Source organism: Humulus lupulus, chromosome X (assembly GCF_963169125.1).
Source record: "Humulus lupulus chromosome X, drHumLupu1.1, whole genome shotgun sequence".
NCBI classification, from domain to species: Eukaryota; Viridiplantae; Streptophyta; class Magnoliopsida; order Rosales; family Cannabaceae; genus Humulus; species Humulus lupulus.
The window spans coordinates 191,819,356-191,891,444 of record NC_084802.1 but is presented as its reverse complement, the minus strand read 5'-3'; the positions used below and the strand labels follow the sequence as shown (position 1 = coordinate 191,891,444).

The 72,089-nt window shown below is 36.1% G+C and overlaps 2 protein-coding genes and 1 pseudogene across 4 annotated transcripts; 2 read left to right on the top strand and 1 right to left on the bottom strand.

Annotated features, from left to right (window-relative positions):
- The first annotated feature begins 14,798 nt into the window (after positions 1 to 14,798).
- Positions 14,799 to 18,719, top strand: LOC133805402 (NAC domain-containing protein 41-like). Of its 3 annotated transcripts, none has more exons than XM_062243574.1 (6): positions 14,799 to 14,970; positions 16,025 to 16,145; positions 16,508 to 16,734; positions 16,847 to 17,005; positions 17,601 to 17,916; positions 18,113 to 18,719. In XM_062243574.1, the coding sequence occupies exons 2-6, from the start codon at positions 16,109 to 16,111 to the stop codon at positions 18,391 to 18,393; spliced, it is 1,020 nt and encodes a 339-aa protein (XP_062099558.1). In that variant the 5' UTR covers positions 14,799 to 14,970; positions 16,025 to 16,108; the 3' UTR covers positions 18,394 to 18,719. The 3 variants fall into 3 exon arrangements, with proteins under 3 accessions (XP_062099558.1, XP_062099557.1, XP_062099559.1); XM_062243573.1 differs by having other exon boundaries at positions 14,800 to 14,970; positions 16,025 to 16,268; XM_062243575.1 differs by lacking the exons at positions 14,799 to 14,970; positions 16,025 to 16,145 and adding an exon at positions 16,147 to 16,285.
- An 8,033-nt stretch (positions 18,720 to 26,752) lies between these two features.
- On the top strand, positions 26,753 to 27,756 carry LOC133806552 (uncharacterized mitochondrial protein AtMg00310-like). Its single transcript, XM_062244641.1, has 2 exons — positions 26,753 to 27,095; positions 27,692 to 27,756. Exons 1-2 carry the CDS (start codon positions 26,753 to 26,755, stop codon positions 27,754 to 27,756), a joined length of 408 nt encoding a protein of 135 aa, XP_062100625.1.
- A 15,014-nt stretch (positions 27,757 to 42,770) lies between these two features.
- On the bottom strand, positions 42,771 to 42,868 carry LOC133807468 (small nucleolar RNA R71; annotated as a pseudogene).
- Positions 42,869 to 72,089: the final 29,221 nt, after the last annotated feature.

The window sequence follows — 72,089 nt, the reverse complement described above, 5'->3', positions numbered from 1 at the left end:
CAACATATAGTCTCCACAGCTTGGGGGCTGGGGTTACGACTTCTTCGTTAGTTATTCCTGTACATTCGATAATGAAATCAGCTAAGGATTGTCCCTTTATTATTGTTCTTGGATGATATGTTATCTCAAACTGCCCAAATTCGACCGCCCATTTCAATAGTCTTCTGGATGCTTCAGGTTTCAAAAATATTTGTCTCAATGGCTGACAAGTCAGCATGTGTGTGGGGTATGCTTGGAAGTAAGGTTGAATTTTTTGGGATGCATGCAAGTTTTTCCATCAATGGATACCTCGATTCTTCCCACAAGTAACCTTGTGCTGACATAATAAACATGTTTTTGTACTTTTTTATCCTCCCGAACAAATACTGCACTAATTGCATTCTCGGTCGTAGCGAGGTATAAGTACAATATTTCCCTTGTGACTGGTTTGGATAAGATAGGTGGCTCAGCGAGATGCTTTTTGAGAGCCTGAAAAGCAAGCTCTCACTCGTCTGACCATTCAAACTTTTTGTCCCCTCTCAAAAGATTAAGGAATGGTAGGCACTTGTCCGTAGATTTCGAGATGAATCTACTTAAAGCCGCCATTCCTCTAGTTAGACTCTAGACATCTTTATGGTTTCAAGGTGAAGGCATGTCAATTAAGGCCTTTATCTTATCTGGTTTTGCCTCTGTGCCTCGAGCGTTTACTATAAATTCGAGAAACTTTCCCGAAGATGCTCCAAATGAGAACTTTTGTGGGTTGAGTCTCATGTTGCACTTTCGAAGTATAGCGAAACACTCTGCGAGATCATCGACATCGTTATTATTATGCTTGGACTTGACCAGTATATCGTCCACATACACTTCCATGTTGTTTCTTATCTGCTCGGCAAACATTCTATTTACCAGTCTCTAATACGTAGCCCCAACATTTTTTAGCCCGAAAGGCTTTACGTTGTAACAATACAACCCTTTATCAATCATGAAGCTCATATTCTCCTGATCGGGTACATGCATGGCTATCTAGTTATATCAAGAATATGCGTCCATGAATGACATGATGTCATGACCCGAGGTTGCATCCACGATTTAATCAATCCAAGGCAGGGGGAAACAGTATTTGGACATGCTTTGTTGAGGTCTGAATAGTCGATGCAAGTTCGCCACTTGCCATTAGGCTTCGGGACCAAAACTGGGTTGGCTAACCATTCTGGGTAGAAAGAATCTCGATTAAACCGAATTGCTTTTAATCTTTTGAACTCCTATTTCAAGGGCTTCTTCCTCTCATCGTCGAGGAGTCTTCTCTTCTGCTTCTTTGGAGGGAAGTTTTTGTCAATGTTCAATGCATGGCTTATAATATCGGGACTGATCTCAATCATATCTGAGTGCGACCATGTGAATACATCCTGATTTTCCCTTAGGAAATGAATTAACTATTATCTCTCATCCTTTGGGAGGTTCTTCCCAATCTTCACCACCTTGGTGGTGTTCTTTTCATCGAGCTAAATATTTTCGAGCTCTTCAATTGGTCCGAGATTGGCCCTATCTTATTCTACCCTTAGGTCGATCTCTTCTTTGACCTCGTATATCACCTCATCCATTTCCTCAATAATTACTAGGGCCTGCACACTAGCTTGGCCTTTCCCCCTGGTTGAGATGTTATAGCATTCTCAGGCTGCTAATTAATCTCCCTTCAGTGTCCCAATATCGCCGGGCGTTGGGAATTTTATGGCCAAATGACTAAAAAATCTGACTGCCCCCAACCCAATCAGGGCTGGTCTCCCGAGCAGTACATTGTAGGCAGACAGGGTGTCTACTACGATGAACTCCGGTATCTTGGTTATCGAGATCGGATAGTCTCCCAAGGTCATTGGGAGCTCGATAGACCTTGTACTGGGGATTCCTTCTCCTGAGAATTCATATAACGTTGTTGTATAGGCTTTAAGGTCTCAAACAGACTGTAATGCTCCGGATTCCTTATTATGGTTAATGGCTGGATTAGTAGGCCGGGAGGGCCATAACTGTTTAATTACGCCATTAAATGTGTTTATGCATGTTTATGAGAATTATTTTATAATATGATGCTAAATGCATGCATGTGAGTCCACATTTGTTTACAGGGGTGTTTTGGTAACTTGGCCCGTTGAGGGTATAATTGAATATTTGTTTGCGTGTTAATGATATATTGTGAGACCACATTATAATGTGGATTGGTTCGAGTATTTCGACATGAGACGATCTTTGAACATGATTTAACGATTTGGTCATAACAGGTTTGAGCTCGGGGCTCGGGGTGAGTCTCGGGGTGATATTAGTGACTATAGCGTTACCGGGGATTTCAGGGTAACGGGATATGAATTATTGGTGTTTGAGGATATTGAGGTTAGCGGGAATTGGGAAGCGTTAATTATGATTAATGGGATAAGTAGAATGTGCCAAAATTACCCTTGAAGTGGCTTTAGAAGTTTTAAAAGACCTAGGGGTATTTTAGTCTTTTGGCTTGGATAAATGTTAAGCTTGGAAGGCTGTAGATTAAACAGAGTAAAAACAGAAGCAATTCTCTTCTTCTTCCCGTACCTTCTCTTTCCCTCATCTTCCTTGTGAGATTTTGTGAACTTGTTGAGGATTTGAGCTTGGGAGCTAAGCCTTGATACTTTGGGAGAGTGTTCCACTGTTGAATAGCACCATAACCTGAACTTAAGGTAAGCTTTTAGCCACTGGTTTTTATTTATGCTCTGTTTTGGTTGTTAGTTTCAGCCTTAGAATTTTGATGTGGAAAGTGTGAATCAAAGGGAGTTTGAGTGTTGGTTTGATTGGGATTTGAAGAGGGTGAGCTAAGAGTGTTATTTGGGGGTTTAATTGTATGTTAGGAAGAGGTTTTATGAAGGTTTGAAGGACTGGTTTGAGAGGAAATCGCACAGGGGAAAAACTGGTTCGTTAAGGGCGTTCTTGCTGGTCTGGGCTGGGCGCCGCGGCGCAGCAGAGGTGCGCCGCGGCCCTTGGCGTTTGGCAGACAGGGAGCCCTCTCTATTTGAGGGCGCGCCACGGCGAAGCTGGGGAGGGCCGCGGCCCTTAAGGCCAATTTTGTTAAAATGTGGTTTTTAGCTTGGGGATTCAAACCATAGGCCTCGGGGTTGGACCTAGTACCCGGTTGGGTAATATTTGATGTCTCGGGGGGCTGGGATTTGGTTTGGGAACCCTCAGTTATCACTTTTATTGATAAATTCTATAATTTGGTTATGACCAGGTGACCGTCAAGGAATTTAAAGGTTGATCGTTCTCAGGGGTCGTTCATATAATAATTCTCACTCGAACCAGAGGTAAGAAAACGGTGTATGAGTACAGTTGCACCCTGTATAGGTATATGACATGCATGGTTTGATATTGGGGCATATTGGTTGATATATGTGGACGTGGATTGTATATTAAACGCTGATGTACGTTGATTACCTGTTTAAGACACTGACTAGTCAGGGACCGACTCTAAAGTCGAGAATCATGCATTGAATGGCTCTATGGCATTAATGCTAGACCGACCCTAGGGTCGAAGAACTTATAAGAGCTTGCCTGGTCTACGACCAGATGACTATAGCCAAGGTATATGACCCCGGTGACCGTTGTCACATGGCTAGGGGACGTTGTCCATAGTTTCGACTCTAGAGTCGTGAGGAAGGTTATGTTGGTGACCAATCACCTTGCACCTGTCCTGATCAAACTTATGAAAGAATCACTTATCAGTTAAGCCCTGGTGACCCTATCGTCACATGGCTAGAGGGAGCGATGCTCATTATTGTGACTTTTGGCTATTGTCACCTATTTGTTGGACTGATAGTCCTGAATGGTTATTATGACCGTTGTTGATATTATATCATGTCTTATTGTGTTTTCTTGCTGGGCCTTGGCTCATGGGTGCTATGTGGTGCAGGTAAAGGAAAGGAGAAGCTTAACCAACCCTGAGTGGAGAGCTTGGGCGATGTTGTGTACATACAGGGCCGCTTGACCGCCACGGTCAAGGAGTTCTCAGAGGGACTAGGGGTTTACCCTATTTTTGCCGCTTAGGCCGGCGGGGATTGTAAATTTGAAACTGTAGCGACTCTTTTGTATTATGGACATCCTGTAAACATTTTAAAAGGCTCATGAGCAATTTATTTACGTAATGAAATGTACCATTTCCTTTTTGTTGGTTTTCACCTTAACCTGATAGTAATACTTAGATCACGTTTTTAACCAAAGGACTCGGGTAGCGAGTCAAATTTCTGGTTCACTGTTCACCGTAACTGTTCTGGGGTAACCAGGGTGTTACACAGACAGACCCATTTTTTCCAAGGTCGCGTTATAGAGGATATTGACCGAGTTCCCATTATCAATCAGGACTTGACGCACCCTCTTATTGGCGAGTTGGAAGGTTATGACCAGAGGGTCATTATAAGGAAATTGGATGTGCAAAGTGTAGCATCCCAAATTTGCTAATAAGGCTTACGACCTTGATTAGCGTGCCTGGAGGGAAATAATTGATTTAATTACATTAATATATGAATTTGTTGATTATGTGATTAGGAATGCATGTTTAGGTGAATTAAATATGCATGTGGGCCTCATTTGACTATTAGGGGCATATTTGTAATTTTAGCCCATTGAGGGCATAAATGCAATATTTGTGTATATTGTGATTAATACCACGAGTGAGTGGTGATATATTTGTGATGCATGATCCGAGACAGTCCTCAGGAGCAGTTTAGTTAGAAGTCAGAACGGGGTCAAATACCCGACTCAGGAGAAGCCTAAGGGTATTTTGGGAACGTAATATGTGTTCGGGATTTATCGAGTAACGGGTGGTAAATTAGCAATGATTTGGACATGTCAGGATTAAATGGGGATTTATGAGAACACTCGAGGATTAGCGGGATATGACAAATGACGAAATAAACCTTAGTGGCACTTGAGGACTTAGATTGACTTAAGGGGCAATTTGGTCTTTTGGTAAGGATATACATGGTTTAGTGTAATGCCCCGGATTCCCTAATGTGGTTTAACGGCTGGATTTGTAGGCCGGGAGGGCCATAATTGTTTAATTTTGCCATTTAACGTGTTTATGCATGTTTATGAGAATTATGTTATAATATAATGTTAATTGTATGCATGTCGATGATATATGTGAGACCACATTATGATGTGGGTTTGTTCGAGCTGTTAGACATGAGACGATCGTAGTTATTGATTAGCGGTTTAGTCACAACAGGTTTAAGTGTCGAGACTTGGTTTGAGTCTCGGGGTGATTTTGATGGTTAGAGCGTTACCGGGAGATAAAGGGGTAACAGGATGTGAATTATTGGTGTTTGAGATTATTGAGAATAACGGGAATTGGAGAGCGTTAATTATGATTAACGAGTTAGGAGGAAAGTACCAAAAATGCCCTTGGGAGTCTTTAGAAACCATTAATTGACCTAGGGGTAAAATGGTCATTTCACCCCTAGGATAGATATAACCTTATTTAGCTGAAAAAGGTGATGGAAAAACAGAGTATCTTTGAGAGTTCTCCCGTACCTTCTTTTTCTCTCTGTTCTTTGTGGTTTTTGAGCCAACTTTGAGGATTCTAGCTTGGGAAGCAAGCCTTGGGAGTTTGGGAGTGTGTTCCACTATTGAAGAGCTTCGAAAGCCAAGCTTTGGGTAAGTTTCTAACCATAGTTTCTCTGGTTTGCTCTGTTTTAGTTTTGTTTTGCAGCTGAAATGTTTAGGGTGAATTCATGGGTTTTGTTGGGAGTTTTGGCTAGGGTTCCCATGCTTGTGATGTTTGGGATGTGTTGGGATGGTTTTTGGGTTCATTTGGCATCAAGAATAGGCTTTGGAAGCTTGGGAATCGAGTTAGAATCGAAGGAGATGAAGAAGGTCGGTTCAGGGAAGTTTTGGGCTGGAGGTAGCGCTACAGCGCCCACCTTAGGGCGCTATAGCGCTCCTCAGGAGGGTTTCTGGCACTTGGGCGGTTCTGTGTTTAGCGCTGTAGCGCTAGGGGTTGAGCGCTGTAGCGCTACCCTGTTCCTTCCAAACCCCGTTTTGAGTGTTTTTAAGGGTTTTTGACTTGGGGTTTCAATCCTTAAGGCCCGGGATCGATTCTACTCACCGTGTGGGCATGTTTCGAGGTCCCGAGGATGGTGCTTAGGTTAAGACCCTATTATTGTGGATTCTCATTAATGGAGGTTATAATTGGTTGTGATTAGGTAACCACTAAGGAACTAAAAGACCGATCGTTCTCAGGGGTCGTCTTTATCATACTTCTCGCTCGAACTTGAGGTAAGAAAACAGTGTATGGACACAGTTGCACCCTGTACAGGTATATAACATGCATGGTTTGATATTGAGGCATGTTGTTTGTTATATGTGAACGTGGATTGCATATCAAATGCTAATGATTGCTAATCACCTGTTTAAGACACTGACTAGTCAGGGACCGACTCTAAAGTCGATGATCCCGCATTGAGTGGCTCTATGGCATTAATGCGAGACCGACCTAAGGTCGAAGAAACTTACAAGCGCTTGCCTGGTCTACGACCAGATGACTATAGCCAAGGTATATGACCCCGGTGACCGTTTGTCACGTGGCTAAGGGACGTTGTCCATAGTTTCGACTCTAGAGTCGTGAGGAAGGTTATGTTGGTGACCAATCACCATGCACCTGTCCTGAACAAACTTATGAATGAAACACTTATCGATTAAGCCCTGGTGACCCTATCGTCACATGGCTAGAGGGAGCGATGCTCATTACTGTGACTTTTGGCTATTGTCACCTATCTGTTGGACTGATAGTCCTGGATGATTATTATGATCGTTGTTGATATTATACCGCATCTTATTGTGTTTTCTTGCTGGGCCTTGGCTCATGGGTGCTACGTGGTGCAGGTAAAGGAAAGGAAAAGCTTGGCTAGCCTTGAATGGAGAGCTTGGGCGATGTGATGTACATACAGGGCCGCTTGACCGCCACGGTCGAGGAGTTCTCAGAGGGACTAGGGGTTTACCCTATTTTTGCCACTTAGGCCGGCGGAGTTTGTAAATTTGGAACTGTAGTGACTCTTTTGTATTACGAACTACTTGTAAACATTTTGAAAGGCTCATGAGCAGTTTATTTACTTAATGAAATGTACCCTTTCCTTTTTACTGGTTTTCTACCTTAACCTGATAATAACACTTAGATCACGTTTTTAACCAAAGGACTCGGGTAGCGGGTCAAATTTCCGGTTCACCGTAACTGTTCTGGGGTAGCCAGGGCGTTACATTTAGAGTAGGCTGGGTATTCTTGAGAAGTCACTGGAATTAAGGAGAAGGAAAAGAAGCAAAAACAGATAATCTCTCTCAGCTCTCTCTCATGCGGTTCTCATTTTCTCTCTTGGGTATTTGGGAATTTTGGAGAAACTTTGAGGATTTGGGCTAAGGAATTGGGGAATTGGAAGCTTGCAAACTCAGGGAATCCATTTAGGGATTGAATTAAGTGCAGAGGTAAGGGATTAAAGCATGATTTTGTTTAAACTTTTTCTGTTTTGTTAGAATTTTAGAACTGGAACTAGGATGAAGTAAATCTTGTGACTTTCATTCAACAATAATATGGACCAAGTCCATTACAATGCTCTCTAACAAGTTATAAAAGATAAATCAATATCACGAAGGATGAGCAAACGACAACAAATGCTAATAGATAGGTGTCATACAAAATAAACTATGGTAGTTAAAAGAAATTATATTATCTAAGATATTAGGTAAGGAAAGAACACTAAAAGTAAATACTACCAAAACCCATACAAGGGAAGTTCCAAAGATGAAGTTACAAAAACATAACATAAATCGAGCTCAAGAGGAAGGTCACCCCACCGTCGCACACATTACTTGAGCCCGATTTATGAGGATTGGATCTAACAAAGAGCACCATTAGAATACCAAACAACCCTGAGCCAAACAAACTATTGGAACCCTAGACTGTTGTCGTATCGTCAGTTAGACTAATTCCATGTTGACCGATAACAGAGTGAAACTAACGAGAGTGCCAATTTGCCAACATAATGGAAGTTTGTGAGATTTATACACCAAAAATAAAGAATGAGGGTGTACGCCCTAAATATCCGCACATATTGGCGAGCTAGAAAATTGTCTAATTCAATTTGACACGTGTAAATCGTCCCCTCGGAGCTGTGTGTTGCGGGCCTCCTTTTCTACATCCCGAGCTGATTAGAGAGTTAACTGCTATATGGAGGCATCATGTAGCTAGAATATGAGTGTCACGAGCTGACACCGCGTTAAGCTCGTGATGCAGCAGAGACCTGACATTCGAACCCTTGTAAAGTCAACCACGCAATATAAACGTGCATAAATCAGACATCATATGTCCATTCTATTCCCGAATTCTTAGAAACGCAGCATAAACGTGCGTGTTCAGACATCCCACGCCTGATTTGGGCCATGCGGCCCATTATCCCTCCTTACCTATTGATTAGACCACACTTCACTGCAAAGTTTAGGAATTAATCATTAGTGTCACAGACATGACGTGAAGGATAAAGAGATCACGGGATGACCCCCTTGCCAACCCAGATATCTTCTTCCTATAAATACCGAGACCCTGGGTAGGGCAAAGGGTTGGCATATTTTTGTAAAGAAACACTCTGTAAGAAATAGTCAAGAGATATCAATAATATCGTCTGGTGGACTAGAGGGATTTTAACATTCGAACCACCTAAAAAGAGAGGAGTGATCATCTGTAGTTATTTTCATATTACGGTTCACCAAATCAGCACTAATCCATCCTATTTATTCGTATAATTACCTGTTGCCGAATAACTGCGTCAACAGAGGGGTTAAGTGTAACAAAAGGTAAAGAATAAAGGGTTTTACCACCAATTATTCTATATATATTTTCTCTATAATAATGAAAGGGAAAGTTGTGTTTTTAACAAAGATTTTGCTTGTATTTTGAAGAAAAATAGTTGGCTATAGTTCAAATGAATAATATATTTTAGTTTGATCTATTTTACACAACTTAATGAATAATATTACTTTACATGTAGAGATAATTATTGATTGAGTTAAAATTATTTTATTATTATTATTTTTTTTATATTAATTATATTTTATTTTGTTTGTTTTTTTAGTATTTTAATGAATAAAAAAAATAATATTGAGAAAATATTGAGAAGAAATAAAAAAAATTAATGTATAGTGTAATGTAAATATTTGATATAAAATTAAAATAAAAAAATTTCTGGTGATGTATTTGAAAAAATCGATTAGAGCATCTATAGGAGTGTTGTTTTACATGTGCAACTTCTTTCAAAGCTTGTTTCTCTACGAGAATTATTTCAAAGCTTGTTGTTGAGTGGGATTCGTGAAGAGGAAGGCTTGTAGACTTCCGTCTTTCGTTTTTCTTTTCTCTCTGACAGGTGGACCCCTTTTGTTTGACAATATATAAAATCAAGATAATTGGTAAATTAGGCAACTTTAAGGACCCATTAATCCGTTTCTAAAAGTGAAAAAAATATTACAATTTTGAGAATATATGGACTTTTATTTTTTATATTGGTATTTTTTTATCATTATTATTAGCAACTATTACGTAGCACACTTAAACTTCAATTTCACATGGCTAAGAAAGATGAGATGAGATAGAGACGTTGACCCTCGAATGCTTCGGAAGTATTACTAGCTGATATCCATGTATTATCTTTGACTGATATTTTCATTTCAATTCTTCTAGAATATTTCTGTCATCTACTTATTTTGCATTAAAAAATAAATAAAAAAGTTTCATAGTAAATAATCTCTTTCTAAAGTACAATTTGCACGGTTTTACTTTCTTTTCTTTTCTTGATATTACAAACGAACAAATCTCTATTTTATTAATTTTTTTCCTCATCAATTTAAAGACCTTAAATTTGAAAGTTATATTCAATGGTTTCGGTTTAATTATTTCTGTATGATGTATTCCAATTAAAAAATATGTTGTCGCATTATTACTATTTCTAATAAATTTTCTTTCTTAAACAATTAGAGAAACATCACACATAACCAACTTAAATTATATTATTTTAATGAATACTTCAATTTTGTCAGTTTTGTCAAAATCAGTCGTAAAAGGAAAAAGTCCATCCAAATTTTTTAGTTTTAAATTTTTTTATTTTTTTAATGTTAATTTTTAACTAAATATTTTTTATTTAACATTAATTTGTAAATACTTAAATTTAAATAAAATAAATAAATCATTAAAAAAATTAAAATATGATATTTTTGAGATATTTTATAATGATAATTATTTAAAAATAATAAATAATTAAGCACATTAAAATATGATATTTTTTAAGATATTTTAGAATGATAATTATTTAAAAATAATAAAATCATGTGTTTTATAACTTAAATAAAATTTAATTAAACTTAAAGTCACTTATTAGAATAATATCATATTAAACATATAGTATAATCTAATGTGAATTAGCAACAAATTGTTTTTTTTTTAAACTAGCAAGAAATTTAAATTTAAAATCCGCGTATAATATTTAATATTACATTAAACATATAATATATAATCTTTTATTGTCACTGCCAAATTCAAAAACTAAAACAAACATAAACTTAAAAAAAAAAAAATTTATTTAATTAAAATAGGATATTTATTAGAAATTTATATGACATTAATATAAATTTAATAAAAATAAATATAAATAAACTTAAGCAAATGTGCATATTGCACGTTGCTTGTATCTAGTATTTATATATATATATATATAAATATATAAACTAGTTACAAGCAATGTGCAATGCACGTTTGCTTAGTTTCAAAGTTGTAAACATTATCTATAATTTTTTATAAAAATTGGTTCATTGTTTTTAATATATATAAATTTATATATATAATAGAATGAATTATAGTTTTATAGTATATATAAATATTTATATCTATAATCTCTACATATATATGACATCTAAACACAACATCAACATTGACATAGATATATTTACATGGCTACATGACATATATATAAAATATAATAATATTTAAAAAAATTAATAATAAAAATAAAATAAGAATATAAAAGTCATAGCAGTATAGAAAGTAATATACATGCATCAATTATTTTTAGTTTCTAATGTATCTCACAATATCCTTTGGTGAATTTGATGAAGAAAAAGAACTCCAATCACTTGATAAAAAATAATCTATCACACAAATTTATAAGATAAAAAATGATATGTATGCATTTATTATTTTTAAATAAATATGATTTAATTATTTAAATTATCATAAAATATATATATATACTAGGTAGAAGTAACGTGCAATGCACGTTTACTTAGTTTCAAATCTGTAAACATTATCTATAATTTTAATAAAAACTGGTTCACTGTTTTTAAAATATTTATATATATATAATTGAATGAATTATAATTCTATAATATATATAAATATTTATATCCATAATTTCTATATATATGACATCTAAACACAACGTTGACATTGATATATATTTACATGGCTACATGACATATATATAAAATACAATAATATTTAAAAAAAAATTAATAATAGAAATAAAATAAGAATATAAAAGTCATAGTGTAGAAAGTAGTATACATCCATCAATTATTTTTAGTTTCTAATATATCTCACAATGTCCTTTGGTGAATTTGATGAAGAAAAAGAGCTCCAATCACTTGATAAAAAACAAACAATTACACAAATTTATAAGATAAAAAATGATATGCATGCATTTATTATTTTTAAATAAATATGATTTAATTATTTAAATTATCATAAAATATCTTTAAAATATCCTATTTTAATTAATTAATTAATTTATTTTTGTTTAAGTTAATGTTTGTTCTAGTTTTTGAATTTGGAAGTCACAACAAAAGATTATATATTATATGTTTAATATAATATTAAGTTTAATTCAATTTTATTTAAGTTATAAAATATATGATTTTATTATTTTGAAATAATTATCATTGTAAAATATCTCAAAAATATCTTATTTTAATTTTTTTTAATTATATTTAAGTTTAAGTCATGTTTATAATCTACCGTTAAATATAATAATATTATGTTAAAATTAACGAAAAAAATTAAAAAGAGGAATTTTCTGGAATAGACAAATATTGTATAATATTTACATTTATACTACTACACAGTAATTTAAACATTTTTACAGTATCAAAATTTTATTTTCAAACATACTATTTCTTCATCAACTCGTAAACACAGGGGTCGACGTTCTCCTTTGAGATTCAGCCACAGCAAAGAGGTCCGAGCAACGAGAAACCTCCATGGACGCCGATGCGATCAGATCGGAAAGCAACACGACCTCGATCACTCGATCCAAAAAGGAAAACACAACATTCAATCTCACAAAAAATGAAACAAAAAAACTGGTAATCGATGCTTTTAATTTTGTAAAACCATTATGATTAAGGGATCAAGCGTTATCAGAAGTTTCCCAACCAATTCGAATCTAAATCTAAAAAAAATACCATTATTACGTTAGTGGTTTTTTTTTTTTATATCAGTTCTCTAATCTATTCATCAAATTATGTTGCATAATTGTTTATTCTCATTGTTTAATGATATTTGCATCTAAAGTTTGGTTGCTTTATGATTATTTATGAAAATTTAGAAGGATTAAACACTGAATTGAAAAACTGGGTAGTATAATGAGAACAGGGATGGTATTTTACAATCTTAATTTAATCGTCGTTGTTGTTACATTGTTGTTAGGTTGTGTTGGCATTATTGCAAATACGAAGACCTTGTACAGACATTGTTTTTGCAACTAAATTGCAACCCCGAAACAACACACATTCAACAAAAGTATCAAGTGTAGGAAGGCTACCCACCCATGATGATTATATTTTTTATTTATGTTTTGTTATTAGTTGGTTCGAACATATAGATTTAAATGAAACCAAGACATAATTGTTGATGACTAGTTATTGTTTCTAAATATTTGATGTTATAAATTGATTGGAGGATATAGTTTTTCTAAATATTCGTGATGTTGTGTTATGTTATTGTAAGGTTGATGTTTATAATTTTCTTTCTTAATAAGTTTATGTAGTGTTGCTTTGGTATTGATATAATGTTGAAAAACTAAAATTGGCACAAAAAATTAAAATTATAACTGCTTATATCATAAATTATAGATAACATTTTGACAAAAATAAAAGGTCAAAGGAATCCTTAATTTTGGATAAAATCAAGTTTAGGTCCCTCCTTTTTGGATATCTTTCTCTTTTGTAAATCCATCGTCAAAATCTTGTTTATTATTAAGGTCATGTCCCTCCTCAATCTTCCCATCAAATATTCACAAATCATAGACATATTTATAATGGAGACTTTAAAGCTTTTCCAAACTTGTCATTATTCTTTTGAATGTGAGGAGTAGCTTCAACCTTAATAATTGGTTGGACAACATCATGCATATCAACATCAACCTCAGAGCAACTCGATTACAACAATACAACAACAAAAAAGAAAATAAGAAATCACACAACAATCATACATAAACAACACAACAACATCAAAACAATAGATCAGAAAATAAGAAAGTAGTTTTGCTCGCATTAGTTCCTGTGCTTCCTTGAAGCCTATCTGGTGTGCACACTAGTGCCTACACTGCTTTAGCTCCGGGTATTTCTTTACAGAAACGTTGACACTCAAGCTTAATACTAAAATAAATATGAGTAGTGGAACTCATGTTTATGCATATGCCATATTGTAGTTTTGATGGGAGAGCATGCACGATGACAAATGTCCATGTAATGTGTCACTCGAGAGCTACATAGTGAGCAAGGATGAGAAAGTATGTATTCTTGTCGTTTAGTAGTTTATCCTTATCTTATTCGTGTTTACGATTTCTTTTTGGAATCAACTAGTTTTCCATGAGAAATGATATAGACATGTGCATTTATGAACTTTTGGATGTTCAATAATAGAAAGAAAAATGAACTTTTGGCATTTTCAATGCAAAATTGGCATAAAAAAACCACATCCGATTTTTTTGAGTGAGTATTATAGAAAATATATGTAAATAAATAAATAAATCATACTACTAACACTATTTTTCTTTTAATAAAAAGCGACCTCAACAAATTAAAAAACAATAAAAGAAGATAATGATCAAAATATGGAGTACAACTAATAAAAAAGTAAGTACAAAATGCATAGGAAAATAAGCTTAGCAAAAGTATAAGAAACAAAAATTAATAAAAGATAAAAATATTACACGCAAATGGGTAGATAAAATAATATAATTGAAAATAGAAAAACAATAAAATCATATAAAAGAAAACACAAAATAATAAAAATAAAAAAATAGCGCCTAACGTTAAAAATGTGACTAATTTGGGCATTTTGTGTAAATATCACAATAAAAAAAGTTAAAATTACAAATTTATGTTATCTACAATATTTTTATATAAAAGATATATTTGTTTTGTTATGCTATTATATCATAAAAAGAAATTGGAAACTATAATTTTTTAGTTGTAATTAAATGGTTAAATTATATTATGTACATAATTTATTTTTTGAGATTAAATATGCCAAGTCAGAGTGTCGACTAGACCGAAGCTTCGCGGAAAGTACAGCAAAAGAGTGCCGCTCACCAACAAAGTTACTGAAAACACCTGATATAACTCAATGAAAAAGCGCCACGTTACCAAATCTAGGGATAAATTGGTAAAGTAGAAACACGCTGATGTAAGCCAATGACGAAATACCATCTCAAGATGAATTTTCCACTTGAACCACCCCACAAAAAAAAAAAAAAAAAAAAAGAGGGCCGAAACAGTTAACTGTGTGCGGGTGTAGCCAGCTAGCCATGGTTAAATTAAACGACAGCAATGTTTAACCATGATTATTGATGCTCTCCAGTCGCATCCTATAAATACCACTCGACTCTCCCTACTGGAGCCTGAGTAGTGATTTGAAGAATCCGGGATCTCCTCTCTCTCTTTCAGGTTCGCTTGATTCATTGTCTCAGTACTTTTTTTTCGGTGTTAATTTTCGATCACCGGAATTTTCAATGCATATTCAGCTATTCATTCATAGTTTTTGTTTTATTTTATTTAAATTTTATTAATTCTTGTTTGGATGATGAGAAAATGGATGGGTTTAGGGGGAAAAAAGAAAACTTGAATTGTGTTTGGGAAGAAAAGAAAATCAATGGACAAGGTGTCTTGGTTTTCTTCTGTGCGGAAAAATAAAATTCAATATTTTTTTTCTGGAGTTTAAGAGCGAATTATGTTGTTATTGTTGGGATCGATGTTGAATTAACCAACGGATTTTAATTATCGTCATCAGAATGAATTTAACTGGATTTAATGAAATTGAGTTTTAATCATATTAAGAAGATTGGTTAACCATCTGATTTTGGCTGTAATTAAATGAATTTCTTGAATATTTTCTCTGTGATGCTCAATTCCTGTGTCAAAGGTCTCGTGGGAGGGATAACTTATTTTATTTGATCTTTTAAGAAAGCCCTTGGAAAAAAAAAAAAAGGGAACTTGAATGAATTTCTGGTTTTTCTGCTCTCTCCGCGCGTTCAATTTTTTGAATTTTATGGTTTGTGGGTAAAGATTTTGAGTCAAAAGTATTTATGTTCATTGATGATTATATGCTTGGTCTCTGGTATCATGTTATGTAACACTTCATTTATCAGTTAATAGTATAGTTGGGTTTGCTTCAGTTTGGAAATTTATAGACTCTTAGAAAAAGACTGGGTTTTGGATTTTACACCTTATTGGTAAATCATATCTACGTTTGATAAAGGCTTAGCTAATAAGAATCTCGAGTTTGAGTGATCAAGGTTTGGAGCCTGCCGTTATTAGTTCGGTTTCCTTTTCTTTTTAAATTCCTTTTGCTCCTTTTATTTTAATGACTACTTCCACTTATTTACATCTGCTCCAGAGGTTAAACTCTGTTTATGATTCTGTCGTTTACTCTTTTAAATATAATTTTGACTATCTGGTGCTTGGTATTGACAATTCCATTTTGTTTTTGATGTCATTCTAGTTTGCCAGCGTGACAAACATTCAATCTGCAGACGACCGAAGATCGAATTTTGTGACTGCTTTGTTATATTTTTATCAGGCTGCCATGTGTCCACCAGCAACTTCCCCATCCCATGATATTGGTATTTTTTGTACTGATAAGGAGATATTTATGTGTTTGGAGAAAATGATGAACGGTTTTCCACCTCCATGCAATGTGATTTCTGATGTAAATCCTTTTGAACACATGCCTGAAAATTTACCTGGTATGTCTTACTCCTAGGTAAAGCACATTTGCGCCAAAACCATACTTGATCACCCCCACTCCTTTCAGAAAACATTCCCTATTTTTTTGATTGGGTGTATTGTCTGTTTGCAAATCACTGGAAATAGCAAAATTTTGATATGATATATTTATAAATCTGTAAGAACATTATTATAAAATGTAAAGGAATGTGAAGTTTTACCTTGTTAATAATGGGATGAGTTTTCTTGATATGTGTAGAGAGAATTTGGTTCTACATTATGTCTAAGGTTGAAAAGGATGCAAGTTTCGGATACTGGAGGACAGAAGGGGAGGCTTGTAAAATTTTCTCCAACTCTTCAATTACTGCTTGGAAAAATACACTTGAATTCTTTGAAGGTCAAGCTCCTCACGGGTATAAAACGAATTGGAAGATGCTAAAGTACTGGATTACTTGGAATGTCTTATCTAAAGACAACAATGTAAAGGTATTAGTAGACCTACTGCCCATCTTTGGTTATGTCTCTGACTTCCTCTTTTTTCTTGTTTTTTGGTTCCCAATCGGCCAATCAAATGCCAGTTTGGCTGGAAAATGTGCAGGAATGCTTGCTTTGCAATGTCTTTTTTGTTGATGAACAAAAGTCTTATCTTGGAATGCCTCAGAAGATGGCCAGAGCTGATATGGCTAGTCAATCTACACAATCATATGTTCGGAGGTTTGAAAACTGTACTGGACAAAGTTCTGCTAACAAGCCTCAGGTACATATCAATGGTATAGTGTAGTTCGCCGTGGGTCAACTTTTGCAGTTATCTGTTTTATGAGTCATTAGCTTATTAATTGCTTCAATCCCAAAAAGTTGATTCTGAGTATAAGATCAGCTGTTATTTATTATTATTCATGACATTCTAAATGTCTGTTTATTAGGGAATCAACATGCTTCACTTCTAGTTATTTTGCCTTCACATGCCAACTTTTGCAGTGTCTCAAGGACTCTTCAAAACTAAATTTGCACAAGCATTTTGAATCTTTGTGATTATTAGTAAGAATTTGAACAAGTGGAATTTTTTTTTTGAAATTCCCAAGGATCATTTAATGTTTTACATCAAAATTTATAAAATGTAAATTTGAACAATTGGAGTATATGTTTTTTTTCTTAGTATGGGAGATGCCCAAATGATGAAATTATTTCTTAACTAGTTTTTCTTGACGTGAAAGATAAATCCCTGCATATTAACTTTTCAATTCTCTTTGTAATGTTAAATTTGTAGCTAAATAATTCTCTCTTTTCCTCTCCCTCTTTTAAGTAGGGAGAGTGATTTCTTAATATATGTTGATGGCTGCTACATATTTTAGACAAGCGAGGATAATGAGACTGGAAACAGAGAAAGTGTTCCTGCTATTCTTGTGGACATTGTACCAGACATTGACTATCTTTCTGGAGGTGACTTCTTAGAATTGGCGGACCTTCAGATTCCACCATCACCTTCTTCTAGTTCGGATTCAAGTTGTGTTTCTATGTCATCAGGCGAATGTTTCGATGCCCTAGATTTGTTGGCAGACATAGAGTCGGAGAAACCCCTTGACTTGGTTCAAAACAATGCTGGTAGCAAGTTAAGCGTTTTTGTGTCTTCCACACCAACTAAGATGGTTATGCATCCAGCATGGACAGGTATGCTGAAAGATTTCCTTAAGTGTTAATTTACTTGCTGCACTTGCGAATATTAGAGGTTTCCTCTTAATAATTTGACAATGGTATTAGCTTTAAGCTCATACATAAATGCTTTTTTGTTGTGTGATGGGAGTGGTGTTACAAGTTACAATTTTCATTAGATTAAAATTGTTTTATGTTCCATGTTTTATTGAAGGAACTTGCAAGTTACAAAGTGAAGAATTAAACGACAAATCCATGACTGGTTCAGCAATCAGCAGAAAAATCCCAGATGAGAAGGTTTTGAAAAATCCAATCGAAAATCAGAAGCCTGAGTTGAAGATTGAAGGTACATCATCAACTTGTCGAAATCGACATGAGTCACTAGGTGGCAATAAGGCAGAAGAAGAAGAAGAAGAAGAAGAAGAAGATAAGAGAGAAGCTCATGGGAGAAAGAAAAAGCTTCGGAAGAAGTATCTCTGTTTCATGCCATTTTAAGGCTCTTATATTTTAACACGTATTGTTTGTATGTAATAATAGAATGATCGTCTTTGGGCAATTGGAAATAGGCTAGTGCTGTTTGTGTAGTAGTTGGTTCAAAGCTCTTTAATTTAAGACAGGCTGTGGGCTTGTGATTAGTTAATGAGTGCATTTAGATACATAGAGAGGTGAATAGAAACTTTAAGATAGGAAGAAATAGGTGACTCATATTCGTAGAAAAGAAGGGTTGGGAGATCAAACGTTGTAATTTTGGTCTCATCGTTAAAACTTAAAACTATATATGTTTTAATATGATAATGATTTAATAATAATATTTTAAAATATTATAATATATATTAAAATATGAAAATCATTAAAATGTATTATATGATGATATAAAAATTTGTTTGCAATTTAATAAAAAATTACTCGTCTAAGTCTTTCAGCTTATGATAGAAATCCCTAGTATTCCTTTTTGAAGAAAGGTCCTAAAGGAGTTCACTTCACCTATAATCCTGTACACATAATCAATCATCAGGTAATCAACCTTCAAAGTTCATTATAAATATTGCAACCCACAAGTGCTATATCTATATGTGATTGAAAGAACAATCCGCCTATAAACAACAAGTCCAGAAGGAACTCACTTTATTCCACCTCATAGAAAGTGTGAAACTCTCATGGTAACAAGGCAAAACACTATATTAACGCCATATGACAAAGGCGCTCAATTTGAACTTGAAACGTCATATTATCGTTATTCCAACAATCTGCATTCATACAAAGGATATGTATTACCTTCGATGATTTCTGTTTGGGCAACTCAATAATTTTTTATACCTCCTTTATCCTTGTTTTAAACTACAATAAACAAATTAATCAGAAACTAAGGGCCAAAGGATGAGAAAGATATATAACCAACATAGAAGACCTAAGCGAATGTTAGAAAGTGCATGTCACCAGTTCTGAAGTTATGTCCTTCACTGCTGCAGAAACACCTTGAAGCAGAAATTTATCTTTACACTGCATATCCAGAGGGCTTCTTTTTGGGCTTGCATTGTCACTAGCAAAGCAAAGGCCATCCAATCCAAAAAGGAAAGTTGGGGCTTATGTGGTTCCAATGCCTACGATACCCCATATTACTTCTCTGGTCAATTTTACAGAGGAAGACGCAAGACAGGAGGAGACAGAGAGGGGGTCCTTCGAGATTGTCAAATGCTCCCCATCGCACGAGCAAAAGGGTGGAGATGGGTCAACCACAAATAAAGGCAAAGCAACTCTAATTGAGATTCCACTAGAGTTTAATATAGGGGAAGGAACGACTACTGCCGCAAAGAAGAAAGGGAGTACAGCAAAACCAAGTGGAGATGGGAAAGAAAAGAAAAGCCCCATCCAAACAACACCAAAAAGAAAGTTCTTGGGGTCTTCCAGTGGGCAAAAAAGAGGAAGACCAAGGAAAATTCGAAAAGAGTCCGAGACAACTCCTATTATGTGCAGTGAAGACGCGGTGGAATCAATCAAGGAGCAAGAGTTCAACGAATTTGTAGATGAACCGAGAAGGGAAAGACTCCAAAGAGAACGGGATGCCGACGAACAAGAACACAAGGATGAGAAGGTCACCTTAGGGGAAAAAACTCAGCTTGAGACGGAGCAGGCCGTCTCTACTCCATCTAACTTACCGGTTTTTCGGTTTGGGGCTTCAGAGGCTAGCCCGAAAGAGTCTCCTAGGTCCTCATGAAAACAATAGCGTGGAACTGTCGAGGTCTCAACCGCAGGTTGGCAGTTCGATAATTAGCGGATTTAATAAGGATGCATCAACCCGACATCCTTATTCTGTCGGAGACTAAAATGAAGAAAGATCAGTATGTTAAGCTAATTAGTTGTTTCCACTTCTATGATTACTGATATATTGAACCTGAGGGTCTGTCTGGTGGATTCGGTTTGTGCTGGAAAAAAAAGGGAGTGTTGAACGAAAAAAAGAAAAAGAAAATATATAATAATATATATTATTAAATCTATTATTATAAAAAGTAATATCAGTCAAATTAGTAGAGATGAATAACCTCACTTTTCTCTCCACCTTCTCATGTTCCACTTTTACCGGTCTTCACATAAAGTAAAATATAGTCTATAAAAGGGGAAGTAAATCAGACAAAAAAAAAAAAAAAAAAAAGGAAGAAGGAGAAAACTCTGTGAAAATTCAAAGAGAAAATTCTGAAAGAGAATACGATAAAAAAATAGAGAAACACCACAAAAAAAATTACAAAAAAAAAAGAGTTCAGTTTTCATTCTTCAGGGAATTCTACAAAAGTAAGTACTAGGACTTGCCCTTATTTTGGTTCTCATCTTTTAAAGTATCATTTCTCATTCAGTGATTCTCTTCTTTTGTCTTTGGTCCACTTTGACCTAGGCTTTTTAAGCCACAAAAGGTCTCCAAAAGTGAGATATAGCCAAAAAGGAAAGAAGAAAATATGATTTCTTTATGTAATTATGCTGCTCAAATTCTCCTAAAATTAAATTTGGTTTTTCATATTTTTTCATGGTCCACTTTGATCTAGGCTTCATTAGCCACAAAAGATCTCCAAAAAAGTGAGATAAAGCCATGGAAGATGTGATAAATCATAAAATTCATATACTATTATGCTATCAAAATTTCTTAAAATGTAAATTTTGATTAAACAGTAAAATCAAGGCAACGAAATTTCCTAATATCCAATACTATATTGGATGTAGTTAGTAGCTATGTTAGGCAAAGGCCAAGAAATTATTGGGAAAATTCCTCAATGTGGCTAAGAAAAAGAGTTTAGGAATTGGCAGATATGTCAAAGTAAATATATATATATATATTTATATTAATATGGGTGATAAAAAAGACCTCAAACTCAAAAATACATGTATGCGTGGGCTTAAACATAATAATTATATACAATATATACTATATTCAATCGAGAAGAACTATTCAAACTTATATGTATATATGTATATTAAACAACAAAGGTCAAGAGTCATGACTTGATGATTCCAAGTCCAATTATGTGTATGTATGTATATTTAACAAAAGTTGATTCCAAAAGTCTAGCGACCAAAATTGAAGTAATTAAAAAATGATGAGTATGTATTACTTTTGGTTATTTGAAAAGTCATGACTAATATATGTATATATATATACATTACATTCATCATTCTTATTATAAATTTACATAAATATATACATATATACACGTATTCATGTGATATGGTTACAAAGAAAGAGATTTAAGAGGAGTATATATGTATGTTGAGAAACTAAAAAATTGGGGTCATACGTGTTCATACTAGATAATTACAGCATGTAGAAAGATATATAAGTATATGTGTGGTATGATATAAAAAAAAATGATGAGAGAAAAAAAATATATTATACTCATATGCATATATATTATATATAAATGAAAATTTTGGTTACCAAAACTGAAGAAGCAAATTTTGTTGAAGATGACTCTTTAAATCAAGAAATATATGACAGTTGAAGATAGATAATTGCCGCAAATAAACTTTCGTTGTCTCCTGAGAAATATATATGTATATATGAGAGATTAAAACTATATATTTATATAATTATTTATGATGTAAACAATCAAGGAGAACAGATATACATACCCAAATATATGCTTCACTTTCTTCTCAAAGTTAAACAATGTCTCTCAAATTTGGAGAACTTTGAAGAATGCATTATGTTGAGTATGATAGAAGGTTTAAATAAACAAAAGATGATATCTTAATTATATTTCAAATTCAAATTCAAATTGAATTTTAGAATATAAAATAATGATATTATCTTATAAATATCTATATCAGATTTTATCACAAATTTTAAATTCAAATCTCTAAAATTAAATTTGAATTTTAGTATATAGATATTATCTGATATTAAATTTAATTATTCACTACCAAATTTTAGAATAATTAAATTAACCCAAAATTAGTTTTGATCTCTTTATTTTATAAAAACAATTTTCCATAAATAAAGAGATTTCAACATAAAACAAAATTCTAAAATCATATCAAATGATAAATTTTTTTTTAAACAAGAGGTCTTTCACCTAAATTTTTTCAAAACATCACAAAAGATTGCTTTGAACTACGTTTGACTTGATTCATCTAAATGATACGTAGGCAACTTAGTTATTAAAACTAAGTGTAGTCACATGAACCACAAATTCCCAAAATTCTCAGATATCAAACACAACACTCAAAATTCCATAAAAAGGTTATTCACCTCAAAATTTTTCATAACTTCCAAAACATTAAATGATTCCATGATATGGTCATCTACCGGAATTTCATAAATTTTTAAAAATACCATGAATTCCTATGAATGGTCATTTACCGGAATTCCTCCACTCATTTCCCAAAATATCTATCTAGAACTACAAGTGACTTGATCCTTCATAAAGAAGGTATGTAGGCAGCTCAGTCAGTCAAATTTACTGAGTGCAGTCACAATTCCAAATTCCTCAAAATTTTCCCAAAATTATACAAGTACTTAATATCATCATAATTGGAATCAAAAGGTTTTCCTTTAAATAAAAAGGGTAGTAATTAAGAGGTTATTCTTATAATCTTGGATGAGTCGAACTTAAATTTATAAACTCTTATGCTATAAAATTGGCATATGTGAAATTGTGTTTAGCATTAATTTTAATATATTAAATTTGAAATTTTTATCTAATAGGAAGTTAATCTAAGTATAAGGCTAAATAATAAGAATGTTATTGCTGCCATAATAGTGTCAAATTCTATTGAGTTTAAATGGCACATGTTTGCCATCTATGGGCCACCTTCAATGCTAGGAAGGGAAGAGTTCTGGTCGAGGCTGGGTGGGATCCTTTGTGGGAACACCAACCTGGTGCTACTCATAGGAGATCTAAATGGAACGTTGAAAGATTCAAAATGTATACACTACACTAAGAAAGGCAACACGTCCCACTACTCTTTTTACTTGAGGAGGATGGTAGATAGAGTAGGACTAAAAGATATGGGGTGCAATGGAAATCCTTTCACTTGGAGAAGGAAGCAAAAAGACCAGGCTAGTCTCTCAATGCTTAAACGGGCTAGACTTGATAGATGTCTACCAGATCCTTCGCGGAGGATTAAATTCCCTCGGGCCATGGTCTTCAACCTGGTCACTTCCTCTTCAGATCACAATTCTATTTTGTTGGATACCTTGGGCAATAAGGATAAAAGAGGAAGAGAGTTTCGTTACGAAAACATGTGGATAAGGGACCCAAGGTGCTTTTGGGTGGTCAAAAGAGTGTGGAATTCTATCCATCTTCCTGATCCAATGAGGAATTTTCAAGCTAAGATGAATTGCACTCGAAAGCAACTAATGCGGTGGAATAAAGTCCAATTCCGAGAGGTGAGAAACTAGATAGCATCAACAAGGAAAAAAGTTCAACTAGTTGAATCGAGGCTAAACCCCGTCGAAGCTAAAGAAAGTGAGGCAAGGGCAGAATTGTATATGGCCCTTAGAAGAGAAGAAATTATGTGGACACAGAAGTCTAGAATTTCATGGTTGAAGGATGGAGATAGAAGTACTAATTTTTTTCACACCTCCACAATGGTTAGAAGAAGGAATATCATTTGTGGAGTGAAAAATGAGGATGGGTCGTGGGTGTACGATAGGAAAGAGATTGGCAAGCGCTTCATTGAGAGATTCAAGGAGATCTTCCAAGCCGCCCTAACTTGTTGCCCCCAAGAGTTAGAAGGATTGATCCAGAACCAAATCTCAGAAGCTCAAAATGAGAATCTTGTAGCCATTCCTAATAGAGAGGAGATTTGTCAGGCGCTTAGGCTGATTGACCCTAACAAAGCTTTAGGCCCTGGCGGGATGCATAGATCTTTTTACGCTCATTACTGGGACACCATCCATAAGGAGGTTATCAACATGGTTTCTTTCTTCTTCAACTCGTCAAAGATCCCTCCAGTTCTCAATAACGTGAATGTGGTGTTGTTGCCAAAGAAGGAGAATCCAGCTAGAGTCAATGACTATAGACCTGTCGCCTTGTGCAACGCAGCCTACAAGATCATATTGAAGATCCTAGCTAATCGTTTGAGGGCCATTCTCCCCACGCTCATTTCCTCGATGCAATCTGTGTTCGTGAAAGGAAAATTAATACAAGACAATACTGTGCTGGTCAGAGAAATCATCCACTCCATGAATTCAAAGAAAACTAAAGATGATTTTATGCCTGTGAAACTTGACATGGAGAAGGCCTACGACATAATAGATTGGGACTTCATCAGGACGGTAATGAAAAATATGGGTTTTGTAGAGACATTCATAAAATGGATTATGCAATGCATCTCTACCTCCCAACCTATCCATCTTGTTAAATGGTCACTCGTGTGGTACTATTACACCGAAAAGAGGTCTTTGGCAAGGGGACCATTTCTCTCCCGCATTATTCATTATAGCAGCAGAAGTTCTCTCTAGGTTGCTAATCAAAGAGGAAGTCCACAAGAATTTTAAAGGCATACAACTAGCCAGAGGGGCCACTTCGATCACGCACCTTATGTTCGCAGATGATGTAATCTTGTTTGGAAAGGCCACCAAAAAAGAAGCAAAATGCTTCATGAAATTCCTCATGTTTAACGCCCAAAATGTGACTACCACTAAGCGGTAGTTGTAGTAAAATCGAGCGGTCGATCCACAAGGAAGTAACCTAAAACCAAAAGATTAGCAGAAAATAACACAAAAAGTTAGTAACAAGAAATAAATAAAAATGGAAATGAAAAGAGATTTGAGATTTTGGTGTTGTCTTTTTGATGAAATGATAAAATGAGATAAGTGAAATAAAAGTAAGGTGTAATCAAGAGTTTGAGAAATGGAAAGGTTTCAAGAATCATCCATATGCTTGTTTAGTTACTTAGTTACTTGATTTACAAAAATACACAAGTAAATAGTTCACATCAAAACATTTACTTGGAAAATCTAGCATTAAAGTCCATATTCTTTTCTAACAAAAGTCCATTTGAGTTATAAAGTTCTTTATTTTAAAAGAACAATGTTAATCTTATGAAAAATCTAAAAATGACAAAATACCCAAGGACAATAATGCAATAGAAGATTAGATATAAAATTATGTATCAATATTACTTTACTAATTAGAAGCACATAGAAAGAGCATGACTAATCCTATATACTATTAGCACAAGTAAATTAAGATAACAAAATAGAGATGGGGATGAAAGAACATAAATAACTCAAATACATTACATTAAGAATATAGTAAATCAAAGTAGCAAAATAACATCACTAGCATATAAAATCATCCCTAACCTTCCTAAGAAGATTATGCCATTATGCTCATGATTCTCATAAAATTCTAAGAAGAAAATATGAGAAGAAAGTGAGTAGAAATTTTGCTATAGTTTCTTTACTCTCAAAATTACATACCAAATGTAAAAGAAGAGTTCATATTTATAGAAGGAGAAAATGACTAAAAAGAAATTACAAATGAGGTTTACAAAATAAATTTGAAATATTAATAATAAAATATGATTTTGAACATTCAAATCTTATTATTAATATTAACCTAGCTATTTTAGTGAATGGTCATTTTGCTCTTTTTCTAAAACACCACAACATATGAGCTTAAAAGTTCAAAATGGAAAGGTGCAAGATCCAAAACCCACAAAAATTGGGTTGAAATGTGGCTGAAAGTGTTGACCAAGTGCATCCAATAGAGGCGCGCCACGTGTCCAGGTGGTGGCAAGCTTGGGCTTGTTTGGGCTCATTTTGGGCCTAATTCCCTTATAAAATGCTACTTTTTCAACTTTTTTTTTTTTTTTTTTTTTTCAGTTTTGATTCTTTATTTCTTCTTTCTTTTTATTTATGCCAAAGTGCAATTTTAATTCCTACAAAATAACAATAAATTAAATCATAATCAAATATTTTCATTTATAAATAAATCATATTAATTCTATGAAAATATTAATTAAAACTTAATTTATTTTGACTATTAAAATCAATAAATGTGTATTTTTCACCACTAATCACCTCAAAAAGTATTGCGATTGGTCGGGGGATAAGGTCAACAAGGAGAAATCTTTTGTTTGGTTTTCTAAGAGAGTTCAGCCAGCTCAAGCAATGGAAGTGTTGAAATTCTTGGGAGTGACTCGTTTGAGAGGTGATGCTACCCATCTTGGATTGCCAATTGTCTACTCCAAAAGAAAATTAAAAAATATGGCTTATCTAGTTGACAATGTAAAAGAAAGAATACAGGGATGAAAGGCCAAATTGTTGTCTAAAGCGGGAAGGACAACGCTAGTGCAAACTGTGGGCTCGTCTTTAGTAACCTATGCTGCTACCTTAGGACCATTGCCAAAAACTACAATGGAAAAAATAAACAAGGATTTAAGATCATTCTGGTGGGGAGATAGTGAAGAAAAGAAAACAATTCACACAGTGGCATGGTCGAAATTATGCAAACTCAAAAGGATGGGAGGCTTGGGTTTTCGAATGACAGAGGCCACTAATGATGCATTCATGACAAAGAGATGCTGGGAACTGATTACTGGTACGAAAGGTCTATGGCACAAGCAGATGAAGGCTAAATACATCAAAGGAGAGCATTTCCTCAACTGTAACGCCAAAAACTCAGATTCCCATTTATGGAAGACGATTCTGAAAGAAAGAGAGACTTTAGCCAAAGGCCTTTGCAAGCGCATTGGGAATGGTAAAACAACTTCCATTTGGTTTGAAAATTGGGTTCCAGGCTCTATTTGCAACCCTTAACCTCTTAAAGATGCCACAGAAGGGGTTAGTTGGGTGTTAGAGTTCATTTCAAATGGGACTTGGATTATACCAAAACCGACGAAATGGTTTAAAGCGGATGTAGTAAGAAGAATCATCAATATAGACCTACCAAGAACTGAAAAAGAAGACTCTTGGCAATGGAATGTGGAGGCCTCAGGGAAATTTAGCATTGAACCGCCAGGCAAAACGATTCCAGCACTGGGTTCGAACACAATATTCTTTAGGATTGGTTGTTTTAACCTATATATACCATCAAAATGTTCAAAAAATTATGAAGCATATAAACTCTTTTAGTTCTTTATTGTAAAAACTTTTATTGGCTAACTTTATTTTAGACAAAATATTTTAAGTAAATTGAGAAAAATCAGTAGCATATCCTTAATTAATTGTCACATGATTCAGCTGGTTTTAGTGTGAATACATTTTTTACCATATTTATCACATTTAATCTTTATTGGTAAAATAATGTATTTAAATTATCTTGTGAGAATATTTTCAGGGATTATGTTCTTTCAGGAACAATGACGTTTTCGAAAATGGACATGGTAAAAAGAAATGACAAAGTTCGTTCTGCCAGATAAGTCTGATGTCGTTGCTGACTCAACATTTTCCGTATGGCTGGCAAATTTTCTAAATCAGAGAAATTTGCAAATATTCTTGCATTGATTACAAGATCTCAGAGAGAGTCATTGGACTATTTCTACACCTATAAATACCTTGCCAAGGCCTTTGGAAATTTTACCTCTTCCATTTGGAAATTTGTAAACATTGTGTTATTTTGAAGAGTGTTTTCTTTGTAGAGATTAAGTTTGTTCATCTTAATCTTTGTGAGAATATTGAGTGTACTTGTAGATATCTATCTAGTCCATTGTAAACAGGTGGAGACTATTGTGAACATGTTTATAAGGATCTTCGGGAGAGGATTCTATTTAAGTCTTACTTTGGGAGGAAGTGAGCACTCGCTATTCTTTGAAAGGAGTTCAAGAGAATCAACGTTTCATCAAAATTAGATTTGTAGAGAATGATACAACAAGATTGCGGCAATAACTTAAGAGGGAGTCTTACATTGTTTAAGTCAATACTTTTGTACACATTATTTCTTTATTAATTGGTTTGTTCTCTAGGTGTGGCCTCGTGGATGTAGGTTATCTGAAAGGATTTCTGAATCACGTAAAAATTCTTGTGTGTTGAATTTTTACCTGTATTCATGTTTGTGTTTAAATAGTTGCATAAGTAGTGTTAACAAAATTGGAATCTGTCTAAACATCTTAATCAGTATTTCACATTTAATTAAGTTAGTTATTTTAAATCACTTGGTAGCATTAAAATATGGAATTACATTTATAAAAAATAAATGTATAGACAATTGAATTAGCTGAAATGAATATACATGGAGTTCCATGCAATCAACAAACTTCTCAACGTCAACTACATAGAACATGAGCAATTCAACTTTATCACCCAATAAAAAAAAAAAAACCCAAGTAGACAATTAATTCGTACATGTTAAAACCAATAGAAATTCCCATATAGCTAACTTAATGATACAATAAAATATCAATGGTCATCTTACCATATATCAGACTAACAAAGATAAAAACTAAAACTTTGCTAGTCAATGCTCAATGCACCACAGAAACGACTTTGAAAATCTCCAAATTTCTTTTCTTATCCTAAATTAGTATTTAGACCAAAAATTAAACTTACAAGAGGATTTGGGCTCTGAAGTTTGAACGTTGAGAAGATTTCCAATACTCGTAACTACGAACCAATCAACAAATCCTACGAATAAGATCATAAACAGGGCAAAAGAAACAAAAAGCTTGTTCTTCATACACAAACTTGTTAATACAACAATAATATCATCAAACGATCCTCCAATCAAAGTAACCAAAATGTGCAAAGAACATCGTTAACAATAAAGTGTTAATTTGTCAAGTTAAAAAGCAAGCATTTTGATTTTCCATTGCACAAAGAAAACGACGAGACCATCTATCGTGTGAATTGATGTTAACATGAAGTCTAAAAAAATATAAAATGAAGCCTGATGTGCTTATTCTTGAAGTTGCAATTTTGGATTCTTTCCAAACCAACTTTTGATGGTTTGAACTCAGACAAAACAGGTATAGAAAACAATTAAATTTAATTATTCCATCCATGCACCAAACAATATTTTCAAGAAAAAATCAGCGTTGCTCGATGGTGGTTCGATGCAATTCTTGTAAGAGACATAATTTTTCACTCGGGTATCTGTTTTGGATGATTTTTTTTTTTATTTTGGGTATGCTTTTGAGATTTACACGTTTTAGATGTTCACATACACATTTTCAAAGTTTAGAATTTGAAAACATACCAAAACATATCTTCAACATGAGGTATGTTTTGCATTTGCCATTTTTTTCAAGATTTACATTTCCCAAATGTGTATATACACATCTCAAACGTGTAGATCTTGAAAAAATACCCAAAATAAAAAAAAATCACCCCAAACGGACACTCGAGTGAAAAATTACGTATCTTGCAAGAATTGCATCGAACACCCTCGAACCTCTATCGAACCACCATCAAGCAACATCGATTTTTCATGAAAATCTTGATTTTGAAGGCCCCATCGAGCTGGCATCGAGCACCATCGAACCACGTCGATTTTCTGCAGATTTCAAAGTTTCAGATCTGAAAAAAATCACAAAAAAAACCCAAAAATAATGCCCAGATCTGTTCGAAATGTAGTATTTTAGTGTCCTAAGTGAGGAATACTTGCCGTTACATTGATTTCTATGATATTTTACCTTACCCATGAATTTTTTTCTAGAGAGGGAGTTGAGAGGAATGGGTTGAGGGAGAGAGAGGGAAGAGAGAAGGGGAAGCCTTAACCTCTTGATAAGTCCAGCATCTTTCTGAACGAGTCTTTAGCCTCTACTGAACGATAATTCAAATGATTTTCATTTAAAAAGCCATTATTTTTATTCAAGTTAAATGAAGATCTTTTCATTCCTAAATTCTATAAATAGGACCTAGTACCCAGCCATTTATTCATCTATTAAGCTAAGTTCAGAGGCTGCAAAATTGCTAGGTTAGTGTGAGAGTGTAAACACTTGGGTTGGGAATTATAAGCTTGATCACTATAAGCTTACCAAACACTTGGGAAGTAAGGTTCTATTCACATTTCGGTTCAAGGTTTAGATTGGTCATAGAAGTACTCAAGGTATCCCAAACTCTAGTCCATTTCTGTATTATTTTCTTTAAAGTTCTCATAGTCTTCTACTCAGTATTCTAACCTTATTCCTATTCTTGTTTAGGAAATCTAAGTTCTTGAGCACAAGGTTTTTGGTAAGTATATTTTGATAGTATAGTTCCTTCATCACTTTCATCCCTTTTCTTCAATATACTCACCCTGTTATAAATGGTTTTTAGGAGTGTTCCAAGGTCCCAAATCTGTTCTCATATCCCGGTAATTTGGTAAGGAAAATAGGATAGGATTTATGTGTTATATGATTTTATATGTTATCTTATGAATATGTGTTATGTAAGTATGCTTGTAGACTTGGGCATATGACCTATACAACTAACAAGCCCCAAATAGATTATGGGCATATGACTTGCTTAGCTAGCAAGACCCCACTAATGTAATGGGCATATGACTTGTTTAGTTTATGGGACCCTAAGTAATAATGGTCATTATAGTATGTATGTGACATAAGTGTTATGATATGTTTTATGTTTCTTTACTAAATTTATGTATATGGCCTATGTGTTAGATTTTCCTTGCTGGGCATTAGGCTCACTCCTTTTATGTTTATATGTGCAGGAAAATAGCTATAGTGGCGGGAAGGATTCTTGGAAGCTTGGGGAATGTGTATTGAGGCGGAATGGATTCAAAGAGCCGAGAGTTTCGATTCGAGGATGAAGTCTTTATTTATGGTTTATGTGTATTTTTCCGCACTAATTTATGTAATCTCTTTTAATTACAAGTATGTTATGTTTTGATTTTAAAACAATGGGATCCCATATCCTAACTTAAATTTTATGTAAGTTTAACATTTCCTTTTTACAAGTTTTAATAAAGTTATGATCTTTTCACTTGTAAGTATTATTAATGATTAGTGTCTATGTATAGTTTTCGTTAATGGTCCAAAGTATAGAGTAGTTGGGTCGTTACAAATGGCTACTAGTACGGTTTGCTAAGCATATGAGATGCAAGTAATCTAGAATCAGATTACTGATGTGGATAGAGATTTTAGTAAAGGTGCTGTATATAATAGAGATTATATATGACAGGACTGATGAGAATTAATTATCTTTATAAACTTGCTGTTTGACGTAAAGATTTAATTCTTGTCATAATAGATAATCATTTGTAGATCAGTCTAAATCCTGAGTATTCATGAACTCCTATTTATGTTTATTGGATCTTTTGATTCACTCTTTAAGGTCTCTTAGAATAATGAGGCTAATGACTTTTGTTTTGGAGATTCAATATCATCGATGGTTGGGAACATGAATTACAATATTGGAATCCATGCTTTCCTAACGGATTGAATATTGGTTCTCTTAAGGGTTGATTCTGGAACTGAATAGTTATTGAGCTCAATTCTATAATTAGATTATAGATTAATTATCCTTTAGTGAATTAATGGTACTTAAGGATTAAGAGGTAATTATAAGGGTAAAATGGTAATTTTGACCAGCTCTAATTAACGAACCAATAATGGAGGACAAAAATACATATATTGATTATATCAATAGACTACTGGAGAAAACCCTGTAAATATAATTCTATAAATACTTAGAGTGAAATTCCATATTTATAGTGGAGTAATCATGGAATTAATAAATAAGACTATTAGGTTAAAGAGTTTAATTAATAATCTGGTTTATTGGAGCTTTGTATTATAGTTCCATGGTCCCTAGATCACCTCTGTCTTACACTGTCAAGGGTAAGGATGTCAAAAGAAAGATTTGTTAAGAGAAATGACTAAATTGCAAAGGAATTAATTTTCTAGGACAAGGAAATAATTATTTGATAATTATGGGTAATTGATTAATTGTGAATTAATTAATTATTTAACTATATAGATTTTATTTTAAAATACTATAGGTTAAAATTAATATTAATCTTGTTTGGATTAATATAAAGAGTGAAAATAATAAATATATTATTTATAATATGATATTTATTTATTTAATTTAAAACTGATATTTTAAGATAAAGTTAATTTTAAATTAACTGATATTTATGTTGGAATAAATATCTTGTCTTAAAAGTTGATTAAATAAACAAATGAGAAAATTAGGGCAACCCTAATAGGGCTGGGCGACACACACTGTACAGTACAATGTGTGGCGCCTAGCATCAGGGATTTTATCCCTGGGATTTGAATTTTGAATTTCAAATAAATTTGTTTAATCAGTTATTTAATTATTCTTTTTAAATATGATTTAAATAGATAATTAAATGAAAATATCTAATTAGTTTTAATTTGAATTATATTTTAATTAAATAAATATTATTTCAATTAGATTAAATATCTTATAAATCTGATATATGTGATATTCAGAAGAATGATGGATAATCATACTCTCTCTCAAAATAAGTGATAGTTTTTTTCTAAACCTGAAAACTATTTTATACCTTCTCCCTGTCAAAACTCTCTAGATCTCATGTGTTGAGTACATCTAGGGAGTCACATAAATCAACATTTTGAATCCTACGTGCCCACACACGTCCTTGTGTGTTTGTGGATTGTTCTGGAAGATCAGGGTGTGAGATCTCAGAACACTGGATAGGAAGATTGTTGATTTATACAAAAAGACTCAAGGACACTTGATAGGCTACAAGAGGTAATCTATGATCTATTTGTATGTCATTTAATATTTATATATGTATATGATCCTGACTGGTATTAATATTTATTAAAATTGGTCCATATATTCCGCTGCGTACCTTTGATTTGATCATTTAATACCAACACTTTTTAGAGTTTCTCTTCCAGTGACCTTAACTCCACAGTGGAAACATTTTACTTTTGATTCTTTCTTCTTGGAGTTGTTGTCATTCTTATTCTCCTTGTCTTTCGGTGCCTTCTTTCCTTTCTTGGACTTCTTGCCCTTACCTTTGTCCTTGACATTGTTCTTCTTCCTCTTCTTGGTTTTATCCTCAAAGGTTGAAGGTTTCTCCCCTACCACATTTGCCTCAGTCTCTTTGGTTATGTTTTGTTAAGAGACTCAAATGTCTACAGTTCATTCAAACGGTTGGGTCATGTTGAATTCCAACTTATTCATAATATAGTTGGTTGTGAAAGCAGAGAATGCATGACTGAGTGATTCAAGTATGATGCTTACTTGTGTACGCTCATCAATGACGACCCCATGTATTTATGCTTCATGCATCACGTTAATCATGCTCAAGACATGTTCACGCGAAACACCTTTCTTCATCTTAGTAGTCATGTAGGTTCTAGTAGCCTCATGTCTACTTTGATCAGATTGCTGCCCAAACATGGTTTGCAGAGATTCCATTATCTTAAAAGTAGTTTCCATGGGTTCATGCTTTGTTCTCAGAACATCATTCATGCTCACAAGCATGTAATACTTAGCCTTATTATTGGATTGAATCCAGGCATCATATTTGTCCCAAATATTCTTCAGGGCATTGGCAGTGGGTTCTTCAAGAAATTCCTCAGTTAGGACAAATTTATGGTTCTCACAGATTAACATCAAATTCAGATTTGATTTCCATCTTATAAAATTATCACCATTAAGTTTTTCAATGAAAGTAAAGCGTTTATTGGATTGCCACCATTCGACACGACTGAAAGAAATAAAATACAATAATATTACTATTTGAAAAATATCAATAATTTGGAAAGTAAATATGATGCATGAATGCAATCAATTAAGACACATAAACTAACATTTACTATTCCATGATAAAACTACCCAACAAATAAAGTGTCGCCTTAGGGTCGGTCAAGTTAAATTCAGATAGCTTATAAGACAATCTTATCTTTATTATTTAAAACTTAAAATAACTCTTTATTTTCTCTTTTAAAAATAAAGTACCGCTGGTTTGGTCAAGATGTAATTATCCACTGAAAAAGATTAATTGCATCTTTGTAAGTGTAACCCATTATTTCAGAATTCATGACTTAACTTAGAGAGTGCTGCCTTAGGGTCGGTCAAGCCTAAAATACATTACTCCTTCCTATCTTCGTAAGAAGCCAGCCTTGACATTAATATGTCTAGAAACCTTCCTTAAGGGGACGGAAACAAAATTGCCCATATCTCACGGTTTTGTACTAATAATGGAGACCGTAGGTCACATTGAAATGCTCACCTTCTCCCACTTACTATTTTAGAAATAATGTGTTTTATTAAACTAATCAATTAATTCTAAATTAATCACTAGTTTATTAATAACTCTATGAATGTAATTAATTACAAAATACATTTGTTGTCCATGTTTTCACCACCTAACACGTGGAAATTAGGAGCAATTAACGACAAGTCATGAGGTTCTCAGAGTGTGAACTCCTCGAGGAAGCCCAATCCTGCCAAGTCGTGGATGTCTCCAAGTGAGAGGACGCCCCGAGGTCTGTCCTCAAGGCGATGATGTCTCCAGGTGAGGCCACGTCCTGAGCACGTCTCGAGCCAATCTCCAAGTCATGGATGACTCCAAGTGAGGCCACACTTCGAGGCTTGTGATTAGTGGTGAAAAATACATATTTATTGATCTTAATGGTAAAAATAAATTAAGTTTAATTAATATTTTCATGGAATTGATATCATTTATTTTATAAATAAAAATATTTTATTATAATTTAATTTATTGTTATTTTGTAGGAATTAAAGTTGCATTTTGGCATAAAGAAAAAGAAAGAAGAAAGAAAGAATCAAAAGTGAAAAAAAGAGTTGAAAAAGTGGCATTTTTTAAGGGAATTAGGCCCAAAATGAGCCCAAACAAGCCCAAGCCCAAGCTTGCCACCACCTAGACATGTGGCGCGTCTCTATTGGCTGCACTTGGTCAACACTTTCTACCACCTTTCAACCCAATTTTTGTGGGTTTTGGGTCTTGTACCTTTCCATTTTGAGCTCTTAAGCTCATATTTTGTGGTGTTTTAGAAAAAGGCCGAAATGCCAATTCACTAAAATAGCTAGGTTAATATTAATAATAAGATTTGATTTTTCAAAATCATATTTTATTATTAAGATTTCAAATTTATTTTGTAGACCTCATTTGTAATTTAATTTCTTTTTATTCCTTTTCTCCTTCTATAAATAGGGACTCTTCTTTCACATTTGGTATGTAATTTTGAGAGTAAAGAAACTATAGCAACATTTCTACTCACTTTCTTCTCATATTTTCTTCTTAGAATTTTATGAGAATCATGAGCATAATGGCCTAATCTTCCTAGGAAGGTTATTATTACGGATAATTATGTTTGGGGTAACATTAAATGTAATTAGAATTTTTATGGGCTTTCGTAAGCCTCAAGTTTGTCCTTAGGTGTATATATATATTTGTTCTACATACTCCTAATGAGACAAGAAAAAGAATATCAAATAATTCTTTTACATGGTATCAGGCCGACCCTAGGAATACTCATCTAGGGCTGGAGAAACGACAAAATATATATATCTTTACACCAGCCATGTCTAGCGTTGATGGTGATAAGTCTAGCAAGGAATATCGAGTTGATTTTGGCTCCCCGTATTATCTTGGATCACAAGACAATCCGAGTAACACCATTATGCCAATCAAATTGCGTGGGGAGAACTATGAAGAATGGAGTTGCTCAATTCGATTGGCTCTACGATCTCGACGAAAATTTGGTTTCATTGACGGAACGATTTCAAAACTGAAATCTACCGAAACAGAAAAACTTGATGACTGGTATACGGTTCATTCTATGTTGGTATCGTGGATTATGCGGACCATCGAACCTTCAGTTGCTTCCTCTATTTCTTACTATGAGGATGCAAAATTGTTGTGGGATGATCTTAAGGAGAGATTTTGTGTCGTCAATGGTCCTCGTCTTCAACACTTGAAGACATCTTTGGCCAATTGCAAATAAGCCAAAGGCATGCCGGTTCAACAATACTTTGGTAATTTGAAGAAAATTTGGGACGAAATGGCTTCTTCTGATCCTATTCCAGGTTGTGAGTGTGGCAAATGTACTTGCAATATTGGTGCCAAGCTTGAGAAACGGCGTGAGAAAGAATATGTGCATCAATTTCTCCTTGGTTTGGATGATTCTCTCTATGCCCAGGTACGATCTACTTTGATTTCACAAGAACCTCTGCCCTCTCTCAATCGTGTTTTTCAGACAATACTTCAAGAAGAACAACTTCGTGTCCCTGCTCGTGCACACAATGAACCTGAGGTAATGGCGTTTGCGGTTAAGTCTATGAGCAAGGAGAAAAATCGTGCCGATAAATCTGCCATGTTTTGCACTCACTGTAGTCGTTCCGGACATGATAAAAGTATGTGTTTTCTGTTAGTGGGCTATCCCGAATGGTGGGGAGATCGTCCTCGCAATCTTGGTCGTGGCGGTGCTAATCGTGGTTCAACTGGGCAGCAACCATCAGTGACAAGTAAGGGACGTGGAGTAAGCGTCACAGCCCACCATACTCATGCGAATGGCAGCAGTGCACAAGGGGCAGCAGCTCCTTCTGTTAGTGCATCTGACGGAGTTCCATTACAGGGTCTCACTTTCGAACAATGGCAAACTCTGATTGATATGCTTGGTAATAAGGACGGTGCTAATGATCGTATGATTGGTAAGTCTAGAAATTTTTCTTGGATTCTTGACACAGGTGCCTCGAATCATGTCACTGGAAATTTGAAATGCTTACAGAATGTGAATGTTGTACCATCTTGTCCAATGGGTCTTCCTGATGGCCAAAAAGCCACAGCAACTAAAGAGGGCTCAGTTTGTCTTCCTGGTGGCCTAACTCTTCGGAATGTGTTATATGTTCCTGAATTAAATTGTAACTTGATTTCAGTGTCGCAACTGGTTGATGATGTTCATTGTACAGTGAACTTTACTAATTCTTTGTGTGTTATTCGGGACCAAAGTTCGAAGATGCTGATTGGCGTGGGTGAACGAAAAGACGGACTCTATTATTTTCGCAGTGTTCCAAGAGTACAAGCATTGATAGTGGATGGGTCAGCTTCTTCCTTAGAGTTATGGCATCGACGATTGGGGCATCCGTCGGAAAAGGTCGTTAAATTTGTTCCTGCTATTAGTAGTAGTAAAAACTGGAATAAGACTTGTGAAATTTGTCACCGTGCCAAACAAACTAGGGATAGTTTTCCTACTAGTGAAAACAAAAGTACTAAAATTTCTGAACTTGTGCATTGTGATTTATGGGGACCATATAGAACTCCCTCTTCATGTGGTGCTTCTTATTTTTTGACGATAGTTGATGATTATTCTCGTGCTGTGTGGATTTATCTTTTGAATAATAAAACAGAAGTGGAAAATGCATTCTTATTTTTCTTTGCTATGGTGCATCGTCAATTTGAGACTGTTGTCAAAACTGTAAGAAGTGATAATGGTACGGAATTCAATTGTATGAAAGAATTCTTTTCTATGAATGGTATTTTCTTTCAAACTTCGTGTGTTGGGACGCCTCAACAGAATGGTCGGGTTGAGCGCAAGCATAGACACATTTTGAATGTTGCTCGCGCTTTACTATTTCAGGGTAATCTTCCTATTAAATTTTGGGGCGAATGTGTTTTGGGAGCAAGTTATTTGATTAACAGAACACCTTCTGCAATTCTCAATAACAAGACCCCATATGAAATTTTATTTGGTGTTGTGCCTTGTTATGCTGCTTTGCGTGTTTTTGGGTCCCTATGCTATGCTCATAATCAACGAGCAAAGAGTGATAAATTTGCAAGTCGAAGCCGAAAGTGCATTTTTGTGGGCTATCCTTACGGGAAAAAGGGTTGGAAGTTATATGATCTTGAAAAAAAGGAATTTTTTGTCTCTCGTGATGTAATTTTTTATGAAAATGAATTCCCGTTTGCTCTTAGTGATAAAGTTGTTGTTTCTACTGATGGTGATGCTACTGAAAATTTAATTGGGCATGAAGATGTTAGTTTTCCTAGTCATAAGAATGTGGAAGATATGGTTGTTCTCGAGGCAACACATGAGCAAGATGGGACAGGGGAGCTTGTTGATGTTGATCCAGTGCCTACCACGCCTAGCACAACCATCGTTGCCCCTACTACTAGCGATGTGCCTAGCACAACATCTCATGGCTTGCCTAGCTCCATTACAGATAGCTCTGTGATTGCTACAGGGAACGATATTGCAAATGATAACATGGGAAAAGGCATGAGAGATAAACGACCTTCTGTTCTTCTTCGAGATTATGTGACAAACACTGTGCGAAAATTGAGTCCTTCATCTAGTCCCACCGTTCTACCCGCCTCTCAGTATTCTTCAGGTACTCCGTATCCTATAACACACTTTGTTAATTGTGACAAATTTTCTTTGCGACATAGAATTTTTCTTGCAGCTGTGACGGCAGGTGTTGTGCCTCAATCTTTTAAAGAGGCAATGACTAATGCAGGGTGGCGAGAAGCCATGCAAAAGGAAATCCGTGCCTTAGAAGACAATGGCACTTGGGTACTGGATCATCTCCCTCCTGGAAAGAAGGCCTTGGGTAGTCGTTGGGTCTACAAGATTAAATACAATTCAGATGGTTCTGTGGAGCGTCTTAAAGCCAGACTTGTTATTTTTGGGAACCATCAGATAGAAGGTATAGATTATACGGAGACCTTTGCTCCCGTTGCTAAAATGGTGACAGTCCGAGTTTTTCTCGCTGTCGCTGCAGCGAAAAATTGGGAAATTCATCAGATGGATGTGCACAATGCTTTTCTGCATGGTGATTTGGAGGAAGAGGTATATATGAAGGTTCCCCTTGGTTTTGAGGTGACACAACCTAATATGGTTTGCAGGCTTCGGAAATCCTTGTATGGCTTGAAACAGGCTCCTAGATGCTGGTTTGCTAAACTTGTTGCTGCCTTGAAAAAGTATGGTTTTGCTCAATCTTACTCTGATTATTCTCTTTTTACCTTTTACCGCACTACAATACAAATCAATGTTTTGGTGTATGTTGATGATCTAATTATATCTGGGAACGATTCTGCTGCTATTTATTCCTTTAAAGACTATCTCAATCGATGTTTTCATATGAAAGATCTTGGTGTTTTGAAGTACTTTCTCGGTATCGAAGTGGCTCGTAGTCCAGCGGGGATTTTTCTCTATCAACGTAAGTACACACTTGACATTATTTCTGAAGCAGGTCTTCTTGGTGCTAAACCAGCAGAGTTTCCTATTGAGCAGAATCATCACCTGGCTTTGGCTAAAGGCAATCTACTTCCTGACCCGGAGGCTTATCGTCGTTTGGTAGGACGCTTGATCTATTTATCTTTTACTCGTCCCGATCTTGCCTATACTGTTCACATTTTGTCGCAATTCATGCATGAGCCTCGTCAAGATCACTGGGATTCGGCGTTGAGGGTCGTACGCTACTTAAAAGGGTGTCCCGAGCAAGGCATCCTTCTTCGCTCCAATACTACGTTAGACCTCTTCGGTTGGTGTGACTCTGATTGGGCTAGTTGCCCTTTAACTCGACGATCATTAACAGGATGGCTAGTGTTTCTCGTACAATCTCCTATCTCTTGGAAAACAAAGAAACAACACACTGTTTCCCGCTCTTTAGCAGAGGCGGAATATCGCTCCATGGCGGCTATCACTTGTGAATTAAAGTGGCTCAAAGGTTTATTGCATAGTCTAGGAGTCCCTCACTCGAAAGCTATGAATCTTTACTGTGACAGTCAATCTGCTTTATATATCGCCCAAAACCCTGTTTTCCATGAACGTACTAAGCACATTGAGATGGACTGTCACTTTATTCGTGATGCAATTCATGACGGTCTTATTCATCCTTGTCATGTGCCGACGCATGTGCAATTAGCAGATATCTTTACGAAAGCATTGGGTAAACGTCAGTTTTTCTTTCTCCTTCGCAAGTTGGGCATCTATGATCCGAATGCTCCAACTTGAGGGGGAGTATTACGGATAATTATGTTTGGGGTAACATTAAATGTAATTAGAATTTTTATGGGCTTTCGTAAGCCTCAAGTTTGTCCTTAGGTGTATATATATATATTTGTTCTACATACTCCTAATGAGACAAGAAAAAGAATATCAAATAATTCTTTTACAGTTATGGATGATTCCATATGCTAGTGATGTTATTTTGCTACTTTTATTTACTATGTTCTTAATGTAATGTATTTGAGTTATTTATGTTCTTTCATCCCCATCTCTATTTTGTTATCTTTATTTACTTGTGCTAATAGTATATAGGATTAGTCATGCTCTTTCTATGTGCTTCTAATTAGTAAAACTAATATTGATACATAATTTTATGTCTAATCTTCTATTGCATTATTGCCCTTGGGTATTTTGTCATTTTTAGATTTTTCATAAGATTATTATTGTGCTTTTAAAGTAAAGAAATTTATAACTCAAATGGACTTTAATGTTAGATTTTCCAAGTAAATGTTGGGATGTGAACTATTTACTTGTGTATTTTTGTAAATCAAGTAACCGAGTAACTAAACAAGTATATGGATGATTCTTGGAACCTTTCAATTTCTCAAACTCTTGATTACATCTTACCTTTATTTCACTTATCTCATTTTATCATTTCATCAAAAAGACAACACCAAAATCTCAAATCTCAAATCTCTTTTCATTTTCATTTTTTTATTTATTTCATGTTACTAATTTTTTTGTGTTATTTTCAACTAATCTTTTGATTTTAGGTTACCTCCTTGTGGATCGACCGCCTGATTTTACTACAACTACCGCTTAGTGGTTGTCACGAGTTGGGTGTTAAACAAATTTTGGTGGCGTTGTCGGGGAGGTAGTTTTCAAAGGTTCAGTGAAATTTTTACCAAAATGTTAGTAACTTTATTTGTATTTTTGTTGGTATGATATTGTGTTAATATAGTTTATTTAATTTTTTTTATTTACTAATTTTTAGTTAATTTGATTATTATTATAACAAAAAAAATCATAAAAACAAAAAACAAATTATTTATATATATTTTTTGTCGCCCTTTTTTCATTTTCTTTTGGTAAAACAAAAAAAAAATTATATATATAAATATTCATATATATATATCTATAAAAAAAAACACAAAAAAGAGTATATAAAATGTAAGAAATTATATATATTTATTTTTATTTATTTTTTCTTTTCCTTTCTTTTTGTTACAAAAAAAAATCATATAAATATATAATTTTTTTCTTTTTAGTTAATTTTTATTACATTTATCTTTCTTAATTTCTTTTTATTTTTTTTAGTTTAATAAATATTTGAAAAAAAAGAGATTAAACTTGTTATTTTATCTTCACTTCAATTCTCTTTTCTTTACTTTGTTTTTGTATTGATTATTTTGTTACTTTAGGCTCCTTAGTTTAGGTTTTTCTTTTCCTTTGCCTTAGTTTTCCTTAGAATTTAGGTTTTTCAAAAAACATAAAATTGCATAAAATTGTTCATAAAAATTCAATCATCAAATGCTTAGTATTGGGAACAATTGTGTAATATTACAAATGGTAGAAACTGATATTGTTTTGTCTAGAAAGATTGGTTGCTAAATAAGGTTTTTGATTGCGTTACCCTCCACACTTACCTGGAACCTCGGGGAGTTCTGTCTAGGAAAGTGTGGGTCTAAAGCGGTACCTTGGCAACCTTCCCAATCAGCCTGGGAACATTTTGAGCATATACCTTTGCACTATTACATTGTTGAATTTATTACTATAAGAAACCCAAGCTTGTTCGATCAAAATAAGCAATTTCACTCTACTTAAAGGTTGTTTGGTCGAAAAGGTTTAACTTGTGATCTACCATACTTACTCAGTAACCTCGGCGAGTTCTAGGAAGGCGTTAGAGATCACCTAAAAACTTCCAAATCTACCTGGGAACAAGTTTAACAAAATATAAAAAGTAAAAATAAATAAAATAAAAAAATAAATCTAATTCTGATTTTCGAGAGTGGATGAGTCATCAGGAAACTTCTAGTGACACTTCTTCCAATTCATCCACCACTCATTTTGGAACTCCTTCCACCAATCCTGCTTCTCCATAAACTTTAGCTGATAATAATCCATTCGCAATGGCTCGCAATGATGAAATCCAACCAAGAACTCTCAATGACTACCTCCATCCTACTCGCACTTCCACGCCTTCATGCATTATCTTCCCTCCTAATATGCCCGCATTAGACTTTAAACCTGGCATGATTCAACTCTTGCCCACATTTCATGGAATGGAAAACGAAAGCCCATACATGCATATTAGAGAATTCGAGGAGCTAGTAGCCACGTTCTATAACCGAACTGAAAATGCCGATTCTGTGCGACTGAAGTTCTTCCCTTTCTCCTTGAAGGACAAAGCCAAAAGCTGGTTATACTCTTTGAAACCTAGGTCTATTGGAACATGGGAGGAGATGACCAAATCCTTCTTTCTGAAACACTTCCCTAGCCATAAGACCAATAGTCTAAAACGACTTATTTTCACACTCTCCCAAAAGGACAATGAAACGTTCTATCAAGTATGGGAAAGATTCAAAGATCAGTTAAATCAGTGCCCACACCATGGCTATGAGAACTGGCGTCTGGTCAGTTACTTCTATGAAGGCCTCACGAGTCGTGAGAGCTGATTTGTAGAAATGTTATGCAATGGTGAATTCCTTGAAAAAGAGCCAGACGATGCTCTTGAATATATCAAAGAAACCACAAAAAAATCTCACACCTGGGCTGGTCCAAGTGCTACTGATAGCACCAACCGATACAAACCATCTAGAATCTATCAACTTCGAGAAGAGGATAGTGTTAAGGCCCAACTCGAAGCTTTGAAAAAGCAGATTGAGGTCTTAATGATGAAAAATGGCCAAAAATCGCACATGATCGCTCAAGCAGAATCACAAGAATCGTGCTTTGTTTGTGGAGGGACAGAGCATTTAGCTAAGGACTGCTTAGCATTTAATGAGATGGAGGGGGGTTATGAGGAGCAATGCAATTCCTTGGGGGCATATAACAAGCCATTCTCCCATACGTACAACCCTGGTTGGAGAAACCACCAAAATTTCAGTTGGAGAGATTCCGACCAAGCTCAATCGTCTGGAGGCCAATGGAGAAATGAGCAACAAGTTCAACCATCAAAGGCATATTCTACAACTCAATACAATGCTCATCCATAATGAAATTCTCTCGAGAATACTTTTCATGCATTCATACAGGAACAATCCAAACTGAATCGCCAAATGATTGAAGAAATAAAGGAAATGAAATGTCAATTCCCAAAATTGACTGAATCCTTGGCCATTCTGGAAAAAGGAAAACTTCCTTCCCAACCGAAATTCAATGTGCAAGGCCAACACATGGCCTAATCTTCAAATTCTAATGATCAAAATGTCAAGAAAGTAAATGCCATCACAACTAGAAGCGGTAAAACTTTACAAGATCCACCCATAAAATACAACACTCCCGGTACTCCAAAAATCATTTCCGAAAATCCACCACTCAATGCCACTCCAAAGGTACCATTTCCCCAAGCTTTGAAACCTGTTGGGAAACTTCCTGATAACTGAGCTGAAATCATTGAGCACTTGACACAAGTGAAGATTAATCTTCCTTTGCTTCACATCATAAAATAATTGCCCGCTTATGCCAAAATCATCAAGGATGTATGCACTGCAAAAAGGAAGCATCTTGTCAAGAAGACTGCTTTCTTGACTGAGCAAGTAAGTGCGGTGATTGAACAAAAGGCACCGCCGAAATACAAAGATCCCGGTTGTCCCACCATTTCCTGCCAAATTGGGACCCATGAGGTCAGCCAAGCCTTACTTGATCTTGGTGCGAGTATAAATCTCATGCCTTACTCTGTATACTCGTAACTCGGTCTTGGAGAATTGAAGCCAACATCTGTTGTGCTACAGCTTGCTGACCGTTCCACCAAAAAGCCTAGGGGTATTGTTGAGGACGTGTTAGATCAAATTGAAGAATTCTATTACCCCATGGATTTTCTTATTCTTGATACCCAATATGTGGCAAATATGGAGTCTAAAATTCCTATTATCCTCAGAAGATCATTCCTTGATGTTGCAAATGCTTTGATCAATTATCAGAATGGTCTAATGAAGATATCATTTGGAAACATGACTCTTGAAGTCAATATCTTCCACATCGGGAAACAACCCCGAGAAGATGATGAATGCTATCAAACATTCAAGATTGACTCTTTAATTCCCGAGGAGGTTCAATTGCGAAGAAACTTTGATAATCTTGATGAACTCCTCCTTCTATCTGACAACGAAAGTCTCAGTTCTATTGAGTCTACTCTTGCAATATCAGATCACATAGACTCCCACAATAGAAGGATTCAGTTTTGGCAACCTCGCTTTGAAGAGCTACCTTGTGAGAGGTCACAATCAAAAACTTCAGTTGAAGAGGTTCCAATTGTTCAATTGACCCAACTTCTTGAGGGTTTGAAACATGTCTTCTTGGGAGATGGTGAAACCTTTCTAGTTATCATCTCGTCCAACCTTCAAAATTCTCAAGAATTGCAGTTACTCGAGCTACTATGAACGTATAAATCTACGATAGGTTGGACGCTTGCTGATATCAAAGGCATTAGCCCTTTAATTTGCTCCCATCGAATCAATCTGGAGGACGAGGCTTTCCCTTGAAGAGACCCTCAAATACGACTGAATCCCACAATGAAAGAAGTTGTAAAACATGAAGTTTTTTGAAATTGCTAGACGCTGGTGTTATTTACCCAGTAGCTGATAGCAAATGGGTTAGTCCAACTCAAGTCATGCCCAAGAAATCTGGTGTCTCTGTGATCCAAAATGAAAAAGGGGTCCTTGTCCCCACAAAAACTGTGACAGGGTGGCGCATGTGCATTGATTATAGAAAATTAAATGTCGCCTCCCGCAAAGATCATTTTCCACTCCCATTCATTGATAAAATCCTTGAACGTGTAGCTGGTCATCCATTCTATTGCTTTCTTGATGGCTATTCTGGCTATTATAAAATTGAGATTGCATTAGAGGATCAAGGTAATACCACTTTCACTTGTCCCTTTGGCACTTTTGCTTTCCGACGTATTCCATTTGGCTTGTGTAATGCACCGGCTACATTCCAAAGATGCATGATGAGCATTTTTAGTGACATGATTGAAAAATCAATGGAAGTATTCATGGATGACCTAACTGTTTTTGGAAGCTCCTTTGACACATATCTTCTTCATCTTGAAGCTGTTTTAAAACAGTGTATTGAGAAAAGACTTGTGCTCAATTGGGAGAAATGCCATTTCATGGTGTCTTCTGGTATAGTCTTAGGCCACATTGTTTCTAAAAGAGGAATTGAGGTTAATCAATCCAAAGTCGACCTTATCTCCAACTTCCCTACTCCTAAGACTGTCAAAGACGTTAGGTCATTCCTTGGTCATGCTGGTTTCTATAGGAGGTTCATACAAATTTTTTAATGATTGCTCGTCCACTAAGCAACCTCCTAGCCAAAGATGTTACTTTTGAATGGACACCTAAGTGTGAGGAATCATTCCGAACGCTTGTCAATTCACTCACTTTTGCTCCCATCATTCAGTCACCTGATTGGAGTCTTCCTTTCGAGATCATGTGTGACGCCAGCAACTTTGTTGTGGGAGCTGTGCTGGGACAACGAAGGGAGAGGAAACCCTTTGTTGTATATTATGCAAGCCAAACTATCAATAGTGCTCAAATGAACTATTCCACTACTAAAAAAGAGTTGCTTGCTGTTTTCTTTGCCCTTGACAAATTCTGATCTTATTTGATTGGATCACCTATTACGATCTTCACAGATCACTCTGCTCTTAAGTATCTCCTTTCCAAAATGGAAGCTAAGGCGCGATTAATACGGTGGATCCTTCTCCTGCAAGAATTTGATATAATGATCAAAGACAAGAAAGGTGTTGAAAATGTCGTTGCGGACCACTTGTCCCGACTTGAATTCAGCGATCCCGCTGATGGTCCACCTATTCATGATGATTTCCCCGATGAACAATTGCTTTTTGTTGCTAAGTTACCATGGTATGCTCACATTGTGAATTGCTTAGTAACAAGTGAACTCCCATCTGAATGGAGTTCATAACACAAACGCAAATTTCTGGTTGAGGTGCGCAATTTCTTTTGGGATGACCCATATTTCTTCAAGTATTTCCCTGGCCAAATCATGCGAAGATGCATCCATGATGATGAGGTGTCTAGTGTGCTAAATTTTAGCCACAATGATGCTTGTGATGGCCACTTCTTTGTGAAGAAAACCGCTGCAAAAATCTTACAATGCGGCCTTTACTGGCCCACTTTGTTCAAAGACACCAATGATTTCTGTCGTTCTTGTATAAGGTGCCAAAAGTTAGGTACCTTATCCCGTCGGCACATGATGCCCTTGAACCCAATTCTTGTTATCAAATTTTTTTATTGTTGGGGGATAGACTTTGTGGGACCATTTCCACCTTCTTTTGGCCACCTTTACATTCTTCTCGCTGTGGATTATGTTTCCAAATGGGTCGAGGCCATACCATGTCAAACCAATGATAACGCTACAACTGTCAAATTCTTGAAAGAAAATGTGTTATCAAGGTTCGGTACTCCTTGCGCTATCATCAGTGATCAAGGCACTCATTTTTGCAAAAAATCCTTTGAGGCTCTTATGCGCAAGTACGATGTACTTCATAGGGTTTCAAATGCCTATCATCCATAGACTAATGGTCAAGCTGAGTTAGCCAATAGGGAGATAAAACACATTCTGGAAAAGACGGTAAATCCTGATCGCAAAGATTGGTCTACACGTCTTCTAGACGCTCTTTGGGCATATCGCACTGCTTTCAAATCCCCTATTCGGGTGTCTCCCTATCGGTTTGTCTTTGGAAAAGCTTGTCATTTACCTGTCGAGCTTGAGCATAAAGCGTATTGGGCTATCAAAGCCCTAAACTTTGATCTGAATGTCGTAGGTATCAATTGCAAACTCCAATTGTGCGAAGTTAAGGAATTGAGAAACGATGCATATGACAATTCCAGGATTTATAAAGCAAAATTGAAAATTGCTCACGATAAAAAAATCCTGCGGAAACACTTTGAGCCAAATCAGAAAGTGCATTTGTATGATTCTCGCTTGAACTTGCACCCTGGTAAACTGCGATTCCGATGGACATGTCCATTTGTAGTGAAGTAAGTATTTCCCAATGGTTCTGTTCAGGTCAAGGACCCAACCGATGGGAGAATTTTTCGAGTCAATGGCCAAAGACTGAAGCATTACATTGAGAGTGCGAGTCACATTGCAGAGGTCCTTCTTAAGGATCCAATTTATACACTCTGAAGTTCTGAATGGTTTGTTGTTGTTGTTGTTGTTGTTCTTTTTATTTTCATTTTTCATTATCTTTATTTTTCTGTCTTTCTTTTATTTTTGTATGTTTTTCGTTTTTGTATTTTGTTTTGGGGTATTGTTACTAGGCTATTTTCGCTCTCGCCTCATGGACATGGTCATCATCCAGGTGTTCTCTTTCCTTACCTTTTTCATTGATTATTCATTTTGACATTCAGGACACTGTTTGATTTTTGGTTGAGGGTGGCGAGCATGCATTAGCTTTCATTTGGACAATCTTATCGTTGTGTCATTAGCATTCATTTGGAAAACATTATTGTCTTGTTGAATTTTTAAGTCAAATTTTCTCAAAATTATCCAAGCATGAGTACAACTTGTTGGTTTGAGTCAGTTCTTACTATGTTTAGCAATTAAGAAGTGATTTTTAGAGTTCTTTTGTGCACTTTCCAAACAAGTGATAAATTGGTTGTTAACACAAATTGTTGAGAGAAATTTCGAGTTTAAAGTTTTTTATTTTTTGGTGAGTTGTGAGAGTTGAGAAAACAACTTTTTGAACTTTTATTGATCATTTGAGTTGGTAAAGTCACATCTTTGGAGTTTAAAACATGACATTTGCTAGAGGGATGTTTTTCATATAAGAATGAGTCTTTGTAATAAATTTTAAATTTGTGTTCTATTTAGTGTATTTTATTTGTATTTTCCTTTTTATTTTTGTGTGTTGTCTCTTGTAAAAAAAAAAAGAAATAAAAAAAACAAAAAAAGGGAACATAATGATGAAAAAAAGAAAAGAAAAGAAATAAATAAATGAAAAAAAGAGAACAAGAGCAACACTTTCCTCTATTATTTTGTGGTTGTTGAAAAATAAAATATTTCTATTATTATTATTTTGTGTAATTGTATTAAAAAAAATTATAGTTCCTTTTCTTATTTATCATTTCTAGTTAGTTGTCATTTTGTTCTTTGTGCTTTCTCATGTTAATCCTAAATGTTGTTTGTCATTTGAATTCCAACAAGTTGATTTACCTATCTTGTGATCAATACTTGTTCAAATTGCTTGTCCTAAAAAGTTTATCTTTTCTCATCTGAGCGTAATCTGTTACATTTCCAACTCCAAGAGTGGTATCCTTCCCATCAACAAAATACTTTCAATGCCCGTGAGGAATTTGGAGTTGAGACCTTTATACTTTTGAGATTTTTCGATACTATTTGTGTTATGACTTGCTATAAAAAGAAGATGGTTTGGTGCACACACACACACAACTTTGAAATCGCAACTGAAGTAGCTTATATAGTAATTTCTGACTTCTTGCTGATACTTCAAAAATTCTTAGATGATTTTGCTTGGTTTGACTTGATTATTTAACTTGATAATTTTATTTTTCGCTTGAATTGCTAGGGAATAGAAATAAGCTAGTTGGGGGTTGTGATTAGTGGTGAAAAATGCATATTTATTGATCTTAATGGTAAAAATAAATTAAGTTTAATTAATATTTTTATGGAATTAATATCATTTATTTTATAAATGAAAATATTTGATTATATATTAATTTATTATTATTTTGTAGGAATTAAAGTTGCATTTTGGCATAAAGAAAAAGAAAGAAGAAAGAAAGAATCAAAAGTAAAAAAAAAAGAGTTGAAAAAGTGGCATTTTTTAAGGGAATTAGGCCCAAAATGAGCCTAAGCCCAAGCTTGCCACCACCTGGACATGTGGCGCGTCTCTATTGGCTGCACTTGGTCAACACTTTCAGCCACCTTTCAACCCAATTTTTGTGGGTTTTGGGTTTTGCACATTTCTATTTTGAGCTCTTAAGCTCATATTTTGTGGTGTTTTAGAAAAAGGGCGAAATGGCCATTCACTAAAATAGCTAGGTCAATATTAATAATAAGATTTGATTTTTCAAAATCATATTTTATTATTAAGATTTCAAATTTATTTTGTAGACCCCATTTGTAATTTAATTTATTTTTAGTCCTTTTCTCATTCTATAAGTAGGGGCTCTTCTTTCACATTTAGTATGTAATTTTGAGAGTAAAGAAACTATAGCAACATTTCTACTCACTTTCTTCTCATATTTTCTTCTTAGAATTTTATGAGAATCATGAGCATAATGACCTAATCTTCCTAGGAAGGTTAGGGAAAATTCCATATGCTAGTGATGTTATTTTGCTACTTTGATTTACTATGTTCTTAATGTAATGTATTTGAGTTATTTATGTTCTTTCATCCCCTCTATTTTGTTATCTTTATTTACTTGTGCTAATAGTATATAGGATTAGTCATGCTCTTTCTATGTGCTTCTAATTAGTAAAAGTAATCTTGATACATAATTTTATGTTTAATCTTCTATTGCATTATTGCCCTTGGGTATTTTGTCATTTTTAGATTTTTCATAAGATTAGCATTGTGCTTTTAAAGTAAAGAACTTTATAACTCAAATGGACTTTTGTTAGAAAAGAATATGGACTTTAATGTTAGATTTTCCAAGTAAATGTTGGGATGTGAACTATTTACTTGTGTATTTTTGTAACTCAAGTAACCAAGTAACTAAACAAGTAAATGGATGATTCTTGAAACCTTTCCATTTCTCAAACTCTTGATTACATCTTACCTTTATTTCACTTATCTCATTTTATCATTTCATCAAAAAGACAACACCAAAATCTCAAATCTCTTTTCATTTTCATTTTTTATTTATTTCATGATACTAATTTTTTTTATGTTATTTTCTACTAATCTTTTGATTTTAGGTTACCTCCTTGTGGATCGACTGCCCGATTTTACTAAAAGTACTGCTTAGTGGTTGTCACGATTTGGGCGTTAAACAGCTTGTCCTCGAGGCAAGGATGTCTCCATGTGAGGCCACGTCTCGAGAGGCTCACTTCACTCGCTCATCACTCAGGTCTAGAATTCTGGTCCTCAGACCTGGAGTAGATGCTAGGGGTCAGTCACTGCGTGTATATGCCACCATAAGATCATCTGATAACTTTAGGTGAGCCTCAATTAGTGGTGTCGAGTCGTACACTCAACAATTGGCATTCCCCACTACGCCACCTGACATTGGGAAAATTTGCAGCCACACCCTGACACCGTCAGGGGCATGTTTCCCATAAATTTGGTAGACAACTTTATGCAATGGGCCCCGTGCAATCTGCCTGGGTCGTAGTGTCTATTTATTTTACCCCTTTTGTATTAATTCAGGTGAATACCCCAACAATGGGGAATTTTGTTTTAATGATAGAAGATTAACATTTGTTGTCCCTTGATTTGGTCAACGACACGGAGTCACAAAAACGGTAGAAAATGAGATGAAATCAAGACGAAAAGATAAATGACACAAGATTTATAGTGGTTCGGCCCCAATCAAAATGGTAATGACCTACACTTAGTATTCTCATTGATGTATATTTCCAAGAACTGTGATCAATGAACTAGGGTTCATGAGTTTCACTAGCCTTCGGATGAATACAATTATGGTGGATAAAAACACTCTATTTCTCTCTTAGAATTCCAAGGTTCGAAAGTAAAACGTTTAAAAAATTCCAAAAGTCCATTCTCTTGAGCCTTTTGATTCTTATTTATACGCTCAAGGAAGTTTACATGGACCAATGGGCCTTAATTACATTTAATACAGATGTATCTAAATAATAAGGGGAATTGCAATTAATACGAAACTGTAAGATTTCATAACCGAAGGAAATAAATGAATATATGCGACCAGGCTGGTCTCCCATAATTATGATGCCTGATAAGCCAATTCTCTTTTGGTCAAAGGTCGAACAGATTATACTCATTTAAACGGCCACGTGAATCCCACGTGTAGGCTAATTCTACCATGTCATCATGTAGTCCTTTTTTGGGTAAACATTTGTCCCCCAAGTTTATTTTACTGCGACTAGCACAAAATAAACTTCACCGTCCGACCCTCCATATGACCTGTCACATCTATCAGCACCCTTTCGAAAAAGTAATTAATCATGTCATTGCAGTTTCTCAAAAGTGTTTTGACAGCTAACACGTTTCCCCATGTTTCGAAAACACACCCTCCATCATTACCTTTTTATCCGTGCCTCGATCAGTATAAATAACCCATTCTTTTCACTTTTTACCAATCTTTCTTTTTCTCAAGAACTCTGAAGAACAAAGCAAGAAAAACTCAGAAAAAAATTGGTGATCCAAGGTGTATCCATCCAGCCCACGCATCAACTCTCACAATTTTGCTTATGTCTTCCATTCAAGTAAGTTTCCTGATCTTCATTGTCTTTGATCTGCCATACAACGTCTATGTAGAGTTCAAGAACTTTACTTAGCTAGTTAGATAGTAGCAGCAATAGTAATAGTTGTAGTATTTTTATGACTGTGGATTTTGGTTCAGACCGGGATTTAGTTGGACACTCGTAGTAACACTTGCAGATTTTCTAATTTTAACCTATAGTTTAAGAATATTAATTTTAACCTAAGGTTTGATTAATATGACTGATATTGATGGTGATATTTATTATATTATAAGGTTTAGATAAACCCAATAAGATAATAACACTTATCTTGTGTATGTTTAATGATAATTAAGTATTTTTGAGGAATAAGTTTATTAAGATCAATATTTGAATATCCTAGGGTCTCCTAGCAGCTTTGAAATCGTTAGAGGACTTAGTCAAGGCCATTTACTCAATTCAAATTAGGCTGAAAATGTGCAATTTCGTGTATAATATTTAAGCGTATGCCGATATATCGCAACACTAGGGGGCGATATATCGCCATACGGGGATACGAAAAACACGTAGCTTCGCACGACCACCTCGACGAGCCTCAGGCATATTAGCCCAGGCGATATATCGCCTACTAGGGGCGATATATCGGCTCATGTACCAGATTTTTGAATGTTTTTAAAACTGAGCTCATTTTAATCTTTAACCTCTTGATAAGTCCAGCATCTTTCTGACCGAGTCTTCAGCCTCTGCTGAACGATAATTCAAATATTTTTCAATTAAAAAGCCATTATTTTATTCAAGTTAAATGAAGATCTTTTCATTCTTGAACTCTATAAATAGGACCTAGTACCCAGCCATTTATTCATTCATCAAGCAATGTTCAGAGTCTGCAAGCTGCTAGGTTGTTTTAGAGTGATAAACACTTGGGTTGGGGTTATAAGCTTTATCCTTATAAGCTTAATAAACACTCGGGAAGTAAGGTTTATAGTATATTTTGGGTTCGAGGAGTAGTTCGGTCATAGAAGCATTAAAGGTATTCCAAATTTTAGTTCATTTCGGTATTGTTTCCTTAAGTTCTTATAGTTTTCTACTCAAAATCCTAACTCTATTCTTTATTCTTGGTTAGGAAATCTAAGATCTTGAACATAAGGTTCTTGGTAAGTATCTTTTTTTCATTCTTTTCATCCTTTTTCTTTAAGTGTACTCACCCTTCTTTAATGATTTTTAGGAGTGTTCCAAAGTCCCAATCTTGTTCTCATATCCCGGTATTTTTGGTAAGGAAAATATGATAGGATTCTATATGTTATATGTTATCTTATGATTTATGTGTTATGAAATGTTATATTATGTATGTTGGTAGGCTTGGGCATATGACTTGTATACTAACAAGCCCCAATAAAATTATGGGCATATGACTTGCTTAGCTAGCATGCCCCACAAATCTAATGGGCATATGACTTATTTAGTTTACAAGCCCCAAGTAGTAATGACCATTATAAGTATATATGACATATGATTATGATACGCTTATGGTATATGTTTATGGTATGTTTTTTTTAGCATATGATATGAATTTTATGTATATGATTTATGTTGTTAGATTTTCCTTGCTGGGCATTAGGCTCGTTCCTTTATGTTTATATGTGCAGGAAATTAGCTATGGCGGCGGAAAGGTGCTTGGCAGCTTGGGGGTTGTGTATTGAGGCAGGATGGAATTAGTGGATTGAGTGTTCGATTCGAGGATGAAGTCGTTTCTTAGTCTTTTAAAAATTATGCTTTATATGTATTTTCCGCACTTTATTTTGTAATCCATTTATTTAAAGTTATGTTATGTTTTTTTTTTAATGAATTTATGATTATTTCACTAGTAAGTTTTATTAAAGATTAGTGTCTATGTATAGTAGCCATTACAGTCTATTTCGCTAGTTTTCTGATATTCGGGCTTTGAGTTTTTGAATGTTCTTGAGAAAAAATTATTTTAGGGTAATCGGGTTCGTAGGTAGTAACATGATAGGATAGGGGTTTAAATTAGAAAAAACACTAAATGAGGCATAGGAATTGGCTTGGGAAGTAGGATTACTGATTTAGGGCGCAAAATCGAAGTAAAAATTCAATTTTTATGCACTCGGAAAAGTCTGGGCATTTCCCGCCCATTTTCAGAGTTGAAAAGTTTCCTCGAATAAGCTTTTCACATCCGCTTTTTAATCCATTTTTTCAAACTGTTTGCATGCTTTCAGTGTTTACGTTAGAATGCTGTTGGTCGTATAAAAGCTTAAATTTTATACACGAGCAACGTTATCCCAATGTTTCCACTTCTTCTACCTATTGGCCGTAGATTCTCATCTCCCTTTTTCTGTTCGCAGATTTTCATGCACGATCCTTGAGGAGGTGAGAGGCCGATTGAAGACGACTTTCTCGCGCTATTGTTCGAGGATCAAGAACAACTATCACTGCCATTTTTCGAAGTTCCTTTTTCTCAACACAACTCAACAAACAGACCTCCGACCAGCCCATCGAAAATGGGTCGCGTAAAATCTATTGCTCAAAGAAAGAAGAAAACAGCCAACCCTTCTTCTAATCCGCCTGCCCCTCGCACTGAGGCTCCTTCTACAAACCCTAAACCCATAAACACTTCACCACCTAAAATTCAACCTAAAGCCCGACCTCGCGACGACCTTAGGCCAGAGGTTGAATGGTACGTTGCACCTCCTAGCGTCAAATCTGCTAGGATGGTAACTAATTATCTCAAGAAGTATGACCTTGCTGGGATAACCCTCATTAAACCTTCACTCGACCAGCGGGAAAACGTGCTTGGGGGCGCCTTCAGCGCCTGGTCGAGGTATCATATTGAGGCAGGGGAAATCTTTCCTCTAAATGAGTTCTTCCAAGGGGTGGCCAATTACTTTGAGGTCGCTCCTTTTCAAATTACCCCCAATGGATATAGAGTACTCTCTGCACTCTATATCCTTTATAACCACAAGAAGTGGCCCGTACCAACACCACATGAGATCAACTACATGTTCGATCTCAAATCCAACCCCAGCCACAATAACATGGGGTTCTTTCACTTCTTCCGCCAGGAGTCTGCCCACACTTTCCTGAGCGACATCACCCACAAGTCCAATGTAGGGAAGTACTTCCAAGAATACTTTCTTACAATAGATCTGGTCGCTGACAACCTGGCCTTCACCCGAGGAGGTAAATCTTTTACTCACTGGTCGTTTAATTTCTTCTAGCTTTTCTATACCTTCTTAAGAACTTTTGTGTTGTTCAGGCCCATTGTACCGACCAGTCCCTACTCCAGAGATTGAGACAAGGGCAGCAGCCTTGGATAGCATGATAGACATTGAAAAGAGAGTCAAAGAGCTACTCACAGAAAGCAACCTAAGGTTGGTTGACCTTCTTGCACCTTACCAAGATGTGAGGGAGTCAACAGAAGGGAGTTCTACTGGGGGAGAGATCCCCGAGCAGCACCAGGATGTGTCATAGCCCTCGAGAAGGCGAGCAACAAGAGTGACCATCAGGGAACCTTCCAGCACCCCACGGGCTGTTGCCGTCCCTACTTGACACGGGAAGGGCAAGAAGAAACTTCCCGTACACCCCGAGCCCATCCTTGAGTTCTTTGATGAGAACGGTACTAATTTCTCACTCTTAGATAGTTTTCCCATTCCACTTATTTCCTTGCTTTAGTAAGTATCTCAATTTACTGTCTGATTGCTTGCTTCTATCTTGCAGTCATGCCTTCCGATGACGCATTCGAACAGTACAGCCTACCCAAAGACACTGCTCCTACGAGCAGGAAGAAGGAAAGCAGACGTCATCCCGGGGAAAGCAGCAGCGATCCCTCAAAGAAAAAGGCTCTAACAGAAGATCCTCCTGCACCTTCTCCTTCCAAGCAAACTACTCCTCCACTAGCGCCTGTCGACCAGACTCCTCCATCAGTGCCCGTCGACCAGACTCCTCCTGATCAGTCAGGAAATACTCAAGGAGAGGCTCTCATGAACATAGCCTTTATCTCAGCCAATGATAAGTTGAAGAAGCTACCAAGGCATTGGAACAGCCGAGAAGCTATCAGCAGCACTAGCTCCATGAAGGTCAACCAGATCTTCAACCGCGGGCTGAACGAAGTACTCAATGTAAGTTTCCATTTTTTGTTGTGCTTTAATGGTTTGCCTTGTACTTTTTTTCCACTAATTGCTTTATCTTTTCTCTGATCACATGGAGTTCTAACCCTGAGTTCTGGTTGGCACCGCTCAGAGGTGATGGCTGCCGAATATGCTAAAGAGTCTAAGGCTGTTGAGGAGAGACTTGGCGAGCAGCTTAAAGTGGTCGAGGCCAAATACGCCGAGCCGCTCAAGGCGACCAAGCTCGGAGCTGCTCGGCATATTTGGCCTCGGCCTATTTAATCTTCTCGCCATGTCTCTCCTCGAGGCAATGGCTATCGAGGAGAGAAATGTTGAGCAGCTAGGAGCTGCTGAGGAGAAAATCGCCAAGTTGGGCAAGGAGCTGATGCAACATAAGGAGGCCCTGACCAAAATGGTTGAATCCCAAGAGAAGTACAAGGAGGTGTCGAAGATTAACTACATGGAGTCCTCCAAACTCCAAGATGAACTGGTGATCAGCAGGAAAGAAACTGCTGAGTAGGAGGAGCGAGTTAAATTGCTCGAAGAAACCAACGCTAGTGACTTGGAGAGGTTCAGGGGAGCAACATTCAATTGCTTTTATATGTTCTAGAAAAATAACCACGAGGCAAACTTTAATTATTTACCAGAGCATATGAAGCAGGCTGAGCTGGAAAAATGTGTTGTTCGCCTTGAAGAGGAGGAGAAAGTGCAGGCATCCCCCGAAATTTCTTTGACGACGGGTATTGACGGCCTCGACGAGGATGTTGGGACCTCCATCGACCCACAACCCCAACAAGATCATCCGGCTGCTCTTGCTGCTTCATAATTTTACTTATGTTCATTTTAATTAGTAACTAGGACACACGAACCACGGTTTGTGATGTCAAGACAATTTTTTGCTGCGTAGGGTAGCTTTTCCTTTTAATTAACAATTACCTCCGAGCAGAAATTACTCGCGATGTAAAACATTTTACCTATGATATTATAATATTTGCAATTTATTATAACATATGTTCTTATGACTGAACTTAGCATAACACTTTGTTTTGATTTAAAAAAATTTAAACAAATTTTGAAAAATACTCTAAGTACCATAGTATGCTTTCCCTTACTTTGCTCGCATGTTTACATATGCCTGTTGATATGCTTTGCTTACTTAGTGCCTTATATGCCCCCCAAGTGATTGAGGAGCTTAAGGTCCTCGGTCACTTGCCAAGACCAAGACCTGTTCGAACATTACTGCTCGTAAAAATACTTATAAAAAGTGATTATATAGCAAAACAACACACGTAATGAGCAAATACTTGTAATAAATACAATAATTGGCAAGAATAACTGGATGCGCATAGTTCCTTTTATTTCTTGTAATAAATGGACAATCGTGTCTATACGAGTGATCAGAAATTTGATCTTACACTTATAAGCGATTAGTCATATGACTGACTAACCCTTGTTCATAAACTTGTAAAAAGTGAAATTAATACAAGCCAATTCTTTAAAAAGAACTGTTTATTGATAATACTTGCGCAGGTGTTCTCCATTCCAATAGCGAGGAATGAGATCTCCATTTAAGTGAGCAAGTTCATAGGTGCCTAGTTGAAGGACTTCTTCTATTTGATACGGATCTTCCCAGTTAGGTCCAAGCACTCATGCAGCTTGATCGCGGGTATTAAGAAAAACCCTTCTAAGTACCAAATCTCCCATGTTAAATTTTCTTTCGCGTACTCTAAAGTTGAAATACTGAGCGATCTTTTGCTGGTAAGCTGCTACTCAGAGTTGAGTTTGCTCGCGTCTATCATCAATCAAATCCAAAGATTCCATCAATAATTGACTATTAACACTTTGATCGTATGCCAACCTTCTATGCGATGGTGGATCTAATTCAACAGGCAACATGGCTTCATATCCATAGGCCAAAGAAAATAAAGTATGGCCTATTGTTGTTCAATGGGACGTTCTATATGACCAAAGGACTTCAGGTAATTTTTCTGGTCATGCCCCCTTTACTTCTTCAAGCCTTTTCTTCAGGGTATCCTTCAGTGTCTTGTTGACAGCTTCAACTTTCCCGTTTGCCTGTGGATGAGCTATTGAAGAAAAACTTTTGATTATCCCATGCCTTTTGCAAAAATCTGTGAACAGATTGCTGTCAAACTATGTGTCGTTATCTGAGACACTATTTCTTGGCAACCCATAGCGACATACAATGTTCTTGACCACAAAATCCAGCACCTTCTTGGTCGTTATTGTTGCAAGTGGCTCAGCTTCGGCCCACTTTGTGAAGTAGTCAACAACAACTACAACATACTTGACGTTGCCTTTTCCCGGGGGTAAGGACCTGATCAAATCTATTCCCCACATTGCGAATGGTCACGGGCTTTGCATATGTTTTAGCTCATTAGGGGTTGCTCGCGGTATCTTGGAGAACCTTTGGCACTTGTCACACTTACGAACAAAATCCACAGAGTCTTCATTCATCGTTGGCCAGAAGTATCCTTGCCTTAGGATCTTTTTTGATAAACTCTGCCCCCCAGCATGATCTCCGCAGATACCTTCATGGACTTCTCGCATTAATTCCTTGGCCTTTTCCTTTGAAACACACCTTACGAGTGGCATTGCGTACCCTCTTCTGTATAAAACACCATCGACCAGGATGAACCGAGTCGACTGCCTTTGGAGGGTTCTTGCTTTGTTTCTGTCCATCAGCAGCACTCCATGCTCAAAGTATTCAATGAAGGGTGTCATCCATGTGTTTGTTGCGTGAATTACCAGGGAAGACTCTTCTGCTTGAATGCTCAGGGCGGACAAATGTTTGACAGGTACTATATTCAAGGCGTCAACATCCTTCGCGCTTACTAACTTGGCCAAAGCATTAGTGTTTGAGTTCTGGTCGCGAGGTACTTGCAGGAGAGTATATTTTTCGAACTGTGCCAATAAGTCCTTTGCTTTGTTCAAATAAACGACCATCTTCAGACCCCGGGCTTGATATTCTCCAATAATTTGATTAACCACTAACTGGGAGTCACTGTAGATTTCAAGTGACTTTATGTCCATATGTTTGGCTAATCTTAATCCTACGAGCAGAGCTTCGTATTTGACTACGTTATTAGAAGCTGTGAAGTCGAATCTGATTGCACAGTGGAATCGATGTCCTTCAGGCGTGATTAAGATCAAACCTGCTCCAACATTGTGCTCATTGGAAGAGCCATCTACGAACAAATTCTAGGAAGGAGTTTGGCTTTGAAGTTCAAGCTCTTCTATCAGTTTGGTATCCTGGATCCCAGCAAGTTCTGCGACAAAGTCTGCTAGAGTCTGTCCTTTCACAGCTGCTCGTGGCGAGTAAGAAATATCGAACTGTCCAAGTTCAACTTCCCATTTCAACAATCGACAGGCGGCTTCCGGTTTCTGCAGGACTTACCGTAGTGGCTGGTCGGTGCGTACTACGATGGGGTGAGCTTGGAAGTATGGTCGCAGCTTTTTGGAGGCCAAAATCAAGCAATAGACTAATTTCTCAATGAGCGGATACCGCAACTCTGCTCCTACTAGCCTTTTTCTTATATAATACACAACTTTTTGCACATGTTCCTCCTCTCTGATTAGGACAGCGCTAGCAGTGTACTCGATGACTGCCAAATAGATGAAATTTTTTTCTTTCTCGACTGGTTTGGATAAAATCGGTGATTGCAACATATGAGACTTTAGAGCCTGGAAAGCCCGCTCGCACTCTTCCGTCCACTCGAATTTCTTATTGCCCCTAAGTAGATTAAAAAATGGAATGCATTTGTCCGTTGATTTGGAAATGAATCTACTGAAAGCGGCAATCCTCCCGGTTAGACTTCGAACATCTTTAATTTTAGTTGGTGACTTCATCTTGATTAGGGCCTTGATCTTTTCGGAATTAGCTTTGATACCTCGCGAGTTAACTATGAATCCACAAAACTTTCCCGATCCAACTTTGAATGAACACTTGAGGGGGTTCAACTTCATCTGATATTTGTTCAAGACATTGAAGCACTCTTGCAGGTCCTCGATGTGTTCTTCTGCTTTCTTCGACTTAACCAGCATGTCATCAACATATACCTCCATGTTAACACCAATCAGCTACTTGAACATGTGATTGACTAGTCGTTGGTAAGTCGCACCAGTGTTTTTCAAACCGAAAGGCATTACTTTGTAACAGTAAACCCCTGTATCGGTTCGGAAGCTAGTGTGATCCTCATCAGGAATGTGCATTCTGATCTGATTGTACCTAGAGTATGCATCCATGAATGATAGGATCTCATGCCCTGAAGTGGCATCAACCAGCTGGTCGATCCTGGGGAGTGGGAAACAGTCTTTCGGGTAGACTTTATTGAGGTCTGTGAAATCCACGCAGGTCCTCCATTTTCCATTCGACTTGGGAACCAGCACGGGATTAGAGACCCAATATGGATAAAACACCACCTTAATGAATTCATTATCCTTTAGCTTCTCGACCTCTTCTTTTAATTCTTTTGATCTATCTTTGTCGAGCAGCCTCTTTTTTTGTTGTACTGGTGGAAAACTTTTATCTATGTTCAAGACATGGTTGAGAACTGCTGAGTAAATCCCAACCATATCCTTATGGGGCCAAGCATACACTTGTTGGTTCTCCTTTAAAAATTCCATCAGTTTTTGCTTTGTTGTTGTCTCTAAGTTTTTACTGACTTTCACAACCCTGGTCGGATCTGACTTATCAAGTTGGACCTCCTCGAGGTCCTCGACTGGTCCTACATCTTCTTAAAATTCTCCAAAGCAAGGATCTAATTCCCTATCCTCACTTTGGGCAACACCCTATTTGGTGACTTGCTCATCTGATTGGGCTTGTACTTCATTGGCCAATAACAATCCTTTCTCAGCTCTTTCTCTCGATCCACCCCTTTTCGCCTTGGTAATCGAGGAATTGTAGCATTCCCTTTCTTCTCAGTGGTTTCCCAACTCGTATCCCACCCCTGCGTTGGTTGGAACTTCATGGTTAGGTGCCAAACCGAGGTTACGAGTCACAGGTCGACTAGAATAGGCCTTCTAATCACAACATTATATGACGAAGGACAATCAACTACTATAAATGTAGTGAGTAATGTCCTATTTGCAGGTGCAGTTCCTACTGTGACTAGAAGCTTGATCAACCCTGTTGGCGCGATCCCCTCGCCAGAAAAACTATAAATGACTTGGTTGCATGGCTCCAAATCCTTCACTGACAACTTCATCCTCTCCATCAAAGATTTGTACAGAATGTTTACTGAGCTCCCATTGTCCACTAACACCCGCTTAACTATCATATTGGCGATCTGGACGTCCACAATCACAGGGTCTGAATGGGGAAACTGGACATGCTGAGTGTCAAGCTTAGAGAAAGTTATCAGTTCTTCCTCTGTTCGAGCTTTTTTGGGAGTTCGCTCCTCTACGTTCAGCATTTCAATATCCTGGTCATGGCGTAAGGTTCAGGCATATCGCTCCCTCGCCTTCCCACTATCACCTGCTAGGTGTGGGCCACCATAGATAGCCAGCAATGTACCCACCACTGGAGCTGGCTATAAAGGGGGTGAGCGCTGGCGTACAGGTGCCTGCTCATTGCCTCCTTGAGCCTCTCGCTGAGAACCTCCAGTGGCAAGTACGTATCTTCTTAGGTGTCCTTGTCTGACAAGGAACTCAATCTCATCTTTAAGCTGGTTGCACTCATTGGTGTCATGACCATAGTCGTTGTGAAAACGACAAAACTTTGTTATATCTCTCTTAGAGAAATCTTTCCTGATCGGTGCTGGTCGCTTGTAAGGGACAATGGTGTTTGTAGCCTGGTACACTTCTGTTCTGCTTTCAACTAGGGCCGTGTAATTGGTGAACCTCAACTCGTATCTTTTACTTTTAGGGCACTTATTATCAGTTGTTGACGGCTCGTGGTTTGCCTTTTTTCCTCCATTTTTCCCGTTATTTTTGTCATTGCCATTAGGTTTTCGTGACCCATTGGCGGCTTTGGTGGGATCTTCCTTCAGACCCTGGTTGTATGCAGGCACCTTCCCTTCGTTGGCAATTGCCTCCTCGAGCTTGATGTATCGGTCTGCTCGGTCCAAAAATTCTTGGGTGCTATTCACCCCATTCTTCCTTAAACTGTTCCAGAGGGGTGAATGGCGCCGTACTCCAGTAGTAAGTGCCATCATCTTCCCCTCATCCCCAACTATTTTAGCCCCAGCAGCAGCTCGCATAAAATGGTGGACATACTCCTTTAAGGATTCGCCCTCCTTCTGGCATATCTTGACCAGTTGGTTGGCTTCGGTCAGATGTACTTGACCAGCGTAAAACTGCCCGTAGAATTCTTTCACGAACATTTCCCAAGACACTATGCTAGCATGAGGGAATTTGAAAAACCACTCCTGAGCAGTATCGAATAAGGTGACCAGAAAGATTCTGCAGCGCGCGTCATCTGACACCTTCTGGATTTCCATTTGTATCTCGAATTTATTCACATGAGATACTAGGTCTCCAAGTCCATCGAAGTTGGGCAAGATTGGAATCTTAAATTTGCTTGGGGTTTCGGCCATCACTATTCTTTGTATGAATGGAGTGCCTCTTCTCCGATCATATTAAATGTGGGATGTTCGCCTCCCTACTAGCTGCTGGACTGCCTGATTCAACACATCAAGCTGGGCATGTAGAGCGTCTGGAATTATTGGGGCGACTGGTGCTGGAGGGGCATACTCGTTGTGCCTTTCCCACCTGTCATTGAGTACGTCCCTCAAATCATCATCCCTACATCTTTGCTCACTAGCTCCTAGTCGATCAAAGACGTTAGATTGCCTAGGCGGCCCCTCAACATTTTGTCTCGTCGGCTGATTTTCTCTTGGTGGGGGATTCCGCTCTCCACCCATCTCTCCTTGCCTTCGACCAACATTTCCTCTGCCGAAATCAACTTCATTGTAGTCATCTTCGTCCCTGAAATGCGATCGACTATAGCGTGACCTGCTGATCGCGTTGTTTCCTCCTCCCCTCGCTGGTATATCCCAAGCTTCAAGTGGAGACCTGCATTTGTCGGTGGGTCCCTGGCCATTGTTATGTCATGGGGGGGCCCTGACCCCAGAGCTTGATTCAACCTATCTCCTGCCAGCAGAAGGACGTTGTCCTCTGCTTGGCGGATTTGGCTCTTTAGCAATCTGGCGTCTAGGGATTCGGGGAAGCTACCCGACCCTATTCTGCCTTTGCTGTTGGGGGTTATCTTGACCAGCGAGAGAAGGAGGTTGCTGCTCAGGATCTTGAAATGGGATATCCTGTTGAGCAGCAAGAGGTTGCTCCGGCCTATGAGGGCTTGCTGGTTGAGGTGGAGTGTGGTGATGTTGTGGATGATTCAAATGCATACCTTGTTGTGGCGAAACAGTGAGTGGCTGATCCGGTTGAGAAGTCGGTGAGGGCTGTCCTCGAGCCAACTGAATGGCTGCCTCCCGGGCGGCAGTGGCGTCCCTTTTTCGGTGGTCCATGTCGGCCTGCCGCTCATTCAACTCTTGACGTTGTCGGTCAATTTCTCTCTACTGCAATGCCATCGTTTCAACCACATTCTCTTGATTAGCCGTTAGATTGGCTAACTCTTCCTGTAACACAATCAGTGTCATCCTCAAGGTCTCAGAATCCATTTCCTCCTCTTCAAATTCCAACTGTGGCTCATCTTTAGCCACATTTTGTGGAGGAGGCTGGGTTAGTGCGGTACCAGAAGTTTGTCCAGTCTTTCTAGATGTTTTTGCCATTTGATCTTTTTGAAAGTCTTCAGTTCAACTCTCAACGAGAGCACCAAAATGTTGACCCTTGAATTGGTCAACGACACGGAGTCACAAAAATGATAGAAAATGAGATGAAATCAAGACGAAAAGATAAACGACACAAAAGATTTATAGTGGTTCGGCCCCAATCAAAATGGTAATGACCTACGTCCACTTAGTGTTCTTATTGATGTATATTTCCAAGAACTGTGATCAATGAACTAGGGTTCATGAGTTTCACCAGCCTTCGGATGAATACAATTATGGTGGATAAAAACACTCTATTTCTCTCTTAGAATTCCGAGGTTCAAAAGTAAAACATTCAAAAAAGTCCAAAAGTCCCTTCTCTTGAGCCTTTTGATTCTTATTTATAGGCTCAAGGAAGTTTACATGGGTCAATGGGTTTTAATTACATTTAATACAGATGTATCTAAATAATAAGGGGAATTGCAATTAATACGAAACTGTAAGATTACATATCTGAAGGAAATAAATGAATATATGCGACCAGACTGGTCGCCCATAATTATGATGCCTGATAAGCCAATTCTCTTTTGGTCGATGGTCGAATAGATTATACTCATTTAAACTGCCACGTGTATCCCACGTGTAGGCTAATTCTGCCACGTCATCAAGTAGTCATTTTTTGGGTAAACAACATTAATAACCCCAACCTCTATAAATAGGGATGGGGTATCTCCTTGTAAAGGGTTTGGATTTTTAGAGGGAGAAACTCTGTAACTCAATGCAATATATACGCTGTCTGAGAACTACCAAGCTTCAAGCTCACTAAATACCAAAGACTTGTGGACTAGGGTTCTTTTGTAGTGTGAACCACGTAAAACCCTTGTGTTCTTTTATATTATTTTCTTCAAACTCTCATATTAGGTTGATAGCGAAAAGGCAGTCAATAACATTTAATTATAAAAGAGCATGTTTCTACAATTGATGTGATCTAAATAATTACCCACTACATTCATCTAACTTTACTAAAACATTTTCTAAATAAAGCTGGTTATCTTAAAGGCCTATAAAAACTATTGCATTTATTATGTTGTCAGCCACCAAGTTTTAACAAATTTAATACTTAGCAGTGTACATGCAATTGATTTCTCCAAAATAATTCATATAAACAATTAGGAAAATCCTAAATAATCATGTTTCTAAAAGATGCATGATTAATGAAAAACTTTCTGGGATTTCATGAAACACATGTAATTGACTAATGCATGATCATGTTATCAATCAAACTTTAATTAACATTTATTTAAATAAATAAACAAACAATATATGATGAATCGAGTACTATTGAGTATTTCTAAATTTACAACCTTTGAACAAATAGAATTAAAATTACAAAATAGCCTTTAAGTGTAGAGTCCAAGAACTTTACTTAGCTAGTTAGCTAGTATTATTATAGTATTTATAGTATTATCTTTGTAACTGTGGATTTTTGGTTCAGGCCAGGAATTATTTGGACACTCATAGTAGTACTTATAGATTTTCTAAGTTTAACCTATAGTTTAAGAATATTAATTTTAACCTAAGGTTTGATTAATATGACTGATATTAAGGATAATATTTATTATACTATAAGGTTTAGATAAGAACCAATAGGATTTTAAGCACATGTTATGAATGGGTGATTAAGGATTAAGTATTTTGAGGATTAAATTTAATAAGGGGAAAAGTTTGAATGCTATAAGGTCAGTCAGCAGCTTTGAATACGTTGAGGGCTTAGTCAAGGCTGTTTACTCCATTCAAACTTAGCTAAAAATGTGTAATTTTGTGTTTAATTAATCAGTGTGTGCCGATATATCGCAGCTATAGGGGGCGATATATCGCAGCACGTAGATACGGAAAACACGAGACGATGCACGACAGCCTCGGGCATACTGGCCCAGGCGATATATCGCCTACAGGGGGCGATATATCGCCTCCTTCAGCATATTTCAAAATATTTTGCATTCTTTTTCCTTTCAGCCATTCAACCTCTTGATAAGTCCAACATCTTTTTGAACGAGTCTTCAGCCTCTGCTGAACGATTATTCAAATTATTTTCACCTAAAAAGCTATTATTTTTATTCAAGTAAAATTAAGATCCTTTCATTCCTAAACTCTATAAATAGGACCTAGTACCCAGCCATTATTCATCTTTTGCTCTAAGTTCAGAGGCTGCAAGTGCTAAGTGAGTGTGAGAGTGTAAACACCTGATTTGGGGAAATCATAAGCTTGATCCTCATAAGCTTATCAAACACTTTGGGAAGTAAGGTTCTATAGTATTTCGGTTTGAGGTGTAGATTGGTCTTACAAGTCTTCAAGGTAACCCAAAACTCTAGTTCATTGGTTTTATGTTATTTTCTTTCTCATAGTGTTGTACTCAGTCTTCTAACCTCATTCTTATTTTGGTTAGGAAATCTAAGAACTTGCTCATAAGTTTTTGGTAAGTATGTTTCTCAAAGGTTTAGTCATTCCATTCCTTCCATTCTTTTCATTACTTTTTCTTCAATCTACTCACCCTGTTATACATGGTTTTAGGAGTGTTCCAAAAGTCTCAACGCTGTCCTCTTATCCCAGTAACTTTGGTAAGGAAAATAGGATAGAAATGCATATGTTATATGTTCTATATGTTATGATAAGTGTTATGATATGTATGTTTGTAGGTTTGGGCATATGACCCATATGACTAACAAGACCCCAAATAGATTATGGGCATATGACCTACTTAGCTAGTGGGACCCCACTAATCTCATGGGCATATGACTTGTTTAGTCTATGGGACCCCAAGTAATAATGGCCATTATAGTATGTGTATGATATAAGTGTTATGTTATGTTTTTATGTTTCTTATGAAATTTATGTATATGAACTATGTGTTAGATTTTTCCTTGCTGGGCATTAGGCTCATTCCTTTTTGTTTATATGTGCAGGAAAATAGCTATAGTGGTGGTAAGGTTCGTGGATGCTTGGGGAATGTGTATCGGTGGTGAATGGATTCAAGGAGTCGAGAGTTTGGTTTTCGAGGATGTAGTCTCATTTTTTTTTTATGATCTTTACATGTATTTTCCGCACTTCTTATGTAATTCCTTTCATTCTAAATCATGTTTTGTTTTTAAAGACAATGGGATCCCATATCCTACTTATTTTATGAGAGTAACTTTTATTTCTACAAGTTTCTAATAAATTTATGGTATTTTCGCAAATGTAAGTTTTATTAAGGATTTGTATGTATAGTTTCGTTAATGGTCCAAAAGTCTAGAGTAGTTGGGTCATTACATTAAGTTATTTGCAAGACTCCAAGAATGATTCTCCTCTCTTTTAGGCTTTCTTGCTAATATTTAGGAACTTGTTAGGCCCAACTAATAATTAGAAACTAATCTCCTAATAATTTATTTAATCAAAACTAACTTTTAATTAAATAACCAATTTTGTCATCTTTTTAATTTAGTTGAATTTAAATAATTCAAGAATCAAATTAAAATAATTATTTAAATTTAAGATAAAATCTTAATCAACTAAAAGATATTTTGTTTTTCTAATAAAAATAAAATAAGATAATTAAACTTTTAAATTCAAAAAAATTAAAATTAATTAATTGCACAAAAATATGATCTAGCTTTGGGCACCAAGAGCGGTGCCCTAGACCACTAGGGTCGACGACACCAAGGAGCCGCTAGGGCTCGGGTGGTTGCTGGGTGGCTTGTGCATGTAGGCAACAAGGCTCGGGCTGGAGTTGCGCACGCAGCTAGCGTGCAGGGCGTAGGGAGCTGATGTTGGGAATTGTGCCCTTAAAGCAATTGTAGTTGACAATGGTTTTAATGAAATAAATGAATGAACTGAATTATTGTATATATGTAGCTTATGTACTATATTATTGTTAATAATATTAAGTAAATATTAGAAAATTCCCAAGTTCATCTATGTGGTCTCAATCTCATATTGGTATGAGAGGATCAAGATTAAGAATATGGACTGAAATAGTTTGCAGTAAAATAAAGTTATGGAATCTTTAGATTAATTACTGCTAGTACGATCCACTAGTATTATGAATACATGTGACCTAGATCTGGGTTACTAGTGTAGTAGGACACTTTAGTGGAGGTTTTATGCATGCTGAGAGTATGTAAAATTGGACCAGATGTGGTTAATAATACTTGTTTAAATACCGTTTCGTAGTATCATAAAACACGTCAACTGATGATCATATACAAACTGATCTTAATCCTGAAGTGACTATGAACTCCTATATATGTCAAAGAATAAGTGATGTGGCATACTTTTGATGAGATTATGTTTTATATCTTTCACTTACTTTATATCTTAATTCGACACTGCATTAGGTTAGGGAGCTGGACGATAATAGCTCCTTCGCATCCCAAAGCGCGCTGCCCTCCTAGGCGCGCAATACTAAGTAATCCAAGCCATCCCACATTATTGACTAACAGTGGATAATCATATTTCTTAGAGGTACTAAATACAACTCCATGAATGAGCAAAATGAAGGTTGCATTAATGATAAAGATCTCTGGGGAAACTGCTAATTAAAGATTGAACATGTGGGAGGGACCCACGCCCAAATTTCATAGCTTTAGGTCCGTGTCAGAATGATTAGGCTAAGAACTATTGTTTTGGGGACTCAATGATGTATATGGCTGGGGAGATAGCTTAACAGATATAGAATCTATAACTTCTTATAGATTGAATGATGGTTCCCTATTGGGTTGGCTTTTGGAACTGAAAATGTTATTGACGTAAAATTCATAATCAGATTATGAATTAACCTTCACTAGTAAAATCAGTGGTACACTAGGAATCAAGATATAATTAAAATGGTAAAACAATATTTTTATTCTCACTTAATTATGAATCATCAATAGAGGATTAATTTGTATGTAATGATTATATCAATGGACACTTTATGGTTACAATAAAGTACTTAGTAAATATATGTCTTTAATTCTCAAGAGTGCAGTCTCATATTTATAGAGGAGTAATCATGAGATTAATAAATATGATTATTGAATCAAAGAGTTTTGGTTAATAATCTTTTTTTTATTGAAGCTTGGAATTATTGGTCCATAGGTGTAACGCTCTACTACCCAGGGACCATTACACTGTGTATTTTAATAGTGCCAAACTCGCTAAACGGGTCATTTGGCCATAATCGTGTAAATAAACATGATTAACAGTTTAGGGTTAAATTTTTTGGTCAAAGATACAAATGTTTCACTTAAACATTTACTGTATATATGGGATCCCAAAATACATTTAAAAGGCTAATTACAATAAAAGAGTTACAACCTGACGACCTAAGCGGCAAAATAGGGTTTAACCCTAGTTCCTCTTTAAACCCTCCCCCGTGGTGGTCGAGCAGCCGCATATGTACAACATCATAACCTAAGCTCTCCAACTCAAGGATGGTCAAACTTTCTTTTCCCTTTACCTGCACCACATAGCACCCGTGAGTTGAGGCTCAGCAAGAAGACTCAAACATGCTCATAAGCATTTAATAACATGTTACCAAATCATAATAAGCATGCCTAACAGTAATAACCCTACTCATGCATGCATACAGGTATAAATAAATGATTATGGAATCATTTTGGGACTTGCAGCCCTAATCAGATGACCATAGAGTCAACCTGGGGTCCTCTGCCTTGAATAGATGACCATAGAGTCAACCTGGGGTTCTTTGCCTTGTCCTCTGTATAACCAACTTTGGAGCTGATCTAGCGTACTCGGCACTAAGTTTTCTCTGACCAATAGATCAATCAAACGTATGATGCGCTCCTAGTTAGGCTAAACCATATGGACCAACGCTCCGCGCTATTGCCATGCTTGACTAATAAGTCAATGCTTTATGACCAGTACTCACCGTGCTAATGCCATCCTTGACTAATAAGTCAATGCTATACGACTAGCACTCATCGTGCTAATTCCGTCCTTGACTAATAAGTCAATGCTAGGATATGTGATTAATAAGTCAACCCGGGTCCCTTAGCCCTATTCTCTGTATAAGCGAACCTGGCGCTGACCAGCACTCCACATGCTAAGGTCGTTCTTGACTAATAAGTCAATGCTAGGATATGGGACTAATAAGTTGTTGGATTAGCTTATACATGATCTTTATTTATTTTCATGTATATCTAATATTAAACAAATTAATATGAGATAGCCTAAAACATGTTTCTAAAATTGAATTCAAAGAGAAACAATGAATAGAATACTTACAGTATACGCAGCGGAATTAAGAGTTCTTCCTCAGTTTCTCTAACTCTTGTATCCTTTCTGTCGCAGAGTATTATCAAGAAACTGAACCGATCTTCTATTTTCTTCACAATCTTCCAATGTATCCTTAGAACCACCTAGACTAGTGTGGGCAATTCTCAACACATGAGATAGATATAGAGAGAAGAAGAGAAAATAACAAAGTGGCTTAGAAAAGGACTTGTGTTTAGAGATAATATAAAACTATCAGAAAATCTGACTTATGACTTATCAAACTTCTTGTTTTGACTTCTCTATAAGCACTCCTTTTATAGACTCAAATAGGCCATTTAATTTAATTAAAAATCAATAAAATAACAGCCATTTTGAAGCCCTAGGTCGAAATTATCATGGGCTATAGGCCCGTGAAATTTTCCATTTGATTATAAGCCCATTGGACTTAAAATCAAGGCCTGTATTATTTTCTATTGATTTAATTAATTAAATAATTATTTAAATCCTTTATCAAATTAATTATTTATAATTTGAACCTTGATTTAAATTTATTTATTAATTTAGATAGCAATTTATCTTAATTAATAAATCTGCCATAATTTCTCTTTTCTTCTCAAAATTACACAACTATGTGAAACTATCCAAAATTGACCTGGTCAACTTTGATAATTCTAATTGATGATTAAATCAATTAATTGAGACTATCTAGATGATTTTATCCAAGGTACAATGGGGACCATGGGCCTATGAAATCAATCTCCAATAAATTATCATAAATCTAACAAATAAATTTACTAACTTATTAATTCCTCGTGACTCCACTATAGACTTGGAATTGCACTCTTGAATTCATAGAACGCTCTATAACAAATATAGATACGCTATTAATTATCCATTGTTACAACCATAATTGTCACTCAATCCTCTATAGACGGTCTACAATGAGATAGGACTAAAATACTGTTTTACCCCTCATTGTATTTTATCCTTGAAACACTTAGTTCCTTGTAAATGATATTTCAGTAAACTAATTTAATTACTGAAATGAGATCTCTATCATTTAACACCTTGAACCAAACTAAAAGGAAACCATTGTTTCACTTCTTCATCAAAAGCTATAGATGTTCATATCTATGATTAACACTCCCACTCAATTATACTACCGAGTTCCCAAGATGTAAGTATTGGCTAGTCCGTAGGGTAAGCTGGTAACGAACAAGTCAAAGAACTCAAATAATACAATCAGTTAGAATACTAACCACTCAGAATTGAGATTGAATTGACCTATGGTCAACTATATGATATGACTAGAATAGATAATAACGGTATGTTTACTTATCTTATCAACTGTCAATATCGGTCCAGTCCGATGTAACAAATACATCCGATCTTATCTACTTTACTAATGTTTTGGAAAGAACATAACACTGTAATGTGTAAGTAGATCATATCGTAGATTGGCAAGTCAGTGTAAATCCGGTGCACTACTAATCTTAGGACTAACTTATTTTGAACATATAATCATATTTATATTCCACTGTGATTACGTCACTATAAATAAGATTAGCTATATGCTCGGGATTTAATAGAAGTTTATATTAAACAAATAATCATGAAAATAAAACACGTGAGCAAAGTGATTGACCGAGTCAAAAAATGATTTCTATTCTTTTATTGATAATAAAATGAGATTACAAAGAATTTGAGTGTTAATTAGGGCATAAAACCCCAACATAAGTCACCCTGGATCCCTTAGTTCTATCCTCTGTTTAAGCATATAATGCCTTGACCAGCACTCAACGTGCTAAGGTTGTTCTTGACTAATAAGTCAACGTTAGGATATGTGACTAATAAGTCACCCCCGATCTCTTGGTCTTATCCTTAGTTTAAGCGTACTTGGCACTTTCGGTTAGCCTAATCAAAACGACCAACGCTTAGTGAGCTATTGCCGCCATTGACTGATAAGTCAATGTTTTTCGACCAACGCTCAGCGCTTTTGTCGACCTTGACTAATAAGTCAATGCTTTACAACCAGCGCTCAGCGCTATTGTCGTCCTTGACTAATAAGTCAAGTCTTCTCAAAAAGATAATGCAAACAGGCATATATCATATGTCAAATATCCAAATATAAATCATTCAA

Excerpts from the sequence above, each read along its gene's own strand:
- LOC133805402 (XM_062243573.1), top strand. The coding sequence starts at position 16,109 with ATGTGTCCACCAGCAACTTCCCCATCCCATGATATTGGTATTTTTTGT. Across the intron at positions 17,006-17,600 it reads GTTCTGCTAACAAGCCTCAG|ACAAGCGAGGATAATGAGAC; the intron begins GTACATATCAAT and ends TACATATTTTAG. Across the intron at positions 17,917-18,112 it reads TATGCATCCAGCATGGACAG|GAACTTGCAAGTTACAAAGT; the intron begins GTATGCTGAAAG and ends GTTTTATTGAAG.
- LOC133806552 (XM_062244641.1), top strand. The coding sequence starts at position 26,753 with ATGGAAAAAATAAACAAGGATTTAAGATCATTCTGGTGGGGAGATAGT. Across the intron at positions 27,096-27,691 it reads TTGCAAGCGCATTGGGAATG|GAACAATGACGTTTTCGAAA; the intron begins GTAAAACAACTT and ends ATGTTCTTTCAG.